Here is a 58545-nt window from a genome sequence, read left to right on the forward strand (position 1 = left end):
CATCCATTAAGTTGTATTTTGCACTAACAAATATATACATTTCAGGAAAAAAATTTCCCCCTTCATTTAAAATGTGTGTATTAGTGTGTATGAAAGATTTTGTCAACTTTCTCCCCTGTCTCCAACCCCAAGACCCCACTACAGTGCCAGTGTTGTCCATGCCTCTGCCCAGGCTGCTGGGTAGTCTACTGGTGGTGTGTCCCTACCTGCTGGTGACCGTCATACTGCTGGTGAAAGTCAACAGACGTAGGGCTCAAGGTAAGAACCTGAGTTCATACATTCCACTGGCTCCAACAACCTGTTGTCCAAATACATTATAATGGGGTCACGACGCTGAACCATGTCTTAGTATTGATAACTGTATCTCTGACTGAACCATGTTGTAAAGTGTTGATAACTGTATCTCTGACTGAACCATGTTGTAAAAGTGTTGATAACTGTATCTCTGATTGGACCATGTCTTAGTGTTGGCTAACTGTATCTCTGACTGAACCATGTTGTAAAGTGTTGATAACTGTATTCTGATTGGACCATGTTGTAAAGTGTTGATAACTATCTTGATTGAACCATGTTGTAAAAGTGTTGATAACTGTATTCTGATTGAACCATGTTGTAAAAGTGTTGATAACTGTATTCTGATTGAACCATGTTGTAAAAGCGTTGATAATCAGCTCTGATTGAACCATGTTAAAGTGTTGATAACTGTATCTCTGATTGAACCATGTTGTAAAGTGTTGATAATCATCTCTGACTGAACCATGTTGTAAAGTGTTGATAACTGTATCTCTGACTGAACCATGTTGTAAAGTATTGATAACTGTATCTCTGATTGGACCATGTTGTAAAGTGTTGATAACTGTATCTCTGATTGGACCATGTTGTAAAGTATTGATAACTGTATCTCTGACTGAACCATGTTGTAAAGTGTTGATAACTGTATCTCTGATTGGACCATGTTGTAAAGTGTTGATAACTGTATCTCTGATTGAACCATGTTGTAAAGTGTTGATAACTGAACCATGTATCTCTGATTGAACCATGTTGTAAAGTGTTGATAACTGTATCTCTGATTGAACCATGTCTGTAGTGTTGATAACTGTATCTCTGACTGGACCATGTTGTAAAGTGTTGATAACTGTATCTCTGATTGAACCATGTTTGTAAAGTGTTGATAACTGTATCTCTGATTGAACCATGTTTAAAGTGTTGATAACTGTATCTCTGATTGAACCATGTTGTAAAGTGTTGATAACTGTATCTCTGATTGAACCATGTCTTAGTGTTGATAACTGTATCTCTGATGAACCATGTCTTAGTGTTGATAACTGTATCTCTGATTGGACCATGTTGTAAAGTGTTGATAACTGTATCTCTGATTGAACCAGGTTGTAAGAGTGTTGATAACTGTATCTCTGACTGAACCATGTTGTAAGTGTTGATAACTGTATCTCTGACTGAACCATGTTGTAAAGTGTTGATAACTGTATCTCTGATTGAACCATGTTGTAAAGTGTGTTGATAACTGTATCTCTGATTGAACCATGTTGTAAAGTGTTGATAACTGTATCTCTGGAATCCCGAACCATGTTGTAAAGTGTTGATAACTGTATCTCTGATTGGACCATGTTGTAAGTGTTGATAACTGTCTCTGATTGAACCATGTTGTTGATAACTGTGATTGAACCATGTTGTAACTGTATCTCTGATTGAACCATGTTGTGTTGATAACTGTATCTCTGATTGAACCATGTTGTAAAGTGTTGATAACTGTATCTCTGACTGAACCATAAAGTGTTGATAACTGGATTGGACCATGTTGTAAAGTGTTGATAACTGTATCTCTGATTGAACCATGTTGTAAAGTGTTGATAACTGTATCTCTGATTGGACCATGTCTTAGTGTTGATAACTGTATCTCTGATTGAACCATGTTGTAAAGTGTTGATAACTGTATCTCTGACTGAACCATGTTGTAAAGTGTTGATAACTGTATCTCTGATTGGACCATGTTGTAAAGTGTTGATAATCGTATCTCTGATTGAACCATGTTGTAAAGTGTTGATAACTGTATTCTGACTCCATGACTGAATTGAATCCATGTCTTAGTGTTGATAACTGTATCTCTGATTGTGTTGTAAAGTGTTGATAACTGTATCTCTGATTGAACCATGTTGTAAAAGTGTTGATAACTGTATCTCTGATTGAACCATTGAACCATTTGTAAAGTGTTGATAACTGTATCTCTGATTGAACCATGTTGTAAAGTGTTGATAACTGTATCTCTGATTGAACCATGTTGTAAAGTGTTGATAACTGTATCTCTGATTGAACCATGTTGTAAAGTGTTGATAACTGTATCTCTGATTGAACCATGTTGTAAAGTGATTGATAACTGTATCTCTGATTGAACCATGTTGTAAAGTGTTGATAACTGTATCTCTGATTGAACCATGTTGTAAAGTGTTGATAACTGTATCTCTGATTGAACCATGTTGTAAAGTGTTGATAACTGTATCTCTGACTGAACCATGTTGTAAAGTGTTGATAACTGTATCTCTGATTGAACCATGTTGTAAAGTGTTGATAACTGTATCTCTGATTGGACCATGTTGTAAAGTGTTGATAACTGTATCTCTGATTGAACCATGTTGTAAAGTATTGATAACTGTATCTCTGATTGAACCATGTTGTAAAGTGTTGATAACTGTATCTCTGATTGAACCATGTTGTACCATGTTGTAAAGTGTTGATAACTGTATCTCTGATTGAACCATGTTGTAAAGTGTTGATAACTGTATCTCTGATTGAACCATGTCTTAGTGTGATAACTGTATCTCTGATTGAACCATGTTGTAAAGTGTTGATAACTGTATCTCTGATTGAACCATCTCTGTATCTCTGATTGAACCATGTTGTAAAGTGTTGATAACTGTATCTCTGATTGAACCATGTTGTAAAGTGTTGATAACTGTATCTCTGATTGAACCATGTCTTAAAGTGTTGATAACTGTATCTCTGATTGAACCATGTCTTAGTGTTGATAACTGTATCTCTGATTGGACCATGTTGTAAAGTGTTGATAACTGTATCTCTGATTGAACCATGTTGTAAAGTGTTGATAACTGTATCTCTGATTGAACCATGTTGTAAAGTGTTGATAACTGTATCTCTGATTGAACCATGTCTTAGTAGTGTTGATAACTGTATCTCTGATTGGAACCATGTTGTAAAGTGTTGATAACTGTATCTACTGATTGGACCATGTTGTAAAGTGTTGATAACTGTATCTCTGATTGAACCATGTTGTAAAGTGTTGATAACTGTATCTCTGACTGTTGTAAAGTGTTGACCATGTTGTAAAGTATTGATAACTGTATCTCTGATTGGACCATGTTGTAAAGTGTTGATAACTGTATCTCTGATTGAACCATGTTGTAAAGTGTTGATAACTGTATCTCTGACTGAACCATGTTGTAAAGTGTTGATAACTGTATCTCTGATTGAACCATGTTGTAAAGTGTTGATAACTGTATCTCTGATTGAACCATGTTGTAAGTGTTGATAACTGTATCTCTGACTGAACCATGTTGTAAAGTGTTGATAACTGTATCTCTGACTGAACCATGTTGTAAAGTGTTGATAACTGTATCTCTGATTGAACCATGTTGTAAAGTATTGATAACTGTTGTATCTCTGATTGGAACCATGTCTTAGTGTTGATAACTGTATCTCTTGAACCATGTCTTAAAGTGTTGATAACTGTATCTCTGATTGAACCATGTTGTAAAGTGTTGATAACTGTATCTCTGATTGAACCATGTTGTAAAGTGTTGATAACTGTATCTCTGTTGAACCATGTTGTAAAGTGTTGATAACTGTATCTCTGACTGAACCATGTTGTAAAGTGTTGATAACTGTATCTTGACACATCCATGTTGTAAAGTGTTGATAACTGTATCTCTGATTGAACCATGTTGTAAAGTGTTGATAACTGTATCTCTGATTGAACCATGTTGTAAAGTGTTGATAACTGTATCTCTGATTGAACCATGTTGTAAAGTGTTGATAACTGTATCTCTGATTGAACCATGTTGTAAAGTGTTGATAACTGTATCTCTGATTGAACCATGTTGTAAAGTGTTGATAACTGTATCTCTGATTGAACCATGTTGTAAAGTGTTGATAACTGTATCTCTGATTGAACCATGTTGTAAAGTGTTGATAACTGTATCTCTGATTGAACCATGTTGTAAAGTGTTGATAACTGTATCTCTGATTGAACCATGTTGTAAAGTGTTGATAACTGTATCTCTGATTGAACCATGTTGTAAAGTGTTGATAACTGTATCTCTGATTGAACCATGTCTTAGTGTTGATAACTGTATCTCTGACTGAACCATGTTGTAAAGTGTTGTCTGTATCTCTGATTGGACCCTGTTGTAAGTATCTCTGATTGGACCATGTTGTAAAGTGTTGATACTGTATCTCTGACTGAACCATGTTGTAAAGTGTTGATAACTGTATCTCTGACTGAACCATGTCTTAGTGTTGATAACTGTATCTCTGATTGAACCATGTCTTAGTGTTGATAACTGTGTTATTAACTGTATCTCTGATTGAACCATGTTGTAAAGTGTTGATAACTGAGATTGAACCATGTTGTAAGTGTTGATAACTGTCTCTGATTGAACCATGTTGTAAAGTGTATAACTGTATCTCTGATTGACCATGTTGTAAAGTATTGATAACTGTATTCTGACTGAACCATGATTGATAACTGACTGATTGAACATGTCTTAGTGTTGATAACTGTATCTCTGACTGAACCATGTTGTAAAAGATAACTGTATCTCTGTTGATGTTGTAAAGTGTTGATAACTGTATCTCTGATTGAACCATGTTGTAAAGTGTTGATAACTGTATCTCTGATTGAACCATGTTGTAAAGTGTTGATAACTGTATCTCTGATTGAACCATGTTGTAAAGTGTTGATAACTCTCTGATTGAACCATGTTGTAAAGTGTTGATAACTGTATCTCTGATTGAACCATGTTGTAAACTGTATCTCTGACTGAACCATGTTGTAAAGTGTTGATAACTGTATCTCTGATTGAACCATGTTGTAAAGTGTTGATAACTGTATCTCTGATTGAACCATGTTGTAAGTGTTGATAACTGTATCTCTGATTGAACCATGTTGTAAAACTGTATTGATAACCATGCGCCAAAGTGTTGATAATCATCTCTGTGGATTGAACCATGCTGTAAAGTGCTGTATCTCTGATTGAACCATGTCTTAAAAAGTGTTGATAACTGTATCTCTGATTGAACCATATGTCTTAAAGTGTTGATAACTGTATCTCTGACTGAACCATGTTGTAAAGTGTTGATAACTGTATCTCTGATTGAACTGTATCTCTGATGTTGTAAAAAGTGTTATAACTGTATCTCTGATTGAACCATGTTGTAAAGTGTTGATAACTGTATCTCTGATTGAACCATGTTGTAAGTGTTGATAACTGTATCTCTGGACTGAACCATGTTGTAAAGTATCTCTGATTGAAAACCATGTTGTAAAGTGTTGATAACTGTATCTCTGATTGAACCATGTCTTAAAAAGTGTTGATAACTGTATCTCTGATTGAACCATGTTGTAAGTGTTGATAACTGTATCTCTGACTGAACCATGTCTTAAAGTGTTGATAACTGTATCTCTGACTGAACCATGTCTTAGTGTTGATAACTGTATCTCTGATTGTGTCTTAGTGTTGATACATGTTGTAAAGTGTTGATAACTGTATCTCTGATACATCCATGTTTAAGTGTTGATAACTGTATCTCTGACTGAACCATGTTGTAAAGTGTTGATAACTGTATCTCTGACTGGACTGATGTTGATAACTGTCTCTGATCCATGTTGTAAAGTGTTGATAACTGTATCTCTGACTGAACCATGTTGTAAAAGTGTTGATAACTGTATCTCTGATTGAACCATGTTGTAAAGTGTTGATAACTGTATCTCTGACTGAACCATGTTGTAAAGTGTTGATAACTGTATCTCTGATTGAACCATGTTGTAAAGTGTTGATAACTGTATCTCTGATTGAACCATGTTGTAAGTGTTTGATAACTGTATCTCTGACTGAACCATGTTGTAAAGTGTTGATAACTGTATCTCTGATTTGAACCATGTTGTAAGTGTTGATAACTGTATCTCTGAAGTTGAACCATGTTTGTAAAGTGTTATTAACTGTATCTCTGATTGAACCATGTTGTAAAGTGTTGATAACTGTATCTCTGACTGAACCATGTCTTAGTGTTGATAACTGTATCTCTGATTGGACCATGTTGTAAAGTGTTATTAACATGTTGTAAAGTGTTGATAACTGTATCTCTGATTGAACCATGTTGTAAAGTGTTGATAACTGTATCTCTGATTGAACCATGTTATAAGTGTTGATAACTGTATCTCTGATTGAACCATGTTGTAAAGTGTTGATAACTGTATCTCTGATTGAACCATGTTGGCAAAATTATTTGATAACTGTATCTCTGATTGAACCATGTTGTAAAGTGTTGATAGCACAACATCTCTGATTGAACCATGTTGTAAAGTGTTGTCACTGTATCTCTGATTGAACCATGTTGTAAAGTGTTGATAACTGTATCTCTGACTGAACCATGTTGTAAAGTGTTGATAACTGTATCTCTGATTGGACCATGTCTTAGTGTTGATAACTGTATCTCTGACTGAACCATGTTGTAAAGTGTTGATAACTGTATCTCTGATTGAACCATGTTGTAAAGTGTTGATAACTGTATCTCTGATTGAACCATGTTGTAAAGTGTTGATAACTGTATCTCTGATTGAACCATGTTGTAAAGTGTTGATAACTGTATCTCTGACTGGACCATGTTGTAAAGTGTTGATAACTGTATCTCTGATTGAACCATGTTGTAAAGTGTTGATAACTGTATCTCTGATTGAACCATGTCTGTAAAGTGTTGATAACTGTATCTCTGATTGAACCATGTTGTAAAGTGTTGATAACTGTATCTCTGACTGAACCATGTCTTAGTGTTGATAACTGTATCTCTGACTGAACCATGTCTTAGTGTTGATAACTGTATCTCTGATTGGACCATGTTGTAAAGTGTTGATAACTGTATCTCTGATAGAACCATGTTGTAAAGTGTTGATAACTGTATCTCTGATTGAACCATGTTGTAAAGTGTTGATAACTGTATCTCTGACTGAACCATGTTGTAAAGTGTTGTCTTTGTATCTCTGATTGAACCATGTTGTAAGTGTTGATAACTGTATCTCTGATTGAACCATGTTGTAAAGTGTTGATAACTGTATCTCTGATTGAACCATGTTGTAAAGTGTTGATAACTGACTCATTGAACCATGTTGTAAAGTGTTGATAACTGTATCTCTGATTGAACCATGTTGTAAAGTGTTGATAACTGATCTCTGATTGAACCATGTTGTAAAGTGTTGATAACTGTATCTCTGACTGAACCATGTTGTAAAGTGTTGATAACTGTATCTCTGATTGGACCATGTTGTAAAGTGTTATTAACTGTATCTCTGATTGGACCAGGTTGTAAAGTGTTGATAACTGTATCTCTGATTGGACCATGTTGTAAAGTGTTGATAACTGTATCTCTGACTGAACCATGTTGTAAAAGTGTTGATAACTGTATCTCTGATTGAACCATGTTGTAAAGTGTTGATATTGAACCATGTTGTAAGTGTTGATAACTGTATCTCTGATTGTTTGTAAGACCATGTTGAACCATGTCTTAGTGTTGATAACTGTATCTCTGATTGGACCATGTTGTAAAGTGTTGATAACTGTATCTCTGATTGAGTCTTAGTGTTGTAAATCTGATTGTGTCTTAGTGTTGATAACTGTATCTCTGATTGAACCATGTTGTAAAGTGTTGATAACTGTATCTCTGATTGAACCATGTTGTAAAGTATTGTCTTCTTATCTCTGACTGAACCATGTTGTAAAGTATTGATAACTGTATCTCTGATTGAACCATGTCTTAGTGTTGATAACCATGTTGTAAAGTGTTGTGCTGTATCTCTGGCTAGACCATGTTGTAAGTGTTTGATAACTGTATCTCTGACTGAACCATGTTGTAAAGTATTATTAACTGTATCTCTGATTGGACCATGTTGTAAAGTATTGATAACTGTATCTCTGATTGAACCATGTTGTAAAGTGTTGATAACTGTATCTCTGATTGAACCATGTTGTAAAGTATTGATAACTGTATCTCTGACTGAACCATGTTGTAAAGTGTTGATAACTGTATCTCTGATTGAACCATGTTGTAAAGTGTTGATAACTGTATCTCTGATTGAACCATGTTGTAAAGTGTTGATAACTGTATCTCTGATTGAACCATGTCTTAGTGTTGATAACTGTATCTCTGATTGAACCATGTTGTAAAGTGTTGATAACTGTATCTCTGATTGAACCATGTTGTAAAGTGTTGATAACTGTATCTCTGATTGAACCATGTTGTAAAGTGTTGATAACTGTATCTCTGACTGAACCATGTTGTAAAGTGTTGATAACTGTATCTCTGACACATCCATGTTGTAAAGTATTGATAACTGTATCTCTGACACATCCATGTTGTAAAGTATTGATAACTGTATCTCTGACTGAACCATGTTGTAAAGTGTTGATAACTGTATCTCTGATTGAACCATGTTGTAAAGTATTGATAACTGTATCTCTGATTGAACCATGTTGTAAAGTATTGATAACTGTATCTCTGATTGAACCATGTTGTAAAGTGTTGATAACTGTATCTCTGATTGAACCATGTTGTAAAGTGTTGATAACTGTATCTCTGATTGAACCATGTTGTAAAGTGTTGATAACTGTATCTCTGATTGAACCATGTTGTAAAGTGTTGATAACTGTATCTCTGACTGAACCATGTTGTAAAGTGTTGATAACTGTATCTCTGATTGAACCATGTCTTAGTGTTGATAACTGTATCTCTGATTGGACCATGTCTTAGTGTTGATAACTGTATCTCTGACTGAACCAGGTTGTAAAGTGTTGATAACTGTATCTCTGATTGGACCATGTCTTAGTGTTGATAACTGTATCTCTGATTGGACCATGTTGTAAAGTGTTGATAACTGTATCTCTGACTGAACCATGTTGTAAAGTGTTGATAACTGTATCTCTGACTGAACCATGTCTTAGTGTTGATAACTGTATCTCTGATTGAACCATGTCTTAGTGTTGATAACTGTATCTCTGACTGAACCATGTCTTAGTGTTGATAACTGTATCTCTGATTGAACCATGTCTTAGTGTTGATAACTGTATCTCTGATTGGACCATGTCTTAGTGTTGATAACTGTATCTCTGATTGGACCATGTTGTAAAGTGTTGATAACTGTATCTCTGATTGAACCATGTTGTTAAGTGTTGATAACTGTATCTCTGACTGAACCATGTTGTAAAGTGTTGATAACTGTATCTCTGATTGAACCATGTTGTAAAGTGTTGATAACTGTATCTCTGATTGAACCATGTTGTAAAGTGTTGATAACTGTATCTCTGACTGAACCATGTTGTAAAGTGTTGATAACTGTATCTCTGATTGAACCATGTTGTAAAGTGTTGATAACTGTATCTCTGATTGAACCATGTTGTAAAGTGTTGATAACTGTATCTCTGATTGAACCATGTTGTAAAGTGTTGATAACTGTATCTCTGACTGAACCATGTTGTAAAGTGTTGATAACTGTATCTCTGACTGAACCATGTTGTAAAGTGTTGATAACTGTATCTCTGATTGAACCATGTTGTAAAGTGTTGGTAACTGTATCTCTGACTGAACCATGTTGTAAAGTGTTGATAACTGTATCTCTGATTGAACCATGTTGTAAAGTGTTGATAACTGTATCTCTGACTGAACCATGTTGTAAAGTGTTGATAACTGTATCTCTGATTGAACCATGTTGTAAAGTGTTGATAACTGTATCTCTGATTGAACCATGTCTTAGTGTTGATAACTGTATCTCTGATTGAGCCATGTTGTAAAGTGTTGATAACTGTATCTCTGATTGAGCCATGTTGTAAAGTGTTGATAACTGTATCTCTGATTGGACCATGTTGTAAAGTGTTGATAACTGTATCTCTGATTGAGCCATGTTGTAAAGTGTTGATAACTGTATCTCTGATTGAACCATGTTGTAAAGTGTTGATAACTGTATCTCTGATTGAACCATGTTGTAAAGTATTGATAACTGTATCTCTGATTGAACCATGTCTTAGTGTTGATAACTGTATCTCTGATTGAACCAGGTTGTAAAGTATTGATAACTGTATCTCTGACTGAACCATGTTGTAAAGTGTTGATAACTGTATCTCTGACTGAACCATGTTGTAAAGTGTTGATAACTGTATCTCTGATAGAACCATGTTGTAAAGTGTTGATAACTGTATCTCTGATTGAACCATGTTGTAAAGTGTTGATAACTGTATCTCTGATTGAACCATGTTGTAAAGTGTTGATAACTGTATCTCTGATTGAACCATGTTGTAAAGTGTTGATAACTGTATCTCTGACTGAACCATGTTGTAAAGTGTTGATAACTGTATCTCTGATTGAGCCATGTTGTAAAGTGTTGATAACTGTATCTCTGATTGAGCCATGTTGTAAAGTGTTGATAACTGTATCTCTGATTGAGCCATGTTGTAAAGTGTTGATAACTGTATCTCTGACTGAACCATGTTGTAAAGTGTTGATAACTGTATCTCTGATTGGACCATGTCTTAGTGTTGATAACTGTATCTCTGATTGAACCATGTTGTAAAGTGTTGATAACTGTATCTCTGATTGAACCATGTTGTAAAGTGTTGATAACTGTATCTCTGATTGGACCATGTTGTAAAGTGTTGATAACTGTATCTCTGATTGAACCATGTTGTAAAGTGTTGATAACTGTATCTCTGATTGAACCATGTTGTAAAGTGTTGATAACTGTATCTCTGATTGAACCATGTTGTAAAGTGTTGATAACTGTATCTCTGATTGAACCATGTTGTAAAGTGTTGATAACTGTATCTCTGATTGAACCATGTTGTAAAGTGTTGATAACTGTATCTCTGATTGAACCATGTTGTAAAGTGTTGATAACTGTATCTCTGACTGAACCATGTCTTAGTGTTGATAACTGTATCTCTGATTGGACCATGTTGTAAAGTATTGATAACTGTATCTCTGACTGAACCATGTTGTAAAGTGTTGATAACTGTATCTCTGATTGAACCATGTTGTAAAGTGTTGATAACTGTAGCTCTGATTGAACCATGTTGTAAAGTGTTGATAACTGTATCTCTGACTGAACCAGGTTGTAAAGTGTTGATAACTGTATCTCTGATTGAACCATGTCTTAGTGTTGATAACTGTATCTCTGATTGGACCATGTTGTAAAGTATTGATAACTGTATCTCTGATTGAACCATGTTGTAAAGTATTGATAACTGTATCTCTGACTGAACCATGTTGTAAAGTGTTGATAACTGTATCTCTGACTGAACCATGTTGTAGAGTGTTGATAACTGTATCTCTGATTGGACCATGTTGTAAAGTGTTGATAACTGTATCTCTGACTGAACCATGTTGTAAAGTGTTGATAACTGTATCTCTGATTGAACCATGTTGTAAAGTGTTGATAACTGTATCTCTGATTGGACCATGTTGTAAAGTGTTGATAACTGTATCTCTGATTGGACCATGTTGTAAAGTGTTGATAACTGTATCTCTGATTGGACCATGTTGTAAAGTGTTGATAACTGTATCTCTGATTGGACCATGTTGTAAAGTGTTGATAACTGTATCTCTGACTGAACCATGTCTTAGTGTTGATAACTGTATCTCTGATTGAACCATGTTGTAAAGTGTTGATAACTGTATCTCTGACTGAACCATGTTGTAAAGTGTTGATAACTGTATCTCTGATTGAACCATGTTGTAAAGTGTTGATAACTGTATCTCTGACTGAACCATGTCTTAGTGTTGATAACTGTATCTCTGATTGAACCATGTTGTAAAGTGTTGATAACTGTATCTCTGACTGAACCATGTTGTAAAGTGTTGATAACTGTATCTCTGATTGGACCATGTTGTAAAGTATTGATAACTGTATCTCTGACTGAACCATGTTGTAAAGTGTTGATAACTGTATCTCTGATTGAACCATGTTGTAAAGTGTTGATAACTGTATCTCTGACTGAACCATGTTGTAAAGTGTTGATAACTGTATCTCTGATTGAACCATGTTGTAAAGTGTTGATAACTGTATCTCTGACTGAACCATGTTGTAAAGTGTTGATAACTGTATCTCTGATTGAACCATGTTGTAAAGTGTTGATAACTGTATCTCTGATTGAACCATGTTGTAAAGTGTTGATAACTGTATCTCTGACTGAACCATGTTGTAAAGTGTTGACGCTGTATCTCTGATTGGACCATGTTGTAAAGTGTTGATAACTGTATCTCTGATTGAACCATGTTGTAAGTGTTGATAACTGTATCTCCTGACTGAACCATGTCTTGAGTGTTGATAACTGTATCTCTGACTGAACCATGTTGTAAAGTGTTGATAACTGTATCTGACTGAACCATGTTGTAAAGTGTTGATAACTGTATCTCTGATTGAACCATGTTGTAAGTGTTGATAACTGTATCTCTGATTGAACCGTGTTGTAAAGTGTTGATAACTGTATCTCTGATTGAACCATGTTGTAAAGTGTTGATAACTGTATCTCTGATTGAACCATGTTGTAAAGTGTTGATAACTGTATCTCTGATTGAACCATGTTGTAACTGTATCTCTGATTGAACCATGTTGTAAAGTGTTGATAACTGTATCTCTGATTGAACCATGTTGTAAAGTATTGATAATATAACTGTATCTCTGATTGAACCATGTTGTAAAGTGTTGATAACTGTATCTCTGATTGAACCATGTTGTAAAGTGTTGATAACTGTATCTCTGATTGAACCATGTTGTAAAGTGTTGATAACTGTATCTCTGATTGAACCATGTTGTAAAGTGTTGATAACTGTATCTCTGATTGAACCATGTTGTAAAGTGTTGATAACTGTATCTCTGACTGAACCATGTTGTAAAGTGTTGATAACTGTATCTCTGATTGAACCATGTTGTAAAGTGTTGATAACTGTATCTCTGATTGAACCATGTCTTAGTGTTGATAACTGTATCTCTGATTGAACCATGTTGTAAAGTGTTGATAACTGTATCTCTGATTGAACCATGTTGTAAAGTGTTGATAACTGTATCTCTGATTGAACCATGTTGTAAAGTGTTGATAACTGTATCTCTGATTGAACCATGTTGTAAAGTGTTGATAACTGTATCTCTGATTGAACCATGTTTAAAGTGTTGATAACTGTATCTCTGATTGAACCATGTTGTAAAGTGTTGATAACTGTATCTCTGATTGACCATGTTGTAAAGTGTTGATAACTGTATCTCTGATTGGACCATGTTGTAAAGTGTTGATAACTGTATCTCTGATTGAACCATGTTGTAAAGTGTTGATAACTGTATCTCTGATTGAACCATGTTGTAAAGTGTTGATAACTGTATCTCTGATTGAACCATGTTGTAAAGTGTTGATAACTGTATCTCTGATTGAACCATGTTGTAAAGTGTTGATAACTGTATCTCTGATTGAACCATGTTGTAAAGTGTTGATAACTGTATCTCTGACTGAACCATGTTGTAAAGTGTTGATAACTGTATCTCTGATTGAACCATGTTGTAAAGTGTTGATAACTGTATCTCTGATTGGACCATGTTGTAAAGTGTTGATAACTGTATCTCTGATTGAACCATGTTGTAAAGTGTTGATAACTGTATCTCTGATTGGACCATGTTGTAAAGTGTTGATAACTGTATCTCTGACTGAACCATGTCTTAGTGTTGATAACTGTATCTCTGACTGAACCATGTTGTAAAGTGTTGATAACTGTATCTCTGATTGAACCATGTCTTAGTGTTGATAACTGTATCTCTGATTGAACCATGTTGTAAAGTGTTGATAACTGTATCTCTGATTGAACCATAACTGTTGATTGGAATGTCTTAGTGTTGATAACTGTATCTCTGATTGAACCATGTTGTAAAGTGTTGATAACTGTATCTCTGATTGAACCATGTCTTAAAGTGTTGATAACTGTATCTCTGATTGGACCATGTCTTAGTGTTGATAACTGTATCTCTGACTGAACCATGTTGTAGTGTTGATAACTGTATCTCTGATTGAACCATGTTGTAAAGTGTTGATAACTGTATCTCTGATTGAACCATGTTGTAAAGTGTTGATAACTGTATCTCTGATTGAACCATGTTGTAAAGTGTTGATAACTGTATCTCTGATTGAACCATGTTGTAAAGTGTTGATAACTGTATCTCTGATTGAACCATGTTGTAAAGTGTTGATAACTGTATCTCTGACTGAACCATGTTGTAAAGTGTTGATAACTGTATCTCTGATTGAACCATGTTGTAAAGTGTTGATAACTGTATCTCTGATTGAACCATGTTGTAAAGTGTTGATAACTGTATCTCTGATTGAACCATGTTTAAAGTGTTGATAACTGTATCTCTGATTGAACCATGTTGTAAAGTGTTGATAACTGTATCTCTGATTGAACCATGTTGTAAAGTGTTGATAACTGTATCTCTGATTGAACCATGTTGTAAAGTGTTGATAACTGTATCTCTGACTGAACCATGTTGTAAAGTGTTGATAACTGTATCTCTGATTGAACCATGTCTTAGTGTTGATAACTGTATCTCTGATTGAACCATGTCTTAGTATTGATAACTGTATCTCTGATTGAACCATGTTGTAAAGTGTTGATAACTGTATCTCTGACTGAACCATGTTGTAAAGTGTTGATAACTGTATCTCTGATTGAACCATGTTGTAAAGTGTTGATAACTGTATCTCTGATTGAACCATGTTGATACCATGTCTGATTGAACCATGTCTTAGTTGATAACTGTATCTCTGATTGAACCATGTTGTAAAGTGTTGATAACTGTATCTCTGACTGAACCATGTTGTAAAGTGTTGATAACTGTATCTCTGATTGAACCATGTTGTAAAGTGTTGATAACTGTATCTCTGATTGAACCATGTTGTAAAGTGTTGATAACTGTATCTCTGACTGAACCATGTTGTAAAGTATTGATAACTGTATCTCTGACTGAACCATGTTGTAAAGTATTGATAACTGTATCTCTGACTGAACCATGTTGTAAAGTGTTGATAACTGTATCTCTGATTGAACCATGTTGTAAAGTGTTGATAACTGTATCTCTGATTGAACCATGTTGTAAAGTGTTGATAACTGTATCTCTGACTGAACCATGTTGTAAAGTATTGATAACTGTATCTCTGATTGATCCATGTTGTAAAGTGTTGATAACTGTATCTCTGATTGATCCATGTTGTAAAGTGTTGATAACTGTATCTCTGATTGGACCATGTCTTAGTGTTGATAACTGTATCTCTGATTAAACCATGTTGTAAAGTGTTGATAACTGTATCTCTGATTGGACCATGTCTTAGTGTTGATAACTGTATCTCTGACTGAACCATGTTTAAAGTGTTGATAACTGTATCTCTGATTGAACCATGTTGTAAAGTGTTGATAACTGTATCTCTGATTGGACCATGTTGTAAAGTGTTGATAACTGTATCTCTGATTGAACCATGTCTTAGTATTGATAACTGTATCTCTGATTGAACCATGTTGTAAAGTGTTGATAACTGTATCTCTGATTGAACCATGTTGTAAAGTGTTGATAACTGTATCTCTGACTGAACCATGTTGTAAAGTGTTGATAACTGTATCTCTGACTGAACCATGTCTTAGTGTTGATAACTGTATCTCTGATTGAACCATGTTGTAAAGTATTGATAACTGTATCTCTGATTGAACCATGTTGTAAAGTGTTGATAACTGTATCTCTGACTGAACCATGTCTTAGTGTTGATAACTGTATCTCTGATTGAACCATGTTGTAAAGTGTTGATAACTGTATCTCTGATTGAACCATGTCTTAGTGTTGATAACTGTATCTCTGATTGAACCATGTTGTAAAGTGTTGATAACTGTATCTCTGATTGAACCATGTCTTAGTGTTGATAACTGTATCTCTGATTGGACCATGTCTTAGTGTTGATAACTGTATCTCTGATTGAACCATGTTGTAAAGTGTTGATAACTGTATCTCTGATTGAACCATGTTGTAAAGTGTTGATAACTGTATCTCTGATTGAACCATGTTGTAAAGTGTTGATAACTGTATCTCTGATTGAACCATGTTGTAAAGTGTTGATAACTGTATCTCTGACTGAACCATGTTGTAAAGTGTTGATAACTGTATCTCTGATTGGACCATGTCTTAGTGTTGATAACTGTATCTCTGATTGAACCATGTTGTAAAGTGTTGATAACTGTATCTCTGATTGAACCATGTTGTAAAGTGTTGATAACTGTATCTCTGACTGGACCATGTCTTAGTGTTGATATCTGTATCTCTGATTGAACCATGTTGTAAAGTGTTGATAACTGTATCTCTGATTGGACCATGTTGTAAAGTGTTGATAACTGTATCTCTGATTGAACCATGTTGTAAAGTGTTGATAACTGTATCTCTGACTGAACCATGTTGTAAAGTGTTGATAACTGTATCTCTGATTGAACCATGTTGTAAAGTGTTGATAACTGTATCTCTGATTGAACCATGTTGTAAAGTGTTGATAACTGTATCTCTGATTGAACCATGTCTTAGTGTTGATAACTGTATCTCTGATTGAACCATGTCTTAGTGTTGATAACTGTATCTCTGATTGAACCATGTCTTAGTGTTGATAACTGTATCTCTGATTGAACCATGTCTTAGTGTTGATAACTGTATCTCTGATTGAACCATGTCTTAGTGTTGATAACTGTATCTCTGATTGAACCATGTTGTAAAGTGTTGATAACTGTATCTCTGATTGAACCATGTTGTAAAGTGTTGATAACTGTATCTCTGATTGAACCATGTCTTAGTGTTGATAACTGTATCTCTGACTGAACCATGTTGTAAAGTGTTGATAACTGTATCTCTGACTGAACCATGTTGTAAAGTGTTGATAACTGTATCTCTGACTGAACCATGTTGTAAAGTGTTGATAACTGTATCTCTGATTGAACCATGTTGTAAAGTGTTGATAACTGTATCTCTGATTGAACCATGTTGTAAAGTGTTGATAACTGTATCTCTGATTGAACCATGTTGTAAAGTGTTGATAACTGTATCTCTGATTGAACCATGTTGTAAAGTGTTGATAACTGTATCTCTGATTGAACCATGTTGTAAAGTGTTGATAACTGTATCTCTGATTGAACCATGTTGTAAAGTGTTGATAACTGTATCTCTGATTGAACCATGTCTTAGTGTTGATAACTGTATCTCTGATAGAACCATGTTGTAAAGTGTTGATAACTGTATCTCTGATTGGACCATGTTGTAAAGTGTTGATAACTGTATCTCTGATTGGACCATGTTGTAAAGTATTGATAACTGTATCTCTGACTGAACCATGTTGTAAAGTGTTGATAACTGTATCTCTGATTGAACCATGTCTTAGTGTTGATAACTGTATCTCTGATTGAACCATGTTGTAAAGTAACTGTATCTCTGATTGAACCATAACTGATATCTATTCTGATTGAACCATGTTGTAAAGTGTTGATAGCTGTATCTCTGATTGGACCATGTTGATAACTGTATCTCTGATTGAACCATGTTGTAAAGTGTTGATAACTGTATCTCTGATTGAACCATGTTGTAAAGTGTTGATAACTGTATCTCTGATTGAACCATGTTGATTAACAGTGTTGATTTTTTGTATCTTAAACCCTATGATTCTATGTAATACTGTATATCTGATTGGACCATGTTGACTAAACACAGTATTTTTTGATTAACAGGTGTTAAACCCTACTGATTCTATGTAATACTGTATATCTCTAAGTAACTAAACACAGTATTTCTGTGTGATTGACAGGGGTTAAACCCTACTGATTCTATGTAATGTAAATACTGTATATCTCTAAGTAACTAAACACAGTATTTCTGTGTGATTGACAGGTGTTAAACCCTACTGATTCTATGTAATACTGCATATCTCTAAGTAACTAAACACAGTATTTCTGTGTGATTAACAGGGGTTACACCCTTCTGATTCTATGTAATGTAAATACTGTATATCTCTAAGTAACTAAACACAGTATTTCTGTGTGATTAACAGGTGTTAAACCCTACTGATTCTATGTAATACTGTATATCTCTAAGTAACTAAACACAGTATTTCTGTGTGATTGACAGCGGTTAAACCCTACTGATTCTATGTAATACTGCATATCTCTAAGTAACTAAACACAGTATTTCCGTGTGATTGACAGGTGTCCGTTTTGAAGACCAGCGAGGCTGAGAACCACCTGATCACCATGACAACACGCAGAATGGAACACACACAACATTCTAACATTCTAACAACATTCTAATTCTGGACCATTTCTTCTTCTCCTGGCCCATAATAGTGGCATTTAAAAAATATATATATATATGGTGTTTCAATATATGTTGTGTTGTATAATTCATTCAGCAAGCAGTCCTTTTAAATGGGTAATCTGCAGATCAAAAATACAAATCCACCCAGCCACTGTTTTGGTAAACAGCTGTGTAACCTATACAGCCGACGTGTGTTCCTGGTTCCTGGTTCCTGATATGACTACGACTATCTGAGAATATAACTGATTGATTTGAATATAAAAGTAATACTTTTTTTATTTTTCAATTTAACATCTAGATACTATCTTACATTTTGTAACATAAATTAATTTCCTCATTCCTGTATGAATAAACATTAAAACCACTAGCTGGCTGTCTTTCTCCGTGCTTCCTTAACCAACTAAACTCATTCCTGTATGAATAAACATTAAAACCACGAGCTGGCTGTCTTTCTCCATGCTTCCTTAACCAACTAAACTCATTCCTGTATGAATAAACATTAAAACCACGAGCTGGCTGTCATTCTCCGTGCTTCCATAACCAACTAAACTCACTCCTGCATGAATAAACATTAAAACCACTAGCTGGCTGTCTTTCTCCGTGCTTCCTTAACCAACTAAACTCATTCCTGTATGAATAAACATTAAAACCACGAGCTGGCTGTCATTCTCCGTGCTTCCATAACCAACTAAACTCATTCCTGTATGAATAAACATTAAAACCACGAGCTGGCTGTCATTCTCCGTGCTTCCATAACCAACTAAACTCATTCCTGTATGAATAAACATTAAAACCACGAGCTGGCTGTCATTCTCCGTGCTTCCATAACCAACTAAACTCACTCCTGCATGAATAAACATTAAAACCACTAGCTGGCTGTCTTTCTCCGTGCTTCCTTAACCAACTAAACTCATTCCTGTATGAATAAACATTAAAACCACGAGCTGGCTGTCATTCTCCGTGCTTCCATAACCAACTAAACTCATTCCTGTATGAATAAACATTAAAACCACGAGCTGGCTGTCATTCTCCGTGCTTCCATAACCAACTAAACTCATTCCTGTATGAATAAACATTAAAACCACGAGCTGGCTGTCTTTCTCCATGCTTCCATAACCAACTAAACTCATTCCTGTATGAATAAACATTAAAACCACTAGCTGGCTGTCTTTCTCCGTGCTTCCATAACCAACTAAACTCATTCCTGTATGAATAAACATTAAAACCACGAGCTGGCTGTCTTTCTCCGTGCTTCCATAACCAACTAAACTCATTCCTGTATGAATAAACATTAAAACCACGAGCTGGCTGTCTTTCTCCGTGCTTCCATAACCAACTAAACTCATTCCTGTATGAATAAACATTAAAACCACTAGCTGGCTGTCTTTCTCCATGCTTCCATAACCAACTAAACTCATTCCTGTATGAATAAACATTAAAACCACGAGCTGGCTGTCTTTCTCCGTGCTTCCACAAAGTGAAAGTAACTTTTGTTTTGTTTCACTCTTCTACTTACCGTCTTTCCTTGAACACATTATGTTCCTATGAGGCTTTTTTTCCCCGGGTTTACTGACCGGAACTCAGTTTTAATTTCCTATTACAAACAGCTTTCAGCAACAATATTTAAAAAACAACAACATGTGAAATGAAGACGTCAGCAGCTTGTTGTTTCGGGGGAATTATTCTGTGCATCGGGCTTTCGTTGAGAGCAACAGGTAGGTTTCAACTTTAATTATAGTTTTTTAATTCCGATACCAGAGACATTTTTATTTAAAAAAACAGGCACTTTGTTTTTATCAAACACTCACGTCGATTTTCGGCCCCATCGTCAAATAAAAGACAGAGCGACATGTTTTTTTATTTCCTTACGCTCACAACGTAAGTAAATACTCTGTCCGGCGTCATGTCTGGAGACCGTTCCAATGAGACAGGTGTCGTTGACAACAAACCTTGGTTACATTCCAAACACTTAACAGACACACCCTCACTTCTGATGACGTTACCTGACCTCTGACGAGTTTACACGTGCAAGGGGAGGGAGGAGAAGGAAGGAGAGGAGAATGCCTGTTTACAAACTTTTTTTTTGTCTACCGTAACTAAGATGCTGTGTTAAAGGGCATTTTTTTTATTTTACCTTTATTTAACCAGGCAAGTCAGTTAAGAACAAATTCTTATTTTCAATGACGGCCTTGGAACAGTGGGTTAACTGCCTGTTCAGGGGCAGAACGACAGATTTGTACCTTGTCAGCTCGGGGGTTTGAACCTGCAACCTTTCGGTTACTAGTCCAACGCTCTAACCACTAGGCTACCCTGCCGCCCACAGATCTGCTCTCTTTAGTTATTGTTACTTATTTGACATTTATTTATAAGTGAAAAAGGTATTGTATTCTATTTTTTTATGATCAATTTTCACTTAAAATAGTTGGTGTCCTTTTTCCTTTTGAATAATTATTTTGTATTTAATTTCTCAGAATAATAGTTCCTGATTTACACTAAAAGAGGGTTTTTAAGTCTCTCTTTTACTACAGAGAACCCTTGGTTTGATGTTGAACATCATTTTCTGTTCGGTTGAATTTCAAAAGACCGGATAACATCTAGCTCAGAGTTTTACAGAAATCAGCTATTTTCACTTTAAGTTGACTTAAATGGTGCAGATCTCGTTTCCTTATCATTCACTGCTCCTACGTCTTTCACTCATCCTGCAGTTACTGCTTTTATATCATCTTTGTTGTTTTGTCCTGCAGTTACTGCTGTTATATCATCTTTGTTGTTTTGTCCTACAGTTACTGCTTTTTTATCATCTTTGTTGTTTTGTCCTACCATTATTGTTTTTATATCATCTTTGTTGTTTTGTCCTACCATTACTGCTTTTATATCATCTTTGTTGTTTTGTCCTGCAGTTACTGCTGTTATATCATCTTTGTTGTTTTGTCCTACAGTTACTGCTTTTATATCATCTTTGTTGTTTTGTCCTGCAGTTACTGCTTTTATATCATCTTTGTTGTTTTGTTACTGCTTTTATATCATCTTTGTTGTTTTGTCCTACAGTTACTGCTTTTATATCATCTTTGTTGTTTTGTACTACAGTTCTTGCTTTTATATCATCTTTGTTGTTTTGTCCTACAGTTACTGCTTTTATATCATCTTTGTTGTTTTGTCCTACAGTTACTGCTTTTATATCATCTTTGTTGTTTTGTCCTGCAGTTACTGCTTTTATATCATCTTTGTTGTTTTGTTACTGCTTTTATATCATCTTTGTTGTTTTGTCCTACAGTTACTGCTTTTATATCATCTTTGTTGTTTTGTACTACAGTTCTTGCTTTTATATCATCTTTGTTGTTTTGTCCTGCAGTTACTGCTTTTATATCATCTTTGTTGTTTTGTTACTGCTTTTATATCATCTTTGTTGTTTTGTCCTACCATTACTGCTTTTATATCATCTTTGTTGTTTTGTCCTACCATTACTGCTTTTATATCATCTTTGTTGTTTTGTCCTACCGTTACTGCTTTTATATCATCTTTGTTGTTTTGTCCTACCATTACTGCTTTTATATCATCTTTGTTGTTTTGTCCTACAGTTACTGCTTTTATATCATTTACATTTACATTTAAGTCATTTAGCAGACGCTCTTATCCAGAGCGACTTACAATCTTTGTTGTTTTGTCCTGCAGTTACTGCTTTTATATCATCTTTGTTGTTTTGTCCTACAGTTATTGCTTTTATATCATCTTTGTTGTTTTGTCCTGCAGTTACTGCTTTTATATCATCTTTGTTGTTTTGTCCTACAGTTACTGCTTTTATATCATCTTTGTTGTTTTGTCCTACCATTACTGCTTTTATATCATCTTTGTTGTTTTGTCCTACAGTTATTGCTTTTATATCATCTTTGTTGTTTTGTCCTACAGTTATTGCTTTTATATCATCTTTGTTGTTTTGTCCTACAGTTACTGCTTTTATATCATCTTTGTTGTTTTGTCCTACAGTTACTGCTTTTATATCATCTTTGTTGTTTTGTTACTGCTTTTATATCATCTTTGTTGTTTTGTCCTACAGTTACTGCTTTTATATCATCTTTGTTGTTTTGTCCTACAGTTACTGCTTTTATATCATCTTTGTTGTTTTGTCCTACAGTTACTGCTTTTATATCATCTTTGTTGTTTTGTCCTACCATTACTGCTTTTATATCATCTTTGTTGTTTTGTCCTACAGTTACTGCTTTTATATCATCTTTGTTGTTTTGTCCTACCATTACTGCTTTTATATCATCTTTGTTGTTTTGTCCTACCATTACTGCTTTTATATCATCTTTGTTGTTTTGTCCTGCAGTTACTGCTTTTATATCATCTTTGTTGTTTTGTCCTACCATTACTGCTTTTATATCATCTTTGTTGTTTTGTCCTACCATTACTGCTTTTATATCATTTTGTTCCAATATAATATCTTATTGGAGCCAACTGGTAAATGCAGAGGGTCTTTTACTCAGTTATAAGGAATTCTGATCACTTTACAAGGTCCCTGTAACACCTAAAGATGTTACCATTGTTTTAGATTCCTCCGGTGTTGCTGTATTATTCAGTCAAGACCCTCAGACCTTCCATTGACCCTGTTGACTCATCAGTAGGGTCATGGCCTCATGGGTCTCCCGGTTGCGGCCGGCACAGGTATCGACCCAGCATCTGTAGCAACGCAGTTTTTTGCACTGCGATGCAGTGTCTTAGACCGCTGCGCCACCCGGGAGACCCCATACACAAAGTTTTTAATGCTTATCAATTGCCTTGCACAAAGTATCAAAATACAAAAATACTACTTAAACCCGTTTGGGCTGAGATCCCGCTAACGGAATCGATATGACAACAGCCAGTGAAAGTGCAGGGCGCCAAATTCAAACAACAGAAATCTCATTAAATCTCATTAAAATTCCTCAAACATAGAAATATCTTACACCATTTTAAAGATTTTAAAGATACACTTCTTGCTAATCCCACCACAGTGTCTGATTTCAAAAAGGCTTTACGACGAAAGCAAACCATGCGATTATGTTAGGTGAGTGCCTAGTCACATAAAAACACAAGCAGAAATAGAGATAAAATGAATCACTAACCTTTGATGATCTTCATCAGATGACACTCATGGGACTTTATGTGACACAATACATGTATGTTTTGTTCGATAAAGTTCATATTTATATCAAAAAATCTCAGTTTACATTGACGCGTTATGTTCAGTAGTTCCAAAACATCCGGTGATTTTGCAGAGAGCCACATCAATTTACAGAAATACTCATAACAAACATTGCTAAAAGAAACAACTGTTATGCATGAAACTTTAGATAAACTTCTCCTTAATGCAACCGCTGTGTCAGATTTCAAAAAACCTTACCATGCAATAATCTGAGTACAGCTCTCAGAGACCAAAACAGCCAAACACATATCCGCCATGTTGTGGAGTCAACAGAAGTCAGAAATAGCATTATAAATATTCACCTTACCTTTGATGATCTTCATCAGAATGCACTCCCAGGAATCCCAGTTCCACAATAAATGTTTTGATTTGTTCGATAAAGTCCATAATTTATGTACAAATACCTCTATTTTGTTCGCGCATTTAGCCCAGTAATCCAAATTCATGACGCGCGAGCAGACGAAAAGTCAAAAAGTTCCGTTACAGTCCATAGAAACATGTCAAACGAAGTATAGAATCAATCTTTAGGATGTTTTTTATCATAAATCTTCAATAATGTTCCAACCAGAGAATTCCTTTGTCTGTAGAAATGCAATGGAAAGCCAACTAACTTTCAATGGAACACGCGTGGTCAGCTCATGCCTCTCTGGCAGAGCCCTGACTCAATCCCCTCTCATTTGCCCCCACTTCACAGTAGAAGCATCGAACAAGGTTCTAAAGACTGTTGACATATAGTGGAAGCCTTAGGAAGTGCAATATGACCCCATAGACACTGTGTTTTCGATAGGAAAAGAGTTGAAAAACTACAAACCTCAGATTTCCCACTTCCTGGTTGGATTTTTTCTCAGGTTTTTGCCTGCCATATCAGTTCTGTTATATTCACAGACATCATTCAAACAGTTTTTAGAAACTTCAGAGTGTTTTCTATCCAAATGTACTAATACTATGCATATCTTAGCTTCTGGGACTGAGTAGCAGGCAGTTTACTCTGGGCACCTCTGGGCACCTTATTCATCCAAGCTTCTCAATTCTGCCCCAGTCATAAGATGTTAAACAGTACTCTAAAATAATTTTATTTAAATGGTAATTTTATGTTTTGAGCACAGAAACAATGAGAAAATATGGATAAATAAATGATGAAATGTTAATTATGGAAAGCAGTCCATGCTTTCATCTGCCAGAGAGTATCCCCAATCAGCCCGAGCCCCAAGTAATACATTTAGGCCAGATAACTCACACCGGAATCGGTGCAATGAAATGCAAATGAATTACTGCAAATTTTTAAAAAATTACTTAAAAATCATACAATATGATTTTCTGGATTTTTGTTTTAGATTCCGTCTCTCACAGTTGAAGTGTACAGGCCTCTACATGCCTTGTAAGTAGGAAAACCTGCAAAATCGGCAGTGTATCAAATACTTGTTCTCCCCACAGTATATGTATTTTAGCAAGCTAGCTTCATACTTTTCTCTTAGATGCTGAAAATACAGCCTTTTTGATTACATTTGCGGAGAGTTTAACACGTGACTACAGTTTGCATTGAATTGTGGGTCATATCAACCCCGCAAGTGACCAAAGTTGTTCACTCGCTCCCTCGAGCTAAATCGAGGGTCAAGGGGGGTCCACCGTTTGTGAATTGGACCTCCACTTAAGATGGAAATCGAACTACATCCGGTTTCGACTGGATCCCCCCCAGAGGGAAAGTGGCTAGCGCAAAGGGCTGAGGGGGTAAAAAATAACATGTTTAGACTGCAGCCCCTGTTCAGATAATAATGGGGCGTTCACTATCGGAGTTATCGGAAGCTCGGATAATAATGGGGCGTTCACTATCGGAGTTATCGGAAGCTCGGATAATAATGGGGCGTTCACTATCGGAGTTATCGGAAGCTCGGATAATAATGGGGCTTTCACTATCGGAGTTATCGGAAGCTCGGAAGTTACAAGTGGGAATTTCATTTGAATGAGTCTAGACTGAATACCAGTCTTTTAGCTAACATTCCACTCGTTCCACTCCTTGGAATGGAATGCTCCACTCCTTGGAATGGAATGTTCCACTCCTTGGAATGGAATGTTCCACTCCTTGGAATGGAATGTTCCACTCCTTGGAATGTTCGCTAAAAGACTGATTGGCCTTTTAGGCAATGTCAATGTTCAATATGCAGCCTGATTTACAGCACAGTTTCTGATTGGTACTTGGATTTACAGTTTCTGATTGGTACTTGGATTTACAGTTTCTGATTTGTACTTGGATTTACAGTTTCTGATTGGTACTTGGATTTACAGTTTCTGATTGGTACTTGGATTTACAGTTTCTGATTGGTACTTGGATTTACAGTTTCTGATTGGTACTTGGATTTACAGTTTCTGATTGGTACTTGGATTTACAGTTTCTGATTGGTACTTGGATTTACAGTTTCTGATTGGTACTTGGATTTACAGTTTCTGATTGGTACTTGATTTACAGTTTCTGATTGGTACTTGGATTTACAGTTTCTGATTGGTACTTGGTTTTACAGTTTCTGATTGGTACTTGGAAACCACATCAATATTTTCCATGACGACGTTATGGAACATAACCTGCACGCAATTTTGGCTCAATATATAGAATTAGAATTTTCACAACAACATCAACAAACAATACCGCCGTGACCTTGTGAGAAGACAGTGGCAATGCAAGATCATGTTGTTCATAGCGGCTAGAGAGGACTAGAGAGGACTGGAGAGGACTAGAGAGGACTAGAGAGGACTGGAGAGGACTAGAGAGGACTGGATAGGACTGGAGAGGACTAGAGAGGACTAGAGAGGACTGGAGAGGACTAGAGAGGACTAGAGAGGACTGGGGAGGAGTAGAGAGGACTGGAGAGGACTGGAGAGGACTAGAGAGGACTGGAGAGGACTAGAGAGGAGTAGAGAGGACTGGAGAGGACTGGAGAGGACTGGAGAGGACTCCGTAATGAGAGATATATAATGATAGATTCACTCAAGTTATATGGGGTCGTAGTAGTTACACTATATGACCAAAAGTATGTGGACACCTGCTCGTTAAACATCTTATTCCAAAATCATAGGCTTTAATATGGAGTTGATCCCCCCTTTGCTGCTATAACAGCCTCCACTCTTCTGGGAAGGCTTTCCACTAGATGTTGGAACACTGCTGCTATAACAGCCTCTACTCTTCTGGGAAGGCTTTCCACTAGATGTTGGAACATTGCTGCTATAACAGCCTCCACTCTTCTGGGAATGCTTTCCACTAGATGTTGGAACATTGCTGCGGGGACTTGCTTCCCGTTCAGCCACAAGAGCATTAGTGAGGTCGGGCACCGATGTTCGGTGCTTAGGCCTGAACCATGAAAAACAGCATCATCACTCCAGAGAACGTGTTTCCACTGCTCCAGATTCCAATGACAGCAAGCTTTCCACTCCACTCAGCCGACACTTGGCATTGAGGTGATTTTATGCTTGTGTGCAGCTGCTCGGCCATGGAGACCCATTTCAAGACACTCCCGACGAACAGTGTTGACATTGCTTCCACTAGTCTCCTTTTCCAACTCAGACATATGTCTACTTTTCCAACTCAGACATATGTCTCCTTTTCCAACTCAGACATATTTCTCCTTTTCCAACTCAGACATATGTCTCCTTTTCCAACTCAGACATATGTCTCCTTTTCCAACTCAGACATATTTCTCCTTTTCCAACTCAGACATATTTCTCCTTTCCTAAAAACATAGTCAACATTATTATTATCAAATGAATTGACCAGGAACGTTTGAATAGGGGGGGAGAGAGACAGCTATACTATCACTAGAGACTTATGCCTTATTCCACAGGATGTGTCTTTTCCAAACTGTTTTTTTTATTTTTTAAACTAAGGAAGCCTGGAGGTTTTTACTTCAACGTCTAGACGATAAAAGGCCACAATGATCATTTGTGCTTGGTTGCCAGATCCTTCAGATTGTATTCATACCCTTTGGACTCATTCCACATCTTGTGTTACAGTTTGAATTTAGAATGGTGCCTGAAGGAAACGAGGGCTGTTTTACGGGATCCTGACCAATCGTGACCCAGCACCGCTTTTCAGTCATATGTAGCAACATTTTAAAATGGTGTTTTTACATTGGTTAAAATTAAAAGCAGAAACTCAGAGCTACAAAATGGTATATCATACACTGCAGTCAAGGAACAATGGGGAAAGTCATTCTGCTTTGAATGTTGATAAACTTGTAAGTCTACTTCTGAGAAAATGGCCCTTGAATGTTTTTGGTGCACCTACTGGGGAGCTCTTATTTGTCTACACTCATTCAGCAGCGTTCACACCCTCTTAAGCCTTTAGCCCCACCCATTCAGCAACGTTCACACCCTCTTAAGCCTTTAGCCCCACCCATCTCTTTAAGGAGTCACATGTGAGGCCATGTGCTAAACAGAGGGAGTAGTGTAGTAAACAACCAAAGATTAAGACTAAAAGTGGTAAAGTAGTAGCCTACAATAAGGAAAAACTCCAGGTTAAAATACACTTTATCTCGTCCTTGGTCAATATACTGACTTTGGTGCAGGTCATGTTGTTTTACACGTTACCATCTCTGGTAAACACACACTATATCAAATAAAATACACGTTTATTTGTCACACGTGCAGGATACAGGAGGTGTAAACTGTACAGTGAAATGGTTACTGGCATAGTAGTAAGAAAAAAACAGAACGTGTCAATATATTAAAACAAGAAAAACAAGTGTCAATGCCAGTAGAGAAAGAAGAACACAAGAACAACAAGTGTCAATGCCAGTAGAGAGAGAAGAACACAAGAACAACAAGTATCAATGCCAGTAGAGAGAGAAGAACACAAGAACAACAAGTATCAATGCCAGTAGAGAAAGAAGAACACAAGAACAACAAGTATCAATGAGGTAGTTATACAGTATGTACTAGAACAATATCAATAACCATATCAGTGATACATACTGGTGATAGATGAGGTAGTTACAGTTGAAGTCGGAAGTTTACATACACCTTAGCCAAATACTTTTAAATTCAGTTTTTTGACACTGTGTGCATCAGACTTGATCCTCTGTCAATTAGTAGACGACGTGAGAAACATTTTCACAGAAGTACTGAAAGTAACAAAAATGCAGTTTTTCGTGTTCTCGTATCAAAACAGACAGTCATTAAACCAAGTGGAAACCAGCCTGTTTGCTGAAGCGGTTTGTGTTTTTCTTTTGGGCTCCTAATCCCCGACAAATCTTTTATTTCTGAGGTGCCACATCCACGAGTGCATAAATTCTTGTGGAAATTTTTTGGACTTCACTAATTTTCTCACGCCGAAACCAGATGAGATACATAGCTAGTTAAACCTAAAATATGACATTATCGACGTCAGAGTGGACTGTTTTTTTTTAGACTTTACCCTTTGCCAAAGTTTTCAAAAATTGATAAGGAGTGCAACGGCGAATTAATGCGCACACGCACACGAAAATATGCAAATAAATGCTAGAACGAGCCAATAGGATCTCACTAGCATGATTTTTGGCTCTGCCCACCTCCTTGCTTGTTCTGCCCACAATGATTAATTTTCTCCCATTGAAAACAACAGGCTGTGGTCTATCTTCGTCAGGCTGTGGGTAACTGGTGCATGGAATCAGGCGCAGGAGAGCAGAGATGAGTGTAGTAAGGTAATTTATTCTACGAACAGCACCAGTATAAAACAAATACTAACGGTGCGTGAAATAACCGGTCACTCGTAAATAACGGGCGACAAACCCGGCAAACAATACCAGCCAACAAGTAACGACCTGAACATTATATACAAACAATACCAGCCAACAAGTAACGACCTGAACATTATATACAAACAATACCAGCCAGCAAGTAGCGACCTGAACATTATATACAAACAATACCAGCCAACAACGACCTGAACATTATATACAAACAATACCAGCCAACAACGACCTGAACATTATATACAAACAATACCAGCCAACAAGTAACGACCTGAACATTATATACAAACAATACCAGCCAACAACGACCTGAACATTATATACAAACAATACCAGCCAACAAGTAACGACCTGAACATTATATACAAACAATACCAGCCAACAAGTAACGACCTGAACATTATATACAAACAATACCAGCCAACAAGACCTGAACATTATATACAAACAATACCAGAACATTATATACAAACAATACCAGCCAACAAGTAACGACCTGAACATTATATACAAACAATACCAGCCAACAAGTAACGACCTGAACATTATATACAAACAATACCAGCCAACAAGTAACGACCTGAACATTATATACAAACAATACCAGCCAACAAGTAACGACCTGAACATTATATACAAACAATACCAGCCAACAAGTAACGACCTGAACATTATATACAAACAATACCAGCCAACAAGTAACGACCTGAACATTATATACAAACAATACCAGCCAATAAGTAACGACCTGAACATTATATACAAACAATACCAGCCAGCAAGTAACGACCTGAACATTATATACAAACAATACCAGCCAATAAGTAACGACCTGAAAACAATAAGCCAGCAAGTAACGACCTGAACATTATATACAAACAATACCAGCCAACAAGTAACGACCTGAACATTATATACAAACACACACACCAACATGGGGGAAACAGAGGGTTAAATAATGAACATGTAATTGGGGAATAGAAACCAGGTGTGTAGAAAACAAAAGACAAAACAAATGGAAAATGAAAAGTGGATCGGCGATAAGCTAGAAAGCCGGTGACGTCGACCGCCGAACGCCGCCCGAACAAGGAGAGGGACTTCGGCGGAAGTCGTGACACTCTCGGGTTAGTTATAAAAACATCAGCTAACGTTAGCATGCTAGCAGTAGCTAAGACTCTTGTCAGTAGAGGGCGCACATAAGGAGAAAATTTAAGTATTTCATTCACCATGTCATTTTGTTTTTTTCTCCAGGGTCGTCTCAGATTCAACTTGTCGGTTCAGCTGATCCAGTCGTTGCCTTGGCTGGTGATGACGTCATACTACCATGTTACCTGGAACCCCACGTCAGTGCCGTGGAGATGATGGTGGAGTGGACAAGATCTGACCTGAAAACTCAAAGGGTCCATCTTTACCGTGAAGGTCGAGACTCCGACGGTGAACAGCTTCCGTCCTACAGGGGAAGGACATCACTGTTTAAAGAAGAACTGAAGAACAGCAATGTCTCCTTAAAACTGACCGGAGTTACTCTCTCTGATGCTGGAGACTACAAGTGCTTCATTCCAACACTGAAGGAAACAACCATTCCACTCATAGTTGGTAAATCATAAATACTGGAGTGGACAAGTGTTCAGAGGTTTCTGAGTACAATCATAGCTCTATATGCTGAAAGGGGAAATGATTGTGTCTGTTTTTATCTTGTATCTGTGTAGGTGCTGTATCTCAGCCAGTGATCTCTGGTTTATCTTGTATCTGTAGGTGCTGTATCTCAGCCAGTGATCTCTGTTTTATCTTGTATCTGTAGGTGCTGTATCTCAGCCAGTGATCTCTGTTTATCTTGTATCTGTAGGTGCTGTATCTCAGCCAGTGATCTCTGTTTTATCTTGTATCTGTAGGTGCTGTATCTCAGCCAGTGATCTCTGTTTTATCTTGTATCTGTAGGTGCTGTATCTCAGCCAGTGATCTCTGTTTAATCTTGTATCTGTAGGTGCTGTATCTCAGCCAGTGATCTCTGTTTTATCTTGTATCTGTAGGTGCTGTATCTCAGCCAGTGATCTCTGTTTTATCTTGTATCTGTAGGTGCTGTATCTCAGCCAGTGATCTCTGTTTTATCTTGTATATGTGTAGGTGCTGTATCTCAGCCAGTGATCTCTGGTTTATCTTGTATCTGTATCTCAGCCAGTGATCTCTGTTTTATCCTGTATATGTGTAGGTGCTGTATCTCAGCCAGTGATCTCTGTTTTATCTTGTATCTGTGTAGGTGCTGTATCTCAGCCAGTGATCTCTGTTTTATCTTGTATCTGTAGGTGCTGTATCTCAGCCAGTGATCTCTGTTTTATCTTGTATCTGTAGGTGCTGTATCTCAGCCAGTGATCTCTGTTTTATCTTGTATCTGTAGGTGCTGTATCTCAGCCAGTGATCTCTGTTTTATCTTGTATCTGTAGGTGCTGTATCTCAGCCAGTGATCTCTGTTTTATCTTGTATCTGTAGGTGCTGTATCTCAGCCAGTGATCTCTGTTTTATCCTGTATCTGTGTAGGTGCTGTATCTCAGCCAGTGATCTCTGTTTTATCTTGTATCTGTAGGTGCTGTATCTCAGCCAGTGATCTCTGTTTTATCTTGTATCTGTAGGTGCTGTATCTCAGCCAGTGATCTCTGTTTTATCTTGTATCTGTGTAGGTGCTGTATCTCAGCCAGTGATCTCTGTTTTATCTTGTATCTGTAGGTGCTGTATCTCAGCCAGTGATCTCTGTTTTATCTTGTATCTGTGTAGGTGCTGTATCTCAGCCAGTGATCTCTGTGTTATCTTGTATCTGTAGGTGCTGTATCTCAGCCAGTGATCTCTGTTTTATCTTGTATCTGTAGGTGCTGTATCTCAGCCAGTGATCTCTGTTTTATCTTGTATCTGTGTAGGTGCTGTATCTCAGCCAGTGATCTCTGTTTTATCTTGTATCTGTAGGTGCTGTATCTCAGCCAGTGATCTCTGTGTTATCTTGTATCTGTAGGTGCTGTATCTCAGCCAGTGATCTCTGGTTTACCTTGTATCTGTATCTCAGCCAGTGATCTCTGTTTTATCTTGTATCTGTAGGTGCTGTATCTCAGCCAGTGATCTCTGTTTTATCTTGTATCTGTGTAGGTGCTGTATCTCAGCCAGTGATCTCTGTTTTATCTTGTATCTGTAGGTGCTGTATCTCAGCCAGTGGTCTCTGTTTAATCTTGTATATGTAGGTGCTGTATCTCAGCCAGTGATCTCTGTTTTATCTTGTATCTGTAGGTGCTGTATCTCAGCCAGTGATCTCTGTTTTATCTTGTATCTGTGTAGGTGCTGTATCTCAGCCAGTGATCTCTGTTTTATCTTGTATCTGTAGGTGCTGTATCTCAGCCAGTGATCTCTGTTTTATCTTGTATCTGTAGGTGCTGTATCTCAGCCAGTGATCTCTGTTTTATCTTGTATCTGTAGGTGCTGTATCTCAGCCAGTGATCTCTGTTTTATCTTGTATCTGTGTCTGTTTTAGGTGCTGTGTCTCAGCCAGTGATCTCTGTTTTATCTTGTATCTGTAGGTGCTGTATCAGTCAGCCAGTGATCTCTGTTTTATCTTGTATCTGTAGGTGCTGTATCTCAGCCAGTGATCTCTGTTTTATCTTGTATCTGTAGGTGCTGTATCTCAGCCAGTGATCTCTGTTTTATCTTGTATCTGTAGGTGCTGTATCTCAGCCAGTGATCTCTGTTTTATCTTGTATCTGTCTCTCTGTTTTATCTTGGTGCTGTATCTCAGCCAGTGATCTCTGTTTTATCTTGTATCTGTAGGTGCTGTATCTCAGCCAGTGATCTCTGTTTTATCTTGTATCTGTGTAGGTGCTGTATCTCAGCCAGTGATCTCTGTTTTATCTTGTATCTGTAGGTGCTGTATCTCAGCCAGTGATCTCTGTTTTATCTTGTATCTGTAGGTGCTGTATCTCAGCCAGTGATCTCTGTTTTATCTGTATCTGTAGGTGCTGTATCTCAGCCAGTGATCTCTGTTTTATCTTGTATCTGTAGGTGCTGTATCTCAGCCAGTGATCTCTGTTTTATCTTGTATCTGTGTAGGTGCTGTATCTCAGCCAGTGATCTCTGTTTTATCTTGTATCTGTAGGTGCTGTATCTCAGCCAGTGATCTCTGTTTTATCTTGTATCTGTAGGTGCTGTATCTCAGCCAGTGATCTCTGTTTTATCTTGTATCTGTAGGTGCTGTATCTCAGCCAGTGATCTCTGTTTTATCTTGTATCTCAGCCAGTGATCTCTGTTTTATCTTGTATCTGTAGGTGCTGTATCTCAGCCAGTGATCTCTGTTTTATCTTGTATCTGTGTAGGTGCTGTATCTCAGCCAGTGATCTCTGTTTTATCTTGTATCTGTGTAGGTGCTGTATCTCAGCCAGTGATCTCTGTTTTATCTTGTATCTGTAGGTGCTGTATCTCAGCCAGTGATCTCTGTTTTATCTTGTATCTGTAGGTGCTGTATCTCAGCCAGTGATCTCTGTTTTATCTTGTATCTGTAGGTGCTGTATCTCAGCCAGTGATCTCTGTTTTATCTTGTATCTGTAGGTGCTGTATCTCAGCCAGTGATCTCTGTTTTATCTTGTATCTGTAGGTGCTGTATCTCAGCCAGTGATCTCTGTTTTATCTTGTATCTGTAGGTGCTGTATCTCAGCCAGTGATCTCTGTTTTATCTTGTATCTGTAGGTGCTGTATCTCAGCCAGTGATCTCTGTTTTATCTTGTATCTGTAGGTGCTGTATCTCAGCCAGTGATCTCTGTTTTATCTTGTATCTGTAGGTGCTGTATCTCAGCCAGTGATCTCTGTTTTATCTTGTATCTGTAGGTGCTGTATCTCAGCCAGTGATCTCTGTTTTATCTTGTATCTGTAGGTGCTGTATCTCAGCCAGTGATCTCTGTTTTATCTTGTATCTGTAGGTGCTGTATCTCAGCCAGTGATCTCTGTTTTATCTTGTATCTGTAGGTGCTGTATCTCAGCCAGTGATCTCTGTTTTATCTTGTATCTGTAGGTGCTGTATCTCAGCCAGTGATCTCTGTTTTATCTTGTATCTGTGTAGGTGCTGTATCTCAGCCAGTGATCTCTGTTTTATCTTGTATCTGTAGGTGCTGTATCTCAGCCAGTGATCTCTGTTTTATCTTGTATCTGTAGGTGCTGTATCTCAGCCAGTGATCTCTGTTTTATCTTGTATCTGTGTAGGTGCTGTATCTCAGCCAGTGATCTCTGTTTTATCTTGTATCTGTGTAGGTGCTGTATCTCAGCCAGTGATCTCTGTTTTATCTTGTATCTGTAGGTGCTGTATCTCAGCCAGTGATCTCTGTTTTATCTTGTATCTGTAGGTGCTGTATCTCAGCCAGTGATCTCTGTTTTATCTTGTATCTGTAGGTGCTGTATCTCAGCCAGTGATCTCTGTTTTATCTTGTATCTGTAGGTGCTGTATCTCAGCCAGTGATCTCTGTTTTATCTTGTATCTGTAGGTGCTGTATCTCAGCCAGTGATCTCTGTTTTATCTTGTATCTGTAGGTGCTGTATCTCAGCCAGTGATCTCTGTTTTATCTTGTATCTGTGTAGGTGCTGTATCTCAGCCAGTGATCTCTGTTTTATCTTGTATCTGTATCTGGTAGGTGCTGTATCTCAGCCAGTGATCTCTGTTTTATCTTGTATCTGTAGGTGCTGTATCTCAGCCAGTGATCTCTGTTTTATCTTGTATCTGTAGGTGCTGTATCTCAGCCAGTGATCTCTGTTTTATCTTGTATCTGTAGGTGCTGTATCTCAGCCAGTGATCTCTGTTTTATCTTGTATCTGTAGGTGCTGTATCTCAGCCAGTGATCTCTGTTTTATCTTGTATCTGTAGGTGCTGTATCTCAGCCAGTGATCTCTGTTTTATCTTGTATCTGTAGGTGCTGTATCTCAGCCAGTGATCTCTGTTTTATCTTGTATCTGTAGGTGCTGTATCTCAGCCAGTGATCTCTGTTTTATCTTGTATCTGTAGGTGCTGTATCTCAGCCAGTGATCTCTGTTTTATCTTGTATCTGTAGGTGCTGTATCTCAGCCAGTGATCTCTGTTTTATCTTGTATCTGTAGGTGCTGTATCTCAGCCAGTGATCTCTGTTTTATCTTGTATCTGTATCTGTAGTGCTGTATCTCAGCCAGTGATCTCTGTTTTATCTTGTATCTGTGTAGGTGCTGTATCTCAGCCAGTGATCTCTGTTTTATCTTGTATCTGTAGGTGCTGTATCTCAGCCAGTGATCTCTGTTTTATCTTGTATCTGTAGGTGCTGTATCTCAGCCAGTGATCTCTGTTTTATCTTGTATCTGTAGGTGCTGTATCTCAGCCAGTGATCTCTGTTTTATCTTGTATCTGTGTAGGTGCTGTATCTCAGCCAGTGATCTCTGTTTTATCTTGTATCTGTAGGTGCTGTATCTCAGCCAGTGATCTCTGTTTTATCTTGTATCTGTAGGTGCTGTATCTCAGCCAGTGATCTCTGTTTTATCTTGTATCTGTAGGTGCTGTATCTCAGCCAGTGATCTCTGTTTTATCTTGTATCTGTGTAGGTGCTGTATCTCAGCCAGTGATCTCTGTTTTATCTTGTATCTGTAGGTGCTGTATCTCAGCCAGTGATCTCTGTTTTATCTTGTATCTGTGTAGGTGCTGTATCTCAGCCAGTGATCTCTGTTTTATCTTGTATCTGTAGGTGCTGTATCTCAGCCAGTGATCTCTGTTTTATCCTGTATCTGTGTAGGTGCTGTATCTCAGCCAGTGATCTCTGTTTTATCTTGTATCTGTAGGTGCTGTATCTCAGCCAGTGATCTCTGTTTTATCTTGTATCTGTAGGTGCTGTATCTCAGCCAGTGATCTCTGTTTTATCTTGTATCTGTAGGTGCTGTATCTCAGCCAGTGATCTCTGTTTTATCTTGTATCTGTAGGTGCTGTATCTCAGCCAGTGATCTCTGTTTTATCTTGTATCTGTAGGTGCTGTATCTCAGCCAGTGATCTCTGTTTTATCTTGTATCTGTAGGTGCTGTATCTCAGCCAGTGATCTCTGTTTTATCTTGTATCTGTGTAGGTGCTGTATCTCAGCCAGTGATCTCTGTTTTATCTTGTATCTGTGTAGGTGCTGTATCTCAGCCAGTGATCTCTGTTTTATCTTGTATCTGTGTAGGTGCTGTATCTCAGCCAGTGATCTCTGTTTTATCTTGTATCTGTAGGTGCTGTATCTCAGCCAGTGATCTCTGTTTTATCTTGTATCTGTAGGTGCTGTATCTCAGCCAGTGATCTCTGTTTTATCTTGTATCTGTAGGTGCTGTATCTCAGCCAGTGATCTCTGTTTTATCTTGTATCTGTAGGTGCTGTATCTCAGCCAGTGATCTCTGTTTTATCTTGTATCTGTAGGTGCTGTATCTCAGCCAGTGATCTCTGTTTTATCTTGTATCTGTAGGTGCTGTATCTCAGCCAGTGATCTCTGTTTTATCTTGTATCTGTAGGTGCTGTATCTCAGCCAGTGATCTCTGTTTTATCTTGTATCTGTAGGTGCTGTATCTCAGCCAGTGATCTCTGTTTTATCTTGTATCTGTAGGTGCTGTATCTCAGCCAGTGATCTCTGTTTTATCTTGTATCTGTAGGTGCTGTATCTCAGCCAGTGATCTCTGTTTTATCTTGTATCTGTAGGTGCTGTATCTCAGCCAGTGATCTCTGTTTTATCTTGTATCTGTAGGTGCTGTATCTCAGCCAGTGATCTCTGTTTTATCTTGTATCTGTAGGTGCTGTATCTCAGCCAGTGATCTCTGTTTTATCTTGTATCTGTAGGTGCTGTATCTCAGCCAGTGATCTCTGTTTTATCTTGTATCTGTAGGTGCTGTATCTCAGCCAGTGATCTCTGTTTTATCTTGTATCTGTAGGTGCTGTATCTCAGCCAGTGATCTCTGTTTTATCTTGTATCTGTAGGTGCTGTATCTCAGCCAGTGATCTCTGTTTTATCTTGTATCTGTAGGTGCTGTAGCCAGTGATCTCTGTTTTATCTCTGTGTAGCCTCAGCCAGTGATCTCTGTTTTATCTTGTATCTGTAGGTGCTGTATCTCAGCCAGTGATCTCTGTTTTATCTTGTATCTGTAGGTGCTGTATCTCAGCCAGTGATCTCTGTTTTATCTTGTATCTGTAGGTGCTGTATCTCAGCCAGTGATCTCTGTTTTATCTTGTATCTGTAGGTGCTGTATCTCAGCCAGTGATCTCTGTTTTATCTTGTATCTGTAGGTGCTGTATCTCAGCCAGTGATCTCTGTTTTATCTTGTATCTGTAGGTGCTGTATCTCAGCCAGTGATCTCTGTTTTATCTTGTATCTGTAGGTGCTGTATCTCAGCCAGTGATCTCTGTTTTATCTTGTATCTGTAGGTGCTGTATCTCAGCCAGTGATCTCTGTTTTATCTGTTTGCTGTATCTCAGCCAGTGATCTGTTTTATCTTGTATCTGTGTAGGTGCTGTATCTCAGCCAGTGATCTCTGTTTTATCTTGTATCTGTAGGTGCTGTATCTCAGCCAGTGATCTCTGTTTTATCTTGTATCTGTGCTGTAGGTGCTGTATCTCAGCCAGTGATCTCTGTTTTATCTTGTATCTGTAGGTGCTGTATCTCAGCCAGTGATCTCTGTTTTATCTTGTATCTGTGTAGGTGCTGTATCTCAGCCAGTGATCTCTGTTTTATCTTGTATCTGTAGGTGCTGTATCTCAGCCAGTGATCTCTGTTTTATCTTGTATCTGTAGGTGCTGTATCTCAGCCAGTGATCTCTGTTTTATCTTGTATCTGTAGGTGCTGTATCTCAGCCAGTGATCTCTGATCTTGTATCTGTAGGTGCTGTATCTCAGCCAGTGATCTCTGTTTTATCTTGTATCTGTAGGTGCTGTATCTCAGCCAGTGATCTCTGTTTTATCTTGTATCTGTAGGTGCTGTATCTCAGCCAGTGATCTCTGTTTTATCTTGTATCTGTAGGTGCTGTATCTCAGCCAGTGATCTCTGTTTTATCTTGTATCTGTAGGTGCTGTATCTCAGCCAGTGATCTCTGTTTTATCTTGTATCTGTAGGTGCTGTATCTCAGCCAGTGATCTCTGTTTTATCTTGTATCTGTAGGTGCTGTATCTCAGCCAGTGATCTCTGTTTTATCTTGTATCTGTAGGTGCTGTATCTCAGCCAGTGATCTCTGTTTTATCTTGTATCTGTAGGTGCTGTATCTCAGCCAGTGATCTCTGTTTTCTTGTATCTTGTATCTGTGTGATCTCTGTTTTATCTTGTATCTGTAGTGCTGTATCTCAGCCAGTGATCTCTGTTTTATCTTGTATCTGTAGGTGCTGTATCTCAGCCAGTGATCTCTGTTTTATCTTGTATCTGTGTAGGTGCTGTATCTCAGCCAGTGATCTCTGTTTTATCTTGTATCTGTAGGTGCTGTATCTCAGCCAGTGATCTCTGTTTTATCTTGTATCTGTGTAGGTGCTGTATCTCAGCCAGTGATCTCTGTTTTATCTTGTATCTGTAGGTGCTGTATCTCAGCCAGTGATCTCTGTTTTATCTTGTATCTGTAGGTGCTGTATCTCAGCCAGTGATCTCTGTTTTATCTTGTATCTGTAGGTGCTGTATCTCAGCCAGTGATCTCTGTTTTATCTTGTATCTGTTTTATCTTGGTGCTGTATCTCAGCCAGTGATCTCTGTTTTATCTTGTATCTGTAGGTGCTGTATCTCAGCCAGTGATCTCTGTTTTATCTTGTATCTGTAGGTGCTGTATCTCAGCCAGTGATCTCTGTTTTATCTTGTATCTGTGTAGGTGCTGTATCTCAGCCAGTGATCTCTGTTTTATCTTGTATCTGTAGGTGCTGTATCTCAGCCAGTGATCTCTGTTTTATCTTGTATCTGTAGGTGCTGTATCTCAGCCAGTGATCTCTGTTTTATCTTGTATCTGTAGGTGCTGTATCTCAGCCAGTGATCTCTGTTTTATCTTGTATCTGTAGGTGCTGTATCTCAGCCAGTGATCTCTGTTTTATCTTGTATCTGTAGGTGCTGTATCTCAGCCAGTGATCTCTGTTTTATCTTGTATCTGTAGGTGCTGTATCTCAGCCAGTGATCTCTGTTTTATCTTGTATCTGTAGGTGCTGTATCTCAGCCAGTGATCTCTGTTTTATCTTGTATCTGTAGGTGCTGTATCTCAGCCAGTGATCTCTGTTTTATCTTGTATCTGTAGGTGCTGTATCTCAGCCAGTGATCTCTGTTTTATCTTGTATCTGTAGGTGCTGTATCTCAGCCAGTGATCTCTGTTTTATCTTGTATCTGTGTAGGTGCTGTATCTCAGCCAGTGATCTCTGTTTTATCTTGTATCTGTCTGTGGTGCTGTATCTCAGCCAGTGATCTCTGTTTTATCTTGTATCTGTGTAGGTGCTGTATCTCAGCCAGTGATCTCTGTTTTATCTTGTATCTGTAGGTGCTGTATCTCAGCCAGTGATCTCTGTTTTATCTTGTATCTGTAGGTGCTGTATCTCAGCCAGTGATCTCTGTTTTATCTTGTATCTGTGTAGGTGCTGTATCTCAGCCAGTGATCTCTGTTTTATCTTGTATCTGTGTAGGTGCTGTATCTCAGCCAGTGATCTCTGTTTTATCTTGTATCTGTGTAGGTGCTGTATCTCAGCCAGTGATCTCTGTTTTATCTTGTATCTGTAGGTGCTGTATCTCAGCCAGTGATCTCTGTTTTATCTTGTATCTGTGTAGGTGCTGTATCTCAGCCAGTGATCTCTGTTTTATCTTGTATCTGTAGGTGCTGTATCTCAGCCAGTGATCTCTGTTTTATCTTGTATCTGTAGGTGCTGTATCTCAGCCAGTGATCTCTGTTTTATCTTGTATCTGTGTAGGTGCTGTATCTCAGCCAGTGATCTCTGTTTTATCTTGTATCTGTAGGTGCTGTATCTCAGCCAGTGATCTCTGTTTTATCTTGTATCTGTGTAGGTGCTGTATCTCAGCCAGTGATCTCTGTTTTATCTTGTATCTGTAGGTGCTGTATCTCAGCCAGTGATCTCTGTTTTATCTTGTATCTGTAGGTGCTGTATCTCAGCCAGTGATCTCTGTTTTATCTTGTATCTGTGTAGTGCTGTATCTCAGCCAGTGATCTCTGTTTTATCTTGTATCTGTAGGTGCTGTATCTCAGCCAGTGATCTCTGTTTTATCTTGTATCTGTAGGTGCTGTATCTCAGCCAGTGATCTCTGTTTTATCTTGTATCTGTAGGTGCTGTATCTCAGCCAGTGATCTCTGTTTTATCTTGTATCTGTAGGTGCTGTATCTCAGCCAGTGATCTCTGTTTTATCTTGTATCTCTGTTTTAGGTGGTGCTGTATCTCAGCCAGTGATCTCATCTTGTATCTGTGTAGTGATCTCTCAGCCAGTGATCTCTGTTTTATCTTGTATCTGTAGGTGCTGTATCTCAGCCAGTGATCTCTGTTTTATCTTGTATCTGTAGGTGCTGTATCTCAGCCAGTGATCTCTGTTTTATCTTGTATCTGTAGGTGCTGTATCTCAGCCAGTGATCTCTGTTTTATCTTGTATCTGTAGGTGCTGTATCTCAGCCAGTGATCTCTGTTTTATCTTGTATCTGTAGGTGCTGTATCTCAGCCAGTGATCTCTGTTTTATCTTGTATCTGTAGGTGCTGTATCTCAGCCAGTGATCTCTGTTTTATCTTGTATCTGTGTAGGTGCTGTATCTCAGCCAGTGATCTCTGTTTTATCTTGTATCTGTAGGTGCTGTATCTCAGCCAGTGATCTCTGTTTTATCTTGTATCTGTAGGTGCTGTATCTCAGCCAGTGATCTCTGTTTTATCTTGTATCTGTTTTAGGTGCTGTATCTCAGCCAGTGATCTCTGTTTTATCTCTGTTTTATCTTGTCTCTGTTTTATCTGTATCTGTAGGTGCTGTATCTCAGCCAGTGATCTCTGTTTTATCTTGTATCTGTAGGTGCTGTATCTCAGCCAGTGATCTCTGTTTTATCTTGTATCTGTAGGTGCTGTATCTCAGCCAGTGATCTCTGTTTTATCTTGTATCTGTAGGTGCTGTATCTCAGCCAGTGATCTCTGTTTTATCTTGTATCTGTAGGTGCTGTATCTCAGCCAGTGATCTCTGTTTTATCCTGTATCTGTGTAGGTGCTGTATCTCAGCCAGTGATCTCTGTTTTATCTTGTATCTGTAGGTGCTGTATCTCAGCCAGTGATCTCTGTTTTATCTTGTATCTGTAGGTGCTGTATCTCAGCCAGTGATCTCTGTTTTATCTTGTATCTGTGTAGGTGCTGTATCTCAGCCAGTGATCTCTGTTTTATCTTGTATCTGTGTAGGTGCTGTATCTCAGCCAGTGATCTCTGTTTTATCTTGTATCTGTAGGTGCTGTATCTCAGCCAGTGATCTCTGTTTTATCTTGTATCTGTAGGTGCTGTATCTCAGCCAGTGATCTCTGTTTTATCTTGTATCTGTATCTCAGCCAGTGATCTCTGTTTTATCTTGTATCTGTAGGTGCTGTATCTCAGCCAGTGATCTCTGTTTTATCCTGTATCTGTGTAGGTGCTGTATCTCAGCCAGTGATCTCTGTTTTATCTTGTATCTGTAGGTGCTGTATCTCAGCCAGTGATCTCTGTTTTATCTTGTATCTGTGTAGGTGCTGTATCTCAGCCAGTGATCTCTGTTTTATCTTGTATCTGTAGGTGCTGTATCTCAGCCAGTGATCTCTGTTTTATCTTGTATCTGTGTAGGTGCTGTATCTCAGCCAGTGATCTCTGTTTTATCTTGTATCTGTAGGTGCTGTATCTCAGCCAGTGATCTCTGTTTTATCTTGTATCTGTAGGTGCTGTATCTCAGCCAGTGATCTCTGTTTTATCTTGTATCTTGTAGGTGCTGTATCTCAGCCAGTGATCTCTGTTTTATCTTGTATCTGTAGGTGCTGTATCTCAGCCAGTGATCTCTGTTTTATCTTGTATCTGTAGGTGCTGTATCTCAGCCAGTGATCTCTGTTTTATCTTGTATCTGTAGGTGCTGTATCTCAGCCAGTGATCTCTGTTTTATCTTGTATCTGTAGGTGCTGTATCTCAGCCAGTGATCTCTGTTTTATCTTGTATCTGTAGGTGCTGTATCTCAGCCAGTGATCTCTGTTTTATCTTGTATCTGTAGGTGCTCTGTTTTATCTCAGCCAGTGATCTCTGTTTTATCTTGTATCTGTAGGTGCTGTATCTCAGCCAGTGATCTCTGTTTTATCTTGTATCTGTAGGTGCTGTATCTCAGCCAGTGATCTCTGTTTTGTATCTTGTATCTGTTTTATCTTGTATCTGTAGGTGCTGTATCTCAGCCAGTGATCTCTGTTTTATCTTGTATCTGTAGGTGCTGTATCTCAGCCAGTGATCTCTGTTTTATCTTGTATCTGTGTAGGTGCTGTATCTCAGCCAGTGATCTCTGTTTTATCTTGTATCTGTAGGTGCTGTATCTCAGCCAGTGATCTCTGTTTTATCTTGTATCTGTAGGTGCTGTATCTCAGCCAGTGATCTCTGTTTTATCCTGTATCTGTAGGTGCTGTATCTCAGCCAGTGATCTCTGTTTTATCCTGTATCTGTAGGTGCTGTATCTCAGCCATCTTGTGATCTGATCTGTTTTATCTTGTATCTGTGTAGGTGCTGTATCTCAGCCAGTGATCTCTGTTTTATCTTGTATCTGTGTAGGTGCTGTATCTCAGCCAGTGATCTCTGTTTTATCTTGTATCTGTAGGTGCTGTATCTCAGCCAGTGATCTCTGTTTTATCTTGTATCTGTGTAGGTGCTGTATCTCAGCCAGTGATCTCTGTTTTATCTTGTATCTGTGTAGGTGCTGTATCTCAGCCAGTGATCTCTGTTTTATCTTGTATCTGTAGGTGCTGTATCTCAGCCAGTGATCTCTGTTTTATCTTGTATCTGTAGGTGCTGTATCTCAGCCAGTGATCTCTGTTTTATCTTGTATCTGTGTAGGTGCTGTATCTCAGCCAGTGATCTCTGTTTTATCTTGTATCTGTAGGTGCTGTATCTCAGCCAGTGATCTCTGTTTTATCTTGTATCTGTGTAGGTGCTGTATCTCAGCCAGTGATCTCTGTTTTATCTTGTATCTGTAGGTGCTGTATCTCAGCCAGTGATCTCTGTTTTATCTTGTATCTGTAGGTGCTGTATCTCAGCCAGTGATCTCTGTTTTATCTTGTATCTGTAGGTGCTGTATCTCAGCCAGTGATCTCTGTTTTATCTTGTATCTGTGTAGGTGCTGTATCTCAGCCAGTGATCTCTGTTTTATCTTGTATCTGTAGGTGCTGTATCTCAGCCAGTGATCTCTGTTTTATCTTGTATCTGTGTGATCTCTGTGCTGTATCTCAGCCAGTGATCTCTGTTTTATCTTGTATCTGTAGGTGCTGTATCTCAGCCAGTGATCTCTGTTTTATCTTGTATCTGTGTAGGTGCTGTATCTCAGCCAGTGATCTCTGTTTTATCTTGTATCTGTGTAGGTGCTGTATCTCAGCCAGTGATCTCTGTTTTATCTTGTATCTGTGTAGGTGCTGTATCTTGTATCTGTAGGTGCTGTATCCAGCCAGTGATCTCTGTTTTATCTTGTATCTGTAGGTGCTGTATCTCAGCCAGTGATCTCTGTTTTATCTTGTATCTGTGTAGGTGCTGTATCTCAGCCAGTGATCTCTGTTTTATCTTGTATCTGTAGGTGCTGTATCTCAGCCAGTGATCTCTGTTTTATCTTGTATCTGTGATCTCTGTTTTATCTTGTATCTGTATCTCAGCCAGTGATCTCTGTTTTATCTTGTATCTGTAGGTGCTGTATCTCAGCCAGTGATCTCTGTTTTATCTTGTATCTGTAGGTGCTGTATCTCAGCCAGTGATCTCTGTTTTATCTTGTATCTGTAGGTGCTGTATCTCAGCCAGTGATCTCTGTTTTATCCTGTATCTGTAGGTGCTGTATCTCAGCCAGTGATCTCTGTTTTATCTTGTATCTGTAGGTGCTGTATCTCAGCCAGTGATCTCTGTTTTATCTTGTATCTGTAGGTGCTGTATCTCAGCCAGTGATCTCTGTTTTATCCTGTATCTGTAGGTGCTGTATCTCAGCCAGTGATCTCTGTTTTATCTTGTATCTGTAGGTGCTGTATCTCAGCCAGTGATCTCTGTTTTATCCTGTATCTGTAGGTGCTGTATCTCAGCCAGTGATCTCTGTTTTATCTTGTATCTGTAGGTGCTGTATCTCAGCCAGTGATCTCTGTTTTATCTTGTATCTGTAGGTGCTGTATCTCAGGTGCCAGTGATCTCTGTTTTATCTTGTATCTGTAGGTGCTGTATCTCAGCCAGTGATCTCTGTTTTATCTTGTATCTGTAGTAGCTGTATCTCAGGTGCTGTTTCTCAGCCAGTGATCTCTGTTTTATCTTGTATCTGTAGGTGCTGTATCTCAGCCAGTGATCTCTGTTTTATCTTGTATCTGTAGGTGCTGTATCTCAGCCAGTGATCTCTGTTTTATCTTGTATCTGTAGGTGCTGTATCTCAGCCAGTGATCTCTGTTTTATCTTGTATCTGTAGGTGCTGTATCTCAGCCAGTGATCTCTGTTTTATCTTGTATCTGTGTAGGTGCTGTATCTCAGCCAGTGATCTCTGTTTTATCTTGTATCTGTGTAGGTGCTGTATCTCAGCCAGTGATCTCTGTTTTATCTCTGTTTTATCTTGTATCTGTAGGTGCTGTATCTCAGCCAGTGATCTCTGTTTTATCCTGTATCTGTAGGTGCTGTATCTCAGCCAGTGATCTCTGTTTTATCTTGTATCTGTAGGTGCTGTATCTCAGCCAGTGATCTCTGTTTTATCTTGTATCTGTGTAGGTGCTGTATCTCAGCCAGTGATCTCTGTTTTATCTTGTATCTGTAGGTGCTGTATCTCAGCCAGTGATCTCTGTTTTATCTTGTATCTGTGTAGGTGCTGTATCTCAGCCAGTGATCTCTGTTTTATCTTGTATCTGTAGGTGCTGTATCTCAGCCAGTGATCTCTGTTTTATCTTGTATCTGTAGGTGCTGTATCTCAGCCAGTGATCTCTGTTTTATCTTGTATCTGTAGGTGCTGTATCTCAGCCAGTGATCTCTGTTTTATCTTGTATCTGTAGGTGCTGTATCTCAGCCAGTGATCTCTGTTTTATCTTGTATCTGTGTAGGTGCTGTATCTCAGCCAGTGATCTCTGTTTTATCTTGTATCTGTAGGTGCTGTATCTCAGCCAGTGATCTCTGTTTTATCTTGTATCTGTGTTTTATCTTGTGCTGTATCTCAGCCAGTGATCTCTGTTTTATCTTGTATCTGTAGGTGCTGTATCTCAGCCAGTGATCTCTGTTTTATCTTGTATCTGTAGGTGCTGTATCTCAGCCAGTGATCTCTGTTTTATCCTGTATCTGTGTAGGTGCTGTATCTCAGCCAGTGATCTCTGTTTTATCTTGTATCTGTAGGTGCTGTATCTCAGCCAGTGATCTCTGTTTCATCTTGTATCTGTAGGTGCTGTATCTCAGCCAGTGATCTCTGTTTTATCTTGTATCTGTAGGTGCTGTATCTCAGCCAGTGATCTCTGTTTTATCCTGTATCTGTAGGTGCTGTATCTCAGCCAGTGATCTCTGTTTTATCTTGTATCTGTAGGTGCTGTATCTCAGCCAGTGATCTCTGTTTTATCTTGTATCTGTAGGTGCTGTATCTCAGCCAGTGATCTCTGTTTTATATTGTATCTGTAGGTGCTGTATCTCAGCCAGTGATCTCTGTTTTATCTTGTATCTGTAGGTGCTGTATCTCAGCAGTGATCTCTGTTTTATCTTGTATCTGTAGGTGCTGTATCTCAGCCAGTGATCTCTGTTTTTATCTTGTATCTGTAGGTGCTGTATCTCAGCCAGTGATCTCTGTTTTATCTTGTATCTGTAGGTGCTGTATCTCAGCCAGTGATCTCTGTTTTATCTTGTATCTGTAGGTGCTGTATCTCAGCCAGTGATCTCTGTTTTATCTTGTATCTGTAGGTGCTGTATCTCAGCCAGTGATCTCTGTTTTATCTTGTATCTGTAGGTGCTGTATCTCAGCCAGTGATCTCTGTTTTATCTTGTATCTGTAGGTGCTGTATCTCAGCCAGTGATCTCTGTTTTATCTTGTATCTGTGTAGGTGCTGTATCTCAGCCAGTGATCTCTGTTTTATCTTGTATCTGTAGGTGCTGTATCTCAGCCAGTGATCTCTGTTTTATCTTGTATCTGTAGGTGCTGTATCTCAGCCAGTGATCTCTGTTTTATCCTGTATCTATGTAGGTGCTGTATCTCAGCCAGTGATCTCTGTTTTATCTTGTATCTGTAGGTGCTGTATCTCAGCCAGTGATCTCTGTTTTATCCTGTATCTGTGTAGGTGCTGTATCTCAGCCAGTGATCTCTGTTTTATCCTGTATCTGTAGGTGCTGTATCTCAGCCAGTGATCTCTGTTTTATCTTGTATCTGTGTAGGTGCTGTATCTCAGCCAGTGATCTCTGTTTTATCTTGTATCTGTGTAGGTGCTGTATCTCAGCCAGTGATCTCTGTTTTATCTTGTATCTGTGTAGGTGATGTATCTCAGCCAGTGATCTCTGGTTTACCTTGTATCTGTATCTCAGCCAGTGATCTCTGTTTTATCCTGTATCTGTAGGTGCTGTATCTCAGCCAGTGATCTCTGTTTTATCTTGTATCTGTGTAGGTGCTGTATCTCAGCCAGTGATCTCTGTTTTATCTTGTATCTGTAGGTGCTGTATCTCAGCCAGTGATCTCTGTTTTATCTTGTATCTGTGTAGGTGCTGTATCTCAGCCAGTGATCTCTGTTTTATCTTGTATCTGTAGGTGCTGTATCTCAGCCAGTGATCTCTGTTTTATCTTGTATCTGTGTAGGTGCTGTGTCTCAGCCAGTGATCTCTGTTTTATCTTGTATCTGTAGGTGCTGTATCTCAGCCAGTGATCTCTGTTTTATCTTGTATCTGTGTAGGTGCTGTATCTCAGCCAGTGATCTCTGTTTTATCTTGTATCTGTATCTCAGCCAGTGATCTCTGTTTTATCTTGTATCTGTGTAGGTGCTGTATCTCAGCCAGTGATCTCTGTTTTATCTTGTATCTGTATCTCAGCCAGTGATCTCTGTTTTATCTTGTATCTGTAGGTGCTGTATCTCAGCCAGTGATCTCTGTTTTATCTTGTATCTGTAGGTGCTGTATCTCAGCCAGTGATCTCTGTTTTATCCTGTATCTGTAGGTGCTGTATCTCAGCCAGTGATCTCTGTTTTATCTTGTATCTGTAGGTGCTGTATCTCAGCCAGTGATCTCTGTTTTATCCTGTATCTGTGTAGGTGCTGTATCTCAGCCAGTGATCTCTGTTTTATCTGTTTTATCTTGTATCTGTAGGTGCTGTATCTCAGCCAGTGATCTCTGTTTTATCTTGTATCTGTAGGTGCTGTATCTCAGCCAGTGATCTCTGTTTTATCTTGTATCTGTGTAGGTGCTGTATCTCAGCCAGTGATCTCTGTTTTATCTTGTATCTGTGTAGGTGCTGTATCTCAGCCAGTGATCTCTGTTTTATCTTGTATCTGTGTAGGTGCTGTATCTCAGCCAGTGATCTCTGTTTTATCTTGTATCTGTGTAGGTGCTGTATCTCAGCCAGTGATCTCTGTTTTATCTTGTATCTGTGTAGTCTCAGGTGCTGTATCTCAGCCAGTGATCTCTGCCAGTGATCTCTGGTTTATCTTGTATCTGTAGGTGCTGTATCTCAGCCAGTGATCTCTGTTTTATCTTGTATCTGTAGGTGCTGTATCTCAGCCAGTGATCTCTGTTATATCTTGTATCTGTGTAGGTGCTGTATCTCAGCAGTGATCTCTGTTTTATCCTGTATCTGTAGGTGCTGTATCTCAGCCAGTGATCTCTGTTTTATCCTGTATCTGTAGGTGCTGTATCTCAGCCAGTGATCTCTGTTTTTATCTTGTATCTGTAGGTGCTGTATCTCAGCCAGTGATCTCTGTTTTATCTTGTATCTGTAGGTGCTGTATCTCAACCAGTGATCTCTGGTTTATCTTGTATCTGTGTAGGTGCTGTATCTCAGCCAGTGATCTCTGTTTTATCCTGTATCTGTAGGTGCTGTATCTCAGCCAGTGATCTCTGTTTTATCCTGTATCTGTAGGTGATGTATCTCAGCCAGTGATCTCTGGTTTATCCTGTATCTGTAGGTGCTGTATCTCAGCCAGTGATCTCTGTTTTATCTTGTATCTGTGTAGGTGCTGTATCTCAGCCAGTGATCTCTGTTTTATCCTGTATCTGTAGGTGCTGTATCTCAGCCAGTGATCTCTGTTTTATCTTGTATCTGTAGGTGCTGTATCTCAGCCAGTGATCTCTGTTTTATCTTGTATCTGTAGGTGCTGTATCTCAGCCAGTGATCTCTGTTTTATCCTGTATCTGTGTAGGTGCTGTATCTCAGCCAGTGATCTCTGTTTTATCTTGTATCTGTAGGTGCTGTATCTCAGCCAGTGATCTCTGTTTTATCCTGTATCTGTGTAGGTGCTGTATCTCAGCCAGTGATCTCTGGTTTATCTTGTATCTGTAGGTGCTGTATCTCAGCCAGTGATCTCTGTTTTATCTTGTATCTGTGTAGGTGCTGTATCTCAGCCAGTGATCTCTGTTTTATCTTGTATCTGTAGGAGCTGTATCTCAGCCAGTGATCTCTGTTTTTATCTTGTATCTGTATAGGTGCTGTATCTCAGCCAGTGATCTCTGTTTTTATCTTGTATCTGTATAGGTGCTGTATCTCAGCCAGTGATCTCTGTTTTATCTTGTATCTGTAGGTGCTGTATCTCAGCCAGTGATCTCTGGTTTATCTTGTATCTGTAGGTGCTGTATCTCAGCCAGTAATCTCTGTTTTATCTTGTATCTGTGTAGGTGCTGTATCTCAGCCAGTGATCTCTGTTTTATCTTGTATCTGTAGGTGCTGTATCTCAGCCAGTGATCTCTGTTGTATCTTGTATCTGTAGGTGTTGTATCTCAGCCAGTGATCTCTGTTTTATCCTGTATCTGTGTAGGTGCTGTATCTCAGCCAGTGATCTCTGTTTTATCTTGTATCTGTAGGTGCTGTATCTCAGCCAGTGATCTCTGTTTTATCTTGTATCTGTAGGTGCTGTATCTCAGCCAGTGATCTCTATTAATGGAACCAAAGACTGGGGGGTGGTCCTGAAGTGTGACTCCGGAGGCTGGTACCCACAGCCTGAGCTTGAGTGGTTGGACAGTCATGGAAACGTCCTCTCTGCTACTGAACCCACTGAGACAAGCAACTCAACAGAGACCGAGATTAACCCTGAGGGTAGCCACACCGTGAGACGATATGTCACCGTCCGGAACACTGACAACAACAGGTTCACCTGTAGAGTTGTACAGTCGCAGATCAACCAGACAAGGGAGACACAGATTCATGTCCCAGGTGAGGTTTTCATTGGTTAACCCACGTACCTGAGACCTTTTCTTTAGATAGACTAGTGGAAAAGATTGGGTTTCCAATAGGATGACCTTGATGGTCTAAGCTGTTTTGAGTTGTATTATGTTATACATTATAATTTACTCCCTGTCATACAGTAGATATATAGGTGTTATAATGGTTCTACCTGTCATACAGTAGATATATAGGTGTTGTAATGGTTCGACCTGTCATACAGTAGATATATAGGTGTTGTAATGGTTCTACCTGTCATACAGTAGATATATAGGTGTTATAATGGTTCTACCTGTCATACAGTAGATATATAGGTGTTATAATGGTTCTACCTGTCATACAGTAGATATATAGGTGTTATAATGGTTCTACCTGTCATACAGTAGATATATAGGTGTTATAATGGTTCTACCTGTCATACAGTAGATATATAGGTGTTATAATGGTTCTATCTGTCATACAGTAGATATATAGGTGTTATAATGGTTCTATCTGTCATACAGTAGATATATAGGTGTTGTAATGGTTCTACCTGTCATACAGTAGATATATAGGTGTTATAATGGTTCTACCTGTCATACAGGAGATATATAGGTGTTGTAATGGTTCTACCTGTCATACAGTAGATATATAGGTGTTATAATGGTTCTACCTGTCATACAGTAGATATATAGGTGTTGTAATGCATTATAATGGTTCTACCTGTCATACAGTAGATATATAGGTGTTATAATGGTTCTACCTGTCATACAGTAGATATATAGGTGTTGTAATGTGTTATAATGGTTCTACCTGTCATACAGTAGATATATAGGTGTTATAATGGTTCTACCTGTCATACAGTAGATATATAGGTGTTGTAATGGTTCTACCTGTCATACAGTAGATATATAGGTGTTATAATGGTTCTACCTGTCATACAGTAGATATATAGGTGTTATAATGGTTCTATCTGTCATACAGTAGATATATAGGTGTTATAATGGTTCTACCTGTCATACAGTAGATATATAGGTGTTATAATGGTTGTACCTGTCATACAGTAGATATATAGGTGTTGTAATGCATTATAATGGTTCTACCTGTCATACAGTAGATATATAGGTGTTATAATGGTTCTACCTGTCATACAGTAGATATATAGGTGTTATAATGGTTCTACCTGTCATACAGTAGATATATAGGTGTTATAATGGTCCTACCTGTCATACAGTAGATATATAGGTGTTATAATGGTTCTACCTGTCATACAGTAGATATATAGGTGTTATAATGGTTCTACCTGTCATACAGTAGATATATAGGTGTTATAATGGTTCTACCTGTCATACAGTAGATATATAGGTGTTATAGTGTGTTATAATGGTTCTACCTGTCATACAGTATATATATAGGTGTTATAATGGTTCTACCTGTCATACAGTAGATATATAGGTGTTATAATGGTTCTACCTGTCATACAGTAGATATATAGGTGTTATAATGGTTCTACCTGTCATACAGTAGATATATAGGTGTTATAATGGTTCTACCTGTCATACAGTAGATATATAGGTGTAATAATGTGTTATAATGGTTCTACCTGTCATACAGTAGATATATAGGTGTTATAATGGTTCTACCTGTCATACAGTAGATATATAGGTGTTATAATGGTTCTACCTGTCATACAGTAGATATATAGGTGTTGTAATGGTTCTACCTGTCATACAGTAGATATATAGGTGTTATAATGGTTCTACCTGTCATACAGTAGATATATAGGTGTTATAATGGTTCTACCTGTCATACAGTAGATATATAGGTGTTATAATGGTTCCACCTGTCATACAGTAGATATATAGGTGTTATAATGGTTCTACCTGTCATACAGTAGATATATAGGTGTTGTAATGGTTCTACCTGTCATACAGTAGATATATAGGTGTTGTAATGGTTCTACCTGTCATACAGTAGATATATAGGTGTTATAATGGTTCTACCTGTCATACAGTAGATATATAGGTGTTATAATGGTTCTACCTGTCATACAGTAGATATATAGGTGTTGTAATGTTCTACCTGTCATACAGTAGATATATAGGTGTTATAATGGTTCTACCTGTCATACAGTAGATATATAGGTGTTATAATGGTTCTACCTGTCATACAGTAGATATATTGGTGTTATAATGGTTCTACCTGTCATACAGTAGATATATAGGTGTTATAATGGTTCCACCTGTCATACAGTAGATATATAGGTGTTATAATGGTTCTACCTGTCATTCAGTAGATATATAGGTGTTATAATGGTTCTACCTGTCATACAGTAGATATATAGGTGTTATAATGGTTCCACCTGTCATACAGTAGATATATAGGTGTTATAATGGTTCTACCTGTCATTCAGTAGATATATAGGTGTTATAATGGTTCTACCTGTCATACAGTAGATATATAGGTGTTGTAATGTGTTATAATGGTTCTACCTGTCATACAGTAGATATATAGGTGTTATAATGGTTCGACCTGTCATTCAGTAGATATATAGGTGTTATAATGGTTCTACCTGTCATACAGTAGATATATAGGTGTTGTAATGGTTCTACCTGTCATACAGTAGATATATAGGTGTTATAATGGTTCTACCTGTCATACAGTAGATATATAGGTGTTATAATGGTTCTACCTGTCATACAGGAGATATATAGGTGGTATAATGGTTCTACCTGTCATACAGTAGATATATAGGTGTTATAATGGTTCTACCTGTCATACAGTAGATATATAGGTGTTGTAATGGTTCTACCTGTCATACAGTAGATATATAGGTGTTATAATGGTTCTACCTGTCATACAGTAGATATATAGGTGTTGTAATGGTTCTACCTGTCATACAGTAGATATATAGGTGTTGTAATGGTTCTACCTGTCATACAGTAGATATATAGGTGTTGTAATGGTTCTACCTGTCATACAGTAGATATATAGGTGTTATAATGGTTCTACCTGTCATACAGTAGATATATAGGTGTTATAATGGTTCTACCTGTCATACAGTAGATATATAGGTGTTATAATGGTTCTACCTGTCATACAGTAGATATATAGGTGTTATAATGGTTCTACCTGTCATACAGTAGATATATAGGTGTTATAATGGTTCTACCTGTCATACAGGAGATATATAGGTGTTGTAATGGTTCTACCTGTCATACAGTAGATATATAGGTGTTATAATGGTTCTACCTGTCATACAGTAGATATATAGGTGTTGTAATGCATTATAATGGTTCTACCTGTCATACAGTAGATATATAGGTGTTATAATGGTTCTACCTGTCATACAGTAGATATATAGGTGTTGTAATGGTTCTACCTGTCATACAGTAGATATATAGGTGTTATAATGGTTCTGCCTGTCATACAGTAGATATATAGGTGTTATAATGGTTCTACCTGTCGTACAGTAGATATATAGGTGTTATAATGGTTCTACCTGTCATACAGTAGATATATAGGTGTTATAATGGTTCTACCTGTCATACAGTAGATATATAGGTGTTATAATGGTCCTACCTGTCATACAGTAGATATATAGGTGTTATAATGGTTCTACCTGTCATACAGTAGATATATAGGTGTTATAATGGTTCTACCTGTCATACAGTAGATATATAGGTGTTATAATGGTCCTACCTGTCATACAGTAGATATATAGGTGTTATAATGGTTCTGCCTGTCATACAGTAGATATATGGGTGTTATAATGGTTCTACCTGTCATACAGTAGATATATAGGTGTTATAATGGTTCTACCTGTCATACAGTAGATATATAGGTGTTGTAATGGTTCTACCTGTCATACAGTAGATATATAGGTGTTATAATGGTCCTACCTGTCATACAGTAGATATATAGGTGTTTTTATATTGTGTAATGTTATAATGGTTCTTCTCTGTTTCAGACGATATGTTTCCTAGCGTGTGGAGGATTGTTGGTATAATAATACCAACTGTAGCAGCCATTGTAGCCGTTGTTGTGCTGTTCTACTTTTGCAGAAAACATCGTCATAAACTCAAGAAAGAAGGTAGTTTTTTGTCTTGAACTCTGTGATTGTTACGATCAACTTCTTGGTTTTGTACCATTTTACCTCGTTTCCTTTGTCCTGCCATTTTAATGATTGATTTGTAACTATTTATCTGTCATTTTAAGTGTTAAGGTACTGGCCTACTGTTTCAAATCACATTTTAATTATTGATTTGTAACTATTTATCTGTCATTTTAAGTGTTAAGGTACTGGGCTACTGTTTCAAATCACATTTTATTTGTCACATGCTTTGTAAACAACAGGTGTAAACTAACACTGAAATGGTCCTTTTCCAACAATGCAGAGTTAAAGATAACATTTATTTTCGGCTTTGTTCTAGGAATAAAATGCATTAAAACTAAAAGCAGATTTGCTCGTGGAGAACCTAGGAACCTCAAGAATTAATGGGTTACCCAACTCAGGCGTCTATACTTCAACTGCGAAGTTAGATAAGACAGAAGTTTAACTGCGAAGTTAGATAAGACAGAAGTTTAACTGTGAAGTTAGATAAGACAGAAGTTTAACTGCGAAGTTAGATAAGACAGAAGTTTAACTGCGAAGTTAGATAAGACAGAAGTTTATGTGTTTATGACCTTGTAAAAAATAAGGGAGGAATGCAGAGATCTATGGGTCCATGATGAAGTCCAGCCAACCTCTTGATACAGAATGCAGAGATCTATGGGTCCATGGTGAAGTCCAGCCAACCTCTTGATACAGAATGCAGAGATCTATGGGTCCATGGTGAAGTCCAGCCAACCTCTTGATACAGAATGCAGAGATCTATGGGTCCATGGTGAAGTCCAGCCAACCTCTTGATACAGAATGCAGAGATCTATGGGTCCGTGGTGAAGTCCAGCCAACCTCTTGATACAGAATGCAGAGATCTATGGGTCCGTGGTGAAGTCCAGCCAACCTCTTGATACAGAATGCAGAGATCTATGGGTCCATGGTGAAGTCCAGCCAACCTCTTGATACAGAATGCAGAGATCTATGGGTCCGTGGTGAAGTCCAGCCAACCTCTTGATACAGAATGCAGAGATCTATGGGTCCATGATGAAGTCCAGCCAACCTCTTGATACAGAATACAGAGACCTATGGGTCCATGGTGAAGTCCAGCCAACCTCTTGATACAGAATGCAGAGATCTATGGGTCCATGGTGAAGTCCAGCCAACCTCTTGATACAGAATGCAGAGATCTATGGGTCCATGGTGAAGTCCAGCCAACCTCTTGATACAGAATGCAGAGATCTATGGGTCCATGGTGAAGTCCAGCCAACCTCTTGATACAGAATGCAGAGATCTATGGGTCCATGGTGAAGTCCAGCCAACCTCTTGATACAGAATGCAGAGATCTATGGGTCCGTGGTGAAGTCCAGCCAACCTCTTGATACAGAATGCAGAGATCTATGGGTCCATGGTGAAGTCCAGCCAACCTCTTGATACAGAATGCAGAGATCTATGGGTCCGTGGTGAAGTCCAGCCAACCTCTTGATACAGAATGCAGAGATCTATGGGTCCATGGTGAAGTCCAGCCAACCTCTTGATACAGAATACAGAGATCTATGGGTCCATGGTGAAGTCCAGCCAACCTCTTGATACAGTATGCAGTGATCTATGGGTCCATGGTGAAGTCCAGCCAACCTCTTGATACAGTATGCAGTGATCTATGGGTCCATGGTGAAGTCCAGCCAACCTCTTGATACAGTATGCAGTGATCTATGGGTCCATGATGAAGTCCAGCCAACCTCTTGATACAGAATGCAGAGATCTATGGGTCCATGGTGAAGTCCAGCCAACCTCTTGATACAGAATGCAGAGATCTATGGGTCCATGGTGAAGTCCAGCCAACCTCTTGATACAGAATGCAGAGATCTATGGGTCCATGGTGAAGTCCAGCCAACCTCTTGATACAGAATGCAGAGATCTATGGGTCCATGATGAAGTCCAGCCAACCTCTTGATACAGAATACAGAGATCTATGGGTCCTATGGGAATGCCTATGGGTCCGTGGTGAAGTCCAGCCAACCTCTTGATACAGAATGCAGAGATCTATGGGTCCATGGTGAAGTCCAGCCAACCTCTTGATACAGTATGCAGTGATCTATGGGTCCATGGTGAAGTCCAGCCAACCTCTTGATACAGAATACAGAGATCTATGGGTCCATGGTGAAGTCCAGCCAACCTCTTGATACAGAATGCAGAGATCTATGGGTCCATGGTGAAGTCCAGCCAACCTCTTGATACAGAATGCAGAGATCTATGGGTCCATGGTGAAGTCCAGCCAACCTCTTGATACAGAATACAGAGACCTATGGGTCCATGATGAAGTCCAGCCAACCTCTTGATACAGAATGCAGAGATCTATGGGTCCGTGGTGAAGTCCAGCCAACCTCTTGATACAGAATGCAGAGATCTATGGGTCCATGATGAAGTCCAGCCAACCTCTTGATACAGAATGCAGAGATCTATGGGTCCATGTTGAAGTCCAGCCAACCTCTTGATACAGAATGCAGAGATCTATGGGTCCGTGGTGAAGTCCAGCCAACCTCTTGATACAGAATGCAGAGATCTATGGGTCCATGATGAAGTCCAGCCAACCTCTTGATACAGAATGCAGAGATCTATGGGTCCATGTTGAAGTCCAGCCAACCTCTTGATACAGAATGCAGTGTTGAGTATCATAACAGTCACCTGTACCAAAACGTAGGGCATTATGGGAGATGGCATCCAACAGTTTAAGAGCAGTAGCAGCTGCCCTTTAATAAATAATAACATAATCAACAACAGATCAAAAGGTCAAGAAGCTTCTGATAGGCTAATTGACATTTGGGTCAATTGGAGGTGTACCTGTGGATGTATTTCAAGGCCGACCTTCAAACTCAGTGCCTCTTTGCTTGACATTGTGGGAAAATCAAAAGAAATCAGCCAAGACCTCAGAAAAAAAATTGTAGACTTTCACAAATCTGGTTCATCCTTGGGAGCAATTTCCAAACACCTAAAGGTACCACGTTCATCTGTACAAACAATAGTACGCAAGTATAAACACCATGGGACCACGCAGCCATCATACCTCTCAGGAAGGAGACGCGTTCTGTCTCCTAGAGATGAACGTATTTTGGTGCGAAAAGTGAAAATCAATCCCAGAACAACAGCAAAGGACCTTGTGAAGATTCTGGAGGAAACAGGTACAAAAGTATCTATATCCACAGTAAAACGAGTTCTATATAGACATAACCTGAAAGTCCGCTCAGCAAGGATGAAGCCATTGCTCCAAAACCGCCATAAAAAAGCCAGACTACGGTTTGCAACTGCACATGGGGACAAAGATCGTACTTTTTGGAGAAATGTCCTCTGGTCTGATGAAACAAAAACAGAACTGTTTGGCCATAATGACCGTTGTTATGTTTGGAAGAAAAAGGGCGAGGCTTGCAAGCTGAGGAACACCATCCCAACCGTGAAGCATGGGGGTGGCAGCATCATGTTGTGGGGGTGCTTTGCTGCAGTAGGGGCTGGTGCACTTCACATAATTGATGGCATCATGAGGTTGGAAAATTATGTGGATACATTGAAGCAACATCTCAAGACATTAGTCAGGAAGTTGAAGCTTGGTCACAAATGGGTCTTCCAAATGGACAATGACCCCAAGCATACTTCCAAAGTTGTGGCAAAATTGCTTTAAGGACAACAAAGTCAAGGTATTGGAGTGGCCATCACAAAGCCTTGACGTCTGGCCCCATAACTTTGCAAATGTTAACCTGTTTAAAGGTCTTACTCACATCAGTTACAGAGAGCGTGATCGCACAGTCATCTGGAACAGCTGGTGCTCTCATGCTTGGTTCAGTGTTTTTATGAGTGTCGATACAGCATCTTATTTATTTGGTTTATTCATTTCTGTTTTCTTTTGTATTTACAGTGAAAAAAAATCTAGATCTTCAGACTAAGCTGGATACAGGTAGGTGGGCAATGTGTGTGTCAGACCTGGGTTTAAATACTGTTTGAAATGTAGTCTACGTAGTATGCTACACACTATTGAGGACATACATGGGCAACTTTAATTAAGGTGGGAGGGGGCCCCAAAAAAGGAACTCAACATGATGGGCAGCAGTGACTCGTGGGTCTGCGTATCCAAATCCCTGATTTATAACAAACCTACTAGGCAATAAATCACCTACTAGGCTCATCCACACTGAGACCTTTAATTAAGGTGGTGCAGTGGCTCGTGGGTCTGGAACTCAACATGATGGGCACCTTTAATTAAGGTGGGGCAGTGGCTCGTGGGTCTGGAACTCAACATGATGGGCACCTTTAATTAAGGTGGGGCAGTGGCTCGTGGGTCTGGAACTCAACATGATGGGCACCTTTAATTAAGGTGGTGCAGTGGCTCGTGGGTC

At 38.4% G+C, this 58545-nt stretch overlaps 1 protein-coding gene across 1 annotated transcript; it reads left to right on the plus strand.

Annotated features, from left to right (window-relative positions):
* The first annotated feature begins 135 nt into the window (after window positions 1–135).
* Window positions 136–50093, plus strand: LOC135567506 (butyrophilin subfamily 1 member A1-like). The gene is made up of 4 exons (XM_065014868.1): window positions 136–258; window positions 18550–20373; window positions 30809–31153; window positions 49771–50093. Exons 2-4 carry the CDS (start codon window positions 20304–20306, stop codon window positions 50091–50093), a joined length of 738 nt encoding a protein of 245 aa, XP_064870940.1. The 5' UTR covers window positions 136–258; window positions 18550–20303.
* Window positions 50094–58545: the final 8452 nt, after the last annotated feature.

Source organism: Oncorhynchus nerka, unplaced genomic scaffold (genome assembly GCF_034236695.1).
Source record: "Oncorhynchus nerka isolate Pitt River unplaced genomic scaffold, Oner_Uvic_2.0 unplaced_scaffold_1977, whole genome shotgun sequence".
Classification (NCBI taxonomy): domain Eukaryota; kingdom Metazoa; phylum Chordata; class Actinopteri; order Salmoniformes; family Salmonidae; genus Oncorhynchus; species Oncorhynchus nerka.

Excerpts from the sequence above, each read along its gene's own strand:
- LOC135567506 (XM_065014868.1), top strand. The coding sequence starts at position 20,304 with ATGAAGACGTCAGCAGCTTGTTGTTTCGGGGGAATTATTCTGTGCATC. Across the intron at positions 20,374-30,808 it reads GCTTTCGTTGAGAGCAACAG|GGTCGTCTCAGATTCAACTT; the intron begins GTAGGTTTCAAC and ends TTTTTTCTCCAG. Across the intron at positions 31,154-49,770 it reads AACCATTCCACTCATAGTTG|GTGCTGTATCTCAGCCAGTG; the intron begins GTAAATCATAAA and ends TTGTATCTGTAG.